Source organism: Xiphophorus hellerii, chromosome 9 (genome assembly GCF_003331165.1).
Source record: "Xiphophorus hellerii strain 12219 chromosome 9, Xiphophorus_hellerii-4.1, whole genome shotgun sequence".
NCBI classification, from domain to species: domain Eukaryota; kingdom Metazoa; phylum Chordata; class Actinopteri; order Cyprinodontiformes; family Poeciliidae; genus Xiphophorus; species Xiphophorus hellerii.
The window spans coordinates 32880510-32952598 of record NC_045680.1 but is presented as its reverse complement, the minus strand read 5'-3'; the positions used below and the strand labels follow the sequence as shown (position 1 = coordinate 32952598).

Below are 72089 nucleotides of genomic sequence, written 5' to 3'. Positions count from 1 at the left end.
AACACACTCTGGTAAGGTTCCCACAAGTACCTATTTTCACAACACTTAGTGCGATTTTCACCATTTTCACACATCCACCAACCCTGGCATATCACACATCCCCGCACTCAGGGCTACGCCCTGAGCACGGAAAACCGACTCCCAGCTCGATCCGACGCTCCTAGCGAAACTTGAAAAATCAATGGGAGTCTATGGCAGCTATAGGAAGGGGAGGGGCCAGGGCCACCAAACTCGGTGGAGACCTGGAGGGGGTCGAGACATGTATACACACCGAGTTTGGTCAGGATGGCACGTGTACTTTTTGACTTACAGAGCTTGCTCACTTTTTTTTTATATGGGTGTCAATGGCAGCTATGTCAACGGAATGAGCTACAGCCACCAAACTTACAGGGAACCTGGGTCCCCTCCATGGGTCTCTCGAGGCCAAGTATGGGCCCCATACCTCTTTTAGTTTTTGACTTATTGAGCTTGCTCATCCGACTTTTCTGGTTTTCATCCTATATCCTACCCTAACCCTACCCTAACCCTAACCCTAACCCTACCCTTACCCTAACCCTTACCCTGAGCACGGAAGACACTCCAACAACTCCAATTTTACTTCACCCAGGAACACTCTCCACGCACTCGGGACACTCCAAAACACACTCTGGTAAGGTTCCCACAAGTACCTATTTTCACAACACTTTGGGCAATTTTCAGGATTTTCACCAACACTGGCCGCACTCAGGGCTACGCCCTGAGCACGGACGAGGCACCTGCCGCACTCAGGGCTACGCCCTGAGCACGGACGAGGCACCTGCCGCACTCAGGGCTTCGCCCTGAGCACGGAAGACACTCCAACAACTCCAATTTTACTTCACCCAGGAACACTCTCCACGCACTCGGGACACTCCAAAACACACTCTGGTAAGGTTCCCACAAGTACCTATTTTCACAACACTTAGTGCGATTTTCACCATTTTCACACATCCACCAACCCTGGCATATCACACATCCCCGCACTCAGGGCTACGCCCTGAGCACGGAAAACCGACTCCCAGCTCGATCCGACGCTCCTAGCGAAACTTGAAAAATCAATGGGAGTCTATGGCAGCTATAGGAAGGGGAGGGGCCAGGGCCACCAAACTCGGTGGAGACCTGGAGGGGGTCGAGACATGTATACACACCGAGTTTGGTCAGCTTGCCGCTTATACTTTGGAAGTTATCGAGCTTGTCCGAACTCGTCCGATGAATGGGAGTCAATGGCAGCTATGTCTTAGGAAGGGGCCACAGCCACCAAACTTGCAGGGTACGTGGGTCCCCTCAGACGATCTCTCGAGGCCAAGTATGGGCCCCATACCTCAAATACTTTTTGAGTTATCGAGCTTGTCCGAACGCGTTTTCTGGTTTTCATCCTATATCCTAACCCTTACCCTAACCCTAACCCTAACCCTAACCCTAACCCTAACCCTTACCCTACCCAAGATTCTTCACTTACCCTAACCAAACACAAGATTCTTCACTTAACCTAACCTCACAGGAGTAAGAACGTCTCACAAAAACCTCTCCCAGGAACACTCTCCAGGCACTCGGGACACTCCAAAACACACTCTGGTAAGGTTCCCACAAGTACCTATTTTCACAACACTTTGGGCAATTTTCAGGATTTTCACCAACACTGGCCGCACTCAGGGCTACGCCCTGAGCACGGACGAGGCACCTGCCGCACTCAGGGCTTCGCCCTGAGCACGGAAGACACTCCAACAACTCCAATTTTACTTCACCCAGGAACACTCTCCAGGCACTCGGGACACTCCAAAACACACTCTGGTAAGGTTCCCACAAGTACCTATTTTCACAACACTTTGGGCAATTTTCAGGATTTTCACCAACACTGGCCGCACTCAGGGCTACGCCCTGAGCACGGACGAGGCACCTGCCGCACTCAGGGCTACGCCCTGAGCACGGACGAGGCACCTGCCGCACTCAGGGCTTCGCCCTGAGCACGGAAGACACTCCAACAACTCCAATTTTACTTCACCCAGGAACACTCTCCAGGCACTCGGGACACTCCAAAACACACTCTGGTAAGGTTCCCACAAGTACCTATTTTCACAACACTTAGTGCGATTTTCACCATTTTCACACATCCACCAACCCTGGCATATCACACATCCCCGCACTCAGGGCTACGCCCTGAGCACGGAAAACCGACTCCCAGCTCGATCCGACGCTCCTAGCGAAACTTGAAAAATCAATGGGAGTCTATGGCAGCTATAGGAAGGGGAGGGGCCAGGGCCACCAAACTCGGTGGAGACCTGGAGGGGGTCGAGACATGTATACACACCGAGTTTGGTCAGGATGGCACGTGTACTTTTTGACTTACAGAGCTTGCTCACTTTTTTTTTTATATGGGTGTCAATGGCAGCTATGTCAACGGAATGAGCTACAGCCACCAAACTTACAGGGAACCTGGGTCCCCTCCATGGGTCTCTCGAGGCCAAGTATGGGCCCCATACCTCTTTTAGTTTTTGACTTATTGAGCTTGCTCATCCGACTTTTCTGGTTTTCATCCTATATCCTAACCCTAACCCTAACCCTAACCCTAACCCTTACCCTTACCCTAACCCTTACCCTAACCCTTACCCTAACCCTTACCCTAACCCTTACCCTAACCCTAACCCTACGCCCTGAGCACGGACGAGGCACCTGCCGCACTCAGGGCTTCGCCCTGAGCACGGAAGACACTCCAACAACTCCAATTTTACTTCACCCAGGAACACTCTCCAGGCACTCGGGACACTCCAAAACACACTCTGGTAAGGTTCCCACAAGTACCTATTTTCACAACACTTTGGGCAATTTTCAGGATTTTCACCAACACTGGCCGCACTCAGGGCTACGCCCTGAGCACGGACGAGGCACCTGCCGCACTCAGGGCTACGCCCTGAGCACGGACGAGGCACCTGCCGCACTCAGGGCTTCGCCCTGAGCACGGAAGACACTCCAACAACTCCAATTTTACTTCACCCAGGAACACTCTCCAGGCACTCGGGACACTCCAAAACACACTCTGGTAAGGTTCCCACAAGTACCTATTTTCACAACACTTTGGGCAATTTTCAGGATTTTCACCAACACTGGCCGCACTCAGGGCTACGCCCTGAGCACGGACGAGGCACCTGCCGCACTCAGGGCTACGCCCTGAGCACGGACGAGGCACCTGCCGCACTCAGGGCTTCGCCCTGAGCACGGAAGACACTCCAACAACTCCAATTTTACTTCACCCAGGAACACTCTCCAGGCACTCGGGACACTCCAAAACACACTCTGGTAAGGTTCCCACAAGTACCTATTTTCACAACACTTAGTGCGATTTTCACCATTTTCACACATCCACCAACCCTGGCATATCACACATCCCCGCACTCAGGGCTACGCCCTGAGCACGGAAAACCGACTCCCAGCTCGATCCGACGCTCCTAGCGAAACTTGAAAAATCAATGGGAGTCTATGGCAGCTATAGGAAGGGGAGGGGCCAGGGCCACCAAACTCGGTGGAGACCTGGAGGGGGTCGAGACATGTATACACACCGAGTTTGGTCAGGATGGCACGTGTACTTTTTGACTTACAGAGCTTGCTCACTTTTTTTTTTATATGGGTGTCAATGGCAGCTATGTCAACGGAATGAGCTACAGCCACCAAACTTACAGGGAACCTGGGTCCCCTCCATGGGTCTCTCGAGGCCAAGTATGGGCCCCATACCTCTTTTAGTTTTTGACTTATTGAGCTTGCTCATCCGACTTTTCTGGTTTTCATCCTATATCCTAACCCTACCCTAACCCTTACCCTACCCTAACCCTAACCCTTACCCTAACCCTAACCCTTACCCTCCAATTTTACTACACCCAGGAACACTCTCCAGGCACTCGGGACACTCCAAAACACACTCTGGTAAGGTTCCCCAAAGTACATATTTTCACAACACTTTGTGCAATTTTCAGGATTTTCACCAACACTGGCCGCACTCAGGGCTTCGCCCTGAGCACGGACAACGCACACTGGCCGCACTCAGGGCTTCGCCCTGAGCACGGACAACGCACGGACAATGCACCCTGGCCGCACTCAGGGCTACGCCCTGAGCACGGACGAGGCACCTGCCGCACTCAGGGCTTCGCCCTGAGCACGGAAGACACTCCAACAACTCCAATTTTACTTCACCCAGGAACACTCTCCACGCACTCGGGACACTCCAAAACACACTCTGGTAAGGTTCCCACAAGTACCTATTTTCACAACACTTAGTGCGATTTTCACCATTTTCACACATCCACCAACCCTGGCATATCACACATCCCCGCACTCAGGGCTACGCCCTGAGCACGGAAAACCGACTCCCAGCTCGATCCGACGCTCCTAGCGAAACTTGAAAAATCAATGGGAGTCTATGGCAGCTATAGGAAGGGGAGGGGCCAGGGCCACCAAACTCGGTGGAGACCTGGAGGGGGTCGAGACATGTATACACACCGAGTTTGGTCAGGATGGCACGTGTACTTTTTGACTTACAGAGCTTGCTCACTTTTTTTTTTATGGGTGTCAATGGCAGCTATGTCAACGGAATGAGCTACAGCCACCAAACTTACAGGGAACCTGGGTCCCCTCCATGGGTCTCTCGAGGCCAAGTATGGGCCCCATACCTCTTTTAGTTTTTGACTTATTGAGCTTGCTCATCCGACTTTTCTGGTTTTCATCCTATATCCTACCCTAACCCTACCCTAACCCTAACCCTAACCCTACCCTTACCCTAACCCTTACCCTGAGCACGGAAGACACTCCAACAACTCCAATTTTACTTCACCCAGGAACACTCTCCACGCACTCGGGACACTCCAAAACACACTCTGGTAAGGTTCCCACAAGTACCTATTTTCACAACACTTTGGGCAATTTTCAGGATTTTCACCAACACTGGCCGCACTCAGGGCTACGCCCTGAGCACGGACGAGGCACCTGCCGCACTCAGGGCTACGCCCTGAGCACGGACGAGGCACCTGCCGCACTCAGGGCTTCGCCCTGAGCACGGAAGACACTCCAACAACTCCAATTTTACTTCACCCAGGAACACTCTCCACGCACTCGGGACACTCCAAAACACACTCTGGTAAGGTTCCCACAAGTACCTATTTTCACAACACTTAGTGCGATTTTCACCATTTTCACACATCCACCAACCCTGGCATATCACACATCCCCGCACTCAGGGCTACGCCCTGAGCACGGAAAACCGACTCCCAGCTCGATCCGACGCTCCTAGCGAAACTTGAAAAATCAATGGGAGTCTATGGCAGCTATAGGAAGGGGAGGGGCCAGGGCCACCAAACTCGGTGGAGACCTGGAGGGGGTCGAGACATGTATACACACCGAGTTTGGTCAGCTTGCCGCTTATACTTTGGAAGTTATCGAGCTTGTCCGAACTCGTCCGATGAATGGGAGTCAATGGCAGCTATGTCTTAGGAAGGGGCCACAGCCACCAAACTTGCAGGGTACGTGGGTCCCCTCAGACGATCTCTCGAGGCCAAGTATGGGCCCCATACCTCAAATACTTTTTGAGTTATCGAGCTTGTCCGAACGCGTTTTCTGGTTTTCATCCTATATCCTAACCCTAACCCTAACCCTTACCCTAACCCTTACCCTTACCCTTACCCTTACCCTAACCCTAACCCTTACCCTACCCTAACCCTACCCTACCCTACCCTTACCCTAACCCTAACCCTACCCTAACCCTAACCCTTACCCTAACCCTAACCCTAACCCTAACCCTTACCCTACCCTACCCTACCCTAACCCCCTAACCCTAACCCTAACCCTAAACCCTTACCCTACCCAAGATCTTCACTTACCCCTAACCAAACACAAGATTCTTCACTTAACCTAACCTCACAGGAGTAAGAACGTCTCACAAAAACCTCTCCAGGAACACTCTCCAGGCACTCGGGACACTCCAAAACACACTCTGGTAAGGTTCCCACAAGTACCTATTTTCACAACACTTTGGGCAATTTTCAGGATTTTCACCAACACTGGCCGCACTCAGGGCTACGCCCTGAGCACGGACGAGGCACCTGCCGCACTCAGGGCTTCGCCCTGAGCACGGAAGACACTCCAACAACTCCAATTTTACTTCACCCAGGAACACTCTCCAGGCACTCGGGACACTCCAAAACACACTCTGGTAAGGTTCCCACAAGTACCTATTTTCACAACACTTTGGGCAATTTTCAGGATTTTCACCAACACTGGCCGCACTCAGGGCTACGCCCTGAGCACGGACGAGGCACCTGCCGCACTCAGGGCTACGCCCTGAGCACGGACGAGGCACCTGCCGCACTCAGGGCTTCGCCCTGAGCACGGAAGACACTCCAACAACTCCAATTTTACTTCACCCAGGAACACTCTCCACGCACTCGGGACACTCCAAAACACACTCTGGTAAGGTTCCCACAAGTACCTATTTTCACAACACTTAGTGCGATTTTCACCATTTCACACATCCACCAACCCTGGCATATCACACATCCCCGCACTCAGGGCTACGCCCTGAGCACGGAAAACCGACTCCCAGCTCGATCCGACGCTCCTAGCGAAACTTGAAAAATCAATGGGAGTCTATGGCAGCTATAGGAAGGGGAGGGGCCAGGGCCACCAAACTCGGTGGAGACCTGGAGGGGGTCGAGACATGTATACACACCGAGTTTGGTCAGGATGGCACTTACGGCTTGGGAGCTAAATCGATGAGACGATTTTTCAAATGATGGGAGTCAATGGCAGCTATGTCAGGGAATGAGCTACAGCCACCAAACTTACAGGGTACTGGGCACCCTCCAGGGTTCTCTCGAGGCCAAGTATGGGCCCCATACCTCTTTTACTTTTTCAGCCAATACGATGAGACGACGACTTTTCTGGTTTTCATCCTATATCTAACCCTAACCCTAACCCTAACCCTAACCCTAACCCTAACCCTAACCCTAACCCTAACCCTAACCCTAACCCTTACCCCTAACCCTAACCCTAACCCTAACCCTAACCCTAACCCTAACCCCTAACCCTAACCCTAACCCTAACCCTAACCCTAACCCTAACCCTAACCCTAACCCTAACCCTTACCCTACCCAAGATTCTTCACTTACCCTAACCAAACACAAGATTCTTCACTTAACCTAACCTCACAGGAGTAAGAACGTCTCACAAAAACCTCTCCCAGGAACACTCTCCAGGCACTCGGGACACTCCAAAACACACTCTGGTAAGGTTCCCACAAGTACCTATTTTCACAACACTTTGGGCAATTTTCAGGATTTTCACCAACACTGGCCGCACTCAGGGCTACGCCCTGAGCACGGACGAGGCACCTGCCGCACTCAGGGCTTCGCCCTGAGCACGGAAGACACTCCAACAACTCCAATTTTACTTCACCCAGGAACACTCTCCAGGCACTCGGGACACTCCAAAACACACTCTGGTAAGGTTCCCACAAGTACCTATTTTCACAACACTTTGGGCAATTTTCAGGATTTTCACCAACACTGGCCGCACTCAGGGCTACGCCCTGAGCACGGACGAGGCACCTGCCGCACTCAGGGCTACGCCCTGAGCACGGACGAGGCACCTGCCGCACTCAGGGCTTCGCCCTGAGCACGGAAGACACTCCAACAACTCCAATTTTACTTCACCCAGGAACACTCTCCAGGCACTCGGGACACTCCAAAACACACTCTGGTAAGGTTCCCACAAGTACCTATTTTCACAACACTTAGTGCGATTTTCACCATTTTCACACATCCACCAACCCTGGCATATCACACATCCCCGCACTCAGGGCTACGCCCTGAGCACGGAAAACCGACTCCCAGCTCGATCCGACGCTCCTAGCGAAACTTGAAAAATCAATGGGAGTCTATGGCAGCTATAGGAAGGGGAGGGGCCAGGGCCACCAAACTCGGTGGAGACCTGGAGGGGGTCGAGACATGTATACACACCGAGTTTGGTCAGGATGGCACGTGTACTTTTTGACTTACAGAGCTTGCTCACTTTTTTTTTTATATGGGTGTCAATGGCAGCTATGTCAACGGAATGAGCTACAGCCACCAAACTTACAGGGAACCTGGGTCCCCTCCATGGGTCTCTCGAGGCCAAGTATGGGCCCCATACCTCTTTTAGTTTTTGACTTATTGAGCTTGCTCATCCGACTTTTCTGGTTTTCATCCTATATCCTAACCCTAACCCTAACCCTAACCCTAACCCTTACCCTTACCCTAACCCTTACCCTAACCCTTACCCTAACCCTTACCCTAACCCTTACCCTAACCCTAACCCTACGCCCTGAGCACGGACGAGGCACCTGCCGCACTCAGGGCTTCGCCCTGAGCACGGAAGACACTCCAACAACTCCAATTTTACTTCACCCAGGAACACTCTCCAGGCACTCGGGACACTCCAAAACACACTCTGGTAAGGTTCCCACAAGTACCTATTTTCACAACACTTTGGGCAATTTTCAGGATTTTCACCAACACTGGCCGCACTCAGGGCTACGCCCTGAGCACGGACGAGGCACCTGCCGCACTCAGGGCTACGCCCTGAGCACGGACGAGGCACCTGCCGCACTCAGGGCTTCGCCCTGAGCACGGAAGACACTCCAACAACTCCAATTTTACTTCACCCAGGAACACTCTCCAGGCACTCGGGACACTCCAAAACACACTCTGGTAAGGTTCCCACAAGTACCTATTTTCACAACACTTTGGGCAATTTTCAGGATTTTCACCAACACTGGCCGCACTCAGGGCTACGCCCTGAGCACGGACGAGGCACCTGCCGCACTCAGGGCTACGCCCTGAGCACGGACGAGGCACCTGCCGCACTCAGGGCTTCGCCCTGAGCACGGAAGACACTCCAACAACTCCAATTTTACTTCACCCAGGAACACTCTCCAGGCACTCGGGACACTCCAAAACACACTCTGGTAAGGTTCCCACAAGTACCTATTTTCACAACACTTAGTGCGATTTTCACCATTTTCACACATCCACCAACCCTGGCATATCACACATCCCCGCACTCAGGGCTACGCCCTGAGCACGGAAAACCGACTCCCAGCTCGATCCGACGCTCCTAGCGAAACTTGAAAAATCAATGGGAGTCTATGGCAGCTATAGGAAGGGGAGGGGCCAGGGCCACCAAACTCGGTGGAGACCTGGAGGGGGTCGAGACATGTATACACACCGAGTTTGGTCAGGATGGCACGTGTACTTTTTGACTTACAGAGCTTGCTCACTTTTTTTTTTATATGGGTGTCAATGGCAGCTATGTCAACGGAATGAGCTACAGCCACCAAACTTACAGGGAACCTGGGTCCCCTCCATGGGTCTCTCGAGGCCAAGTATGGGCCCCATACCTCTTTTAGTTTTTGACTTATTGAGCTTGCTCATCCGACTTTTCTGGTTTTCATCCTATATCCTAACCCTACCCTAACCCTTACCCTACCCTAACCCTAACCCTTACCCTAACCCTAACCCTTACCCTCCAATTTTACTACACCCAGGAACACTCTCCAGGCACTCGGGACACTCCAAAACACACTCTGGTAAGGTTCCCCAAAGTACATATTTTCACAACACTTTGTGCAATTTTCAGGATTTTCACCAACACTGGCCGCACTCAGGGCTTCGCCCTGAGCACGGACAACGCACACTGGCCGCACTCAGGGCTTCGCCCTGAGCACGGACAACGCACGGACAATGCACCCTGGCCGCACTCAGGGCTACGCCCTGAGCACGGACGAGGCACCTGCCGCACTCAGGGCTTCGCCCTGAGCACGGAAGACACTCCAACAACTCCAATTTTACTTCACCCAGGAACACTCTCCACGCACTCGGGACACTCCAAAACACACTCTGGTAAGGTTCCCACAAGTACCTATTTTCACAACACTTAGTGCGATTTTCACCATTTTCACACATCCACCAACCCTGGCATATCACACATCCCCGCACTCAGGGCTACGCCCTGAGCACGGAAAACCGACTCCCAGCTCGATCCGACGCTCCTAGCGAAACTTGAAAAATCAATGGGAGTCTATGGCAGCTATAGGAAGGGGAGGGGCCAGGGCCACCAAACTCGGTGGAGACCTGGAGGGGGTCGAGACATGTATACACACCGAGTTTGGTCAGGATGGCACGTGTACTTTTTGACTTACAGAGCTTGCTCACTTTTTTTTTTATATGGGTGTCAATGGCAGCTATGTCAACGGAATGAGCTACAGCCACCAAACTTACAGGGAACCTGGGTCCCCTCCATGGGTCTCTCGAGGCCAAGTATGGGCCCCATACCTCTTTTAGTTTTTGACTTATTGAGCTTGCTCATCCGACTTTTCTGGTTTTCATCCTATATCCTACCCTAACCCTACCCTAACCCTAACCCTAACCCTACCCTTACCCTAACCCTTACCCTGAGCACGGAAGACACTCCAACAACTCCAATTTTACTTCACCCAGGAACACTCTCCACGCACTCGGGACACTCCAAAACACACTCTGGTAAGGTTCCCACAAGTACCTATTTTCACAACACTTTGGGCAATTTTCAGGATTTTCACCAACACTGGCCGCACTCAGGGCTACGCCCTGAGCACGGACGAGGCACCTGCCGCACTCAGGGCTACGCCCTGAGCACGGACGAGGCACCTGCCGCACTCAGGGCTTCGCCCTGAGCACGGAAGACACTCCAACAACTCCAATTTTACTTCACCCAGGAACACTCTCCACGCACTCGGGACACTCCAAAACACACTCTGGTAAGGTTCCCACAAGTACCTATTTTCACAACACTTAGTGCGATTTTCACCATTTTCACACATCCACCAACCCTGGCATATCACACATCCCCGCACTCAGGGCTACGCCCTGAGCACGGAAAACCGACTCCCAGCTCGATCCGACGCTCCTAGCGAAACTTGAAAAATCAATGGGAGTCTATGGCAGCTATAGGAAGGGGAGGGGCCAGGGCCACCAAACTCGGTGGAGACCTGGAGGGGGTCGAGACATGTATACACACCGAGTTTGGTCAGCTTGCCGCTTATACTTTGGAAGTTATCGAGCTTGTCCGAACTCGTCCGATGAATGGGAGTCAATGGCAGCTATGTCTTAGGAAGGGGCCACAGCCACCAAACTTGCAGGGTACGTGGGTCCCCTCAGACGATCTCTCGAGGCCAAGTATGGGCCCCATACCTCAAATACTTTTTGAGTTATCGAGCTTGTCCGAACGCGTTTTCTGGTTTTCATCCTATATCCTAACCCTAACCCTAACCCTAACCCTAACCCTACCCTTACCCTACCCTTACCCTAACCCTAACCCTACCCTAACCCTAACCCTACCCTAACCCTAACCCTAACCCTAACCCTACCCTAACCCTAACCCTTACCCTAACCTAACCCTAACCCTTAACCCTAACCCTAACCCTAACCCTACCCTAACCCTAACCCTACCCTAACCCTTACCCTACCCTTACCCTAACCAAACACAAGATTCTTCACTTAACCTAACCTCACAGGAGTAAGAACGTCTCACAAAAACCTCTCCCAGGAACACTCTCCAGGCACTCGGGACACTCCAAAACACACTCTGGTAAGGTTCCCACAAGTACCTATTTTCACAACACTTTGGGCAATTTTCAGGATTTTCACCAACACTGGCCGCACTCAGGGCTACGCCCTGAGCACGGACGAGGCACCTGCCGCACTCAGGGCTTCGCCCTGAGCACGGAAGACACTCCAACAACTCCAATTTTACTTCACCCAGGAACACTCTCCAGGCACTCGGGACACTCCAAAACACACTCTGGTAAGGTTCCCACAAGTACCTATTTTCACAACACTTTGGGCAATTTTCAGGATTTTCACCAACACTGGCCGCACTCAGGGCTACGCCCTGAGCACGGACGAGGCACCTGCCGCACTCAGGGCTACGCCCTGAGCACGGACGAGGCACCTGCCGCACTCAGGGCTTCGCCCTGAGCACGGAAGACACTCCAACAACTCCAATTTTACTTCACCCAGGAACACTCTCCACGCACTCGGGACACTCCAAAACACACTCTGGTAAGGTTCCCACAAGTACCTATTTTCACAACACTTAGTGCGATTTTCACCATTTTCACACATCCACCAACCCTGGCATATCACACATCCCCGCACTCAGGGCTACGCCCTGAGCACGGAAAACCGACTCCCAGCTCGATCCGACGCTCCTAGCGAAACTTGAAAAATCAATGGGAGTCTATGGCAGCTATAGGAAGGGGAGGGGCCAGGGCCACCAAACTCGGTGGAGACCTGGAGGGGGTCGAGACATGTATACACACCGAGTTTGGTCAGGATGGCACTTACGGCTTGGGAGCTAAATACGATGAGACGATTTTTCAAATGAATGGGAGTCAATGGCAGCTATGTCAAGGGAATGAGCTACAGCCACCAAACTTACAGGGTACCTGGGCACCCTCCATGGGTCTCTCGAGGCCAAGTATGGGCCCCATACCTCTTTTACTTTTTCAGCCAAATACGATGAGACGACGACTTTTCTGGTTTTCATCCTATATCCTAACCCTAACCCTAACCCTAACCCTAACCCTAACCCTAACCCTTACCCTAACCCTAACCCTAACCCTTACCCTAACCCTAACCCTTACCCTAACCCTAACCCTAACCCTTACCCTAACCCTAACCCTAACCCTTACCCTAACCCTAACCCTAACCCTAACCCTAACCCTAACCCTTACCCTACCCAAGATTCTTCACTTACCCTAACCAAACACAAGATTCTTCACTTAACCTAACCTCACAGGAGTAAGAACGTCTCACAAAAACCTCTCCCAGGAACACTCTCCAGGCACTCGGGACACTCCAAAACACACTCTGGTAAGGTTCCCACAAGTACCTATTTTCACAACACTTTGGGCAATTTTCAGGATTTTCACCAACACTGGCCGCACTCAGGGCTACGCCCTGAGCACGGACGAGGCACCTGCCGCACTCAGGGCTTCGCCCTGAGCACGGAAGACACTCCAACAACTCCAATTTTACTTCACCCAGGAACACTCTCCAGGCACTCGGGACACTCCAAAACACACTCTGGTAAGGTTCCCACAAGTACCTATTTTCACAACACTTTGGGCAATTTTCAGGATTTTCACCAACACTGGCCGCACTCAGGGCTACGCCCTGAGCACGGACGAGGCACCTGCCGCACTCAGGGCTACGCCCTGAGCACGGACGAGGCACCTGCCGCACTCAGGGCTTCGCCCTGAGCACGGAAGACACTCCAACAACTCCAATTTTACTTCACCCAGGAACACTCTCCAGGCACTCGGGACACTCCAAAACACACTCTGGTAAGGTTCCCACAAGTACCTATTTTCACAACACTTAGTGCGATTTTCACCATTTTCACACATCCACCAACCCTGGCATATCACACATCCCCGCACTCAGGGCTACGCCCTGAGCACGGAAAACCGACTCCCAGCTCGATCCGACGCTCCTAGCGAAACTTGAAAAATCAATGGGAGTCTATGGCAGCTATAGGAAGGGGGGGGCCAGGGCCACCAAACTCGGTGGAGACCTGGAGGGGGTCGAGACATGTATACACACCGAGTTTGGTCAGGATGGCACGTGTACTTTTTGACTTACAGAGCTTGCTCACTTTTTTTTTATATGGGTGTCAATGGCAGCTATGTCAACGGAATGAGCTACAGCCACCAAACTTACAGGGAACCTGGGTCCCCTCCATGGGTCTCTCGAGGCCAAGTATGGGCCCCATACCTCTTTTAGTTTTTGACTTATTGAGCTTGCTCATCCGACTTTTCTGGTTTTCATCCTATATCCTAACCCTAACCCTAACCCTAACCCTAACCCTTACCCTTACCCTAACCCTTACCCTAACCCTTACCCTAACCCTTACCCTAACCCTTACCCTAACCCTAACCCTACGCCCTGAGCACGGACGAGGCACCTGCCGCACTCAGGGCTTCGCCCTGAGCACGGAAGACACTCCAACAACTCCAATTTTACTTCACCCAGGAACACTCTCCAGGCACTCGGGACACTCCAAAACACACTCTGGTAAGGTTCCCACAAGTACCTATTTTCACAACACTTTGGGCAATTTTCAGGATTTTCACCACACTGGCCGCACTCAGGGCTACGCCCTGAGCACGGACGAGGCACCTGCCGCACTCAGGGCTACGCCCTGAGCACGGACGAGGCACCTGCCGCACTCAGGGCTTCGCCCTGAGCACGGAAGACACTCCAACAACTCCAATTTTACTTCACCCAGGAACACTCTCCAGGCACTCGGGACACTCCAAAACACACTCTGGTAAGGTTCCCACAAGTACCTATTTTCACAACACTTTGGGCAATTTTCAGGATTTTCACCAACACTGGCCGCACTCAGGGCTACGCCCTGAGCACGGACGAGGCACCTGCCGCACTCAGGGCTACGCCCTGAGCACGGACGAGGCACCTGCCGCACTCAGGGCTTCGCCCTGAGCACGGAAGACACTCCAACAACTCCAATTTTACTTCACCCAGGAACACTCTCCAGGCACTCGGGACACTCCAAAACACACTCTGGTAAGGTTCCCACAAGTACCTATTTTCACAACACTTAGTGCGATTTTCACCATTTTCACACATCCACCAACCCTGGCATATCACACATCCCCGCACTCAGGGCTACGCCCTGAGCACGGAAAACCGACTCCCAGCTCGATCCGACGCTCCTAGCGAAACTTGAAAAATCAATGGGAGTCTATGGCAGCTATAGGAAGGGGAGGGGCCAGGGCCACCAAACTCGGTGGAGACCTGGAGGGGGTCGAGACATGTATACACACCGAGTTTGGTCAGGATGGCACGTGTACTTTTTGACTTACAGAGCTTGCTCACTTTTTTTTTTATATGGGTGTCAATGGCAGCTATGTCAACGGAATGAGCTACAGCCACCAAACTTACAGGGAACCTGGGTCCCCTCCATGGGTCTCTCGAGGCCAAGTATGGGCCCCATACCTCTTTTAGTTTTTGACTTATTGAGCTTGCTCATCCGACTTTTCTGGTTTTCATCCTATATCCTAACCCTACCCTACCCTTACCTACCCTAACCCTAACCCTTACCCTAACCCTAACCCTTACCCTCCAATTTTACTACACCCAGGAACACTCTCCAGGCACTCGGGACACTCCAAAACACACTCTGGTAAGGTTCCCCAAAGTACATATTTTCACAACACTTTGTGCAATTTTCAGGATTTTCACCAACACTGGCCGCACTCAGGGCTTCGCCCTGAGCACGGACAACGCACACTGGCCGCACTCAGGGCTTCGCCCTGAGCACGGACAACGCACGGACAATGCACCCTGGCCGCACTCAGGGCTACGCCCTGAGCACGGACGAGGCACCTGCCGCACTCAGGGCTTCGCCCTGAGCACGGAAGACACTCCAACAACTCCAATTTTACTTCACCCAGGAACACTCTCCACGCACTCGGGACACTCCAAAACACACTCTGGTAAGGTTCCCACAAGTACCTATTTTCACAACACTTAGTGCGATTTTCACCATTTTCACACATCCACCAACCCTGGCATATCACACATCCCCGCACTCAGGGCTACGCCCTGAGCACGGAAAACCGACTCCCAGCTCGATCCGACGCTCCTAGCGAAACTTGAAAAATCAATGGGAGTCTATGGCAGCTATAGGAAGGGGAGGGGCCAGGGCCACCAAACTCGGTGGAGACCTGGAGGGGGTCGAGACATGTATACACACCGAGTTTGGTCAGGATGGCACGTGTACTTTTTGACTTACAGAGCTTGCTCACTTTTTTTTTATATGGGTGTCAATGGCAGCTATGTCAACGGAATGAGCTACAGCCACCAAACTTACAGGGAACCTGGGTCCCCTCCATGGGTCTCTCGAGGCCAAGTATGGGCCCCATACCTCTTTTAGTTTTTGACTTATTGAGCTTGCTCATCCGACTTTTCTGGTTTTCATCCTATATCCTACCCTAACCCTACCCTAACCCTAACCCTAACCCTACCCTTACCCTAACCCTTACCCTGAGCACGGAAGACACTCCAACAACTCCAATTTTACTTCACCCAGGAACACTCTCCACGCACTCGGGACACTCCAAAAAACACTCTGGTAAGGTTCCCACAAGTACCTATTTTCACAACATTGGGCAATTTTCAGGATTTTCACCAACACTGGCCGCACTCAGGGCTACGCCCTGAGCACGGACGAGGCACCTGCCGCACTCAGGGCTACGCCCTGAGCACGGACGAGGCACCTGCCGCACTCAGGGCTTCGCCCTGAGCACGGAAGACACTCCAACAACTCCAATTTTACTTCACCCAGGAACACTCTCCACGCACTCGGGACACTCCAAAACACACTCTGGTAAGGTTCCCACAAGTACCTATTTTCACAACACTTAGTGCGATTTTCACCATTTTCACACATCCACCAACCCTGGCATATCACACATCCCCGCACTCAGGGCTACGCCCTGAGCACGGAAAACCGACTCCCAGCTCGATCCGACGCTCCTAGCGAAACTTGAAAAATCAATGGGAGTCTATGGCAGCTATAGGAAGGGGAGGGGCCAGGGCCACCAAACTCGGTGGAGACCTGGAGGGGGTCGAGACATGTATACACACCGAGTTTGGTCAGCTTGCCGCTTATACTTTGGAAGTTATCGAGCTTGTCCGAACTCGTCCGATGAATGGGAGTCAATGGCAGCTATGTCTTAGGAAGGGGCCACAGCCACCAAACTTGCAGGGTACGTGGGTCCCCTCAGACGATCTCTCGAGGCCAAGTATGGGCCCCATACCTCAAATACTTTTTGAGTTATCGAGCTTGTCCGAACGCGTTTTCTGGTTTTCATCCTATATCCTAACCCTAACCCTAACCCTTACCCTAACCCTTACCCTTACCCTTACCCTTACCCTAACCCTAACCCTTACCCTAACCCTACCCTACCCTACCCTTACCCTAACCCTAACCCTACCCTAACCCTAACCCTTACCCTAACCCTAACCCTAACCCTAACCCTAACCCTACCCTAACCCTAACCCCTAACCCTAACCCTAACCCTAACCCTTACCCTACCCAAGATTCTTCACTTACCCTAACCAAACACAAGATTCTTCACTTAACCTAACCTCACAGGAGTAAGAACGTCTCACAAAAACCTCTCCCAGGAACACTCTCCAGGCACTCGGGACACTCCAAAACACACTCTGGTAAGGTTCCCACAAGTACCTATTTTCACAACACTTTGGGCAATTTTCAGGATTTTCACCAACACTGGCCGCACTCAGGGCTACGCCCTGAGCACGGACGAGGCACCTGCCGCACTCAGGGCTTCGCCCTGAGCACGGAAGACACTCCAACAACTCCAATTTTACTTCACCCAGGAACACTCTCCAGGCACTCGGGACACTCCAAAACACACTCTGGTAAGGTTCCCACAAGTACCTATTTTCACAACACTTTGGGCAATTTTCAGGATTTTCACCAACACTGGCCGCACTCAGGGCTACGCCCTGAGCACGGACGAGGCACCTGCCGCACTCAGGGCTACGCCCTGAGCACGGACGAGGCACCTGCGCACTCAGGGCTACGCCCTGAGCACGGAAGACACTCCAACACAACTCCAATTTTACTTCACCCAGGAACACTCTCCACGCACTCGGGACACTCCAAAACACACTCTGGTAAGGTTCCCACAAGTACCTATTTTCACAACACTTAGTGCGATTTTCACCATTTTCACACATCCACCAACCCTGGCATATCACACATCCCCGCACTCAGGGCTACGCCCTGAGCACGGAAAACCGACTCCCAGCTCGATCCGACGCTCCTAGCGAAACTTGAAAAATCAATGGGAGTCTATGGCAGCTATAGGAAGGGGAGGGGCCAGGGCCACCAAACTCGGTGGAGACCTGGAGGGGGTCGAGACATGTATACACACCGAGTTTGGTCAGGATGGCACTTACGGCTTGGGAGCTAAATACGATGAGACGATTTTTCAAATGAATGGGAGTCAATGGCAGCTATGTCAAGGGAATGAGCTACAGCCACCAAACTTACAGGGTACCTGGGCACCCTCCATGGGTCTCTCGAGGCCAAGTATGGGCCCCATACCTCTTTTACTTTTTCAGCCAAATACGATGAGACGACGACTTTTCTGGTTTTCATCCTATATCCTAACCCTAACCCTAACCCTAACCCTAACCCTAACCCTAACCCTTACCCTAACCCTAACCCTAACCCTTACCCTAACCCTAACCCTCCCTAACCCTAACCCTAACCCTTACCCTAACCCTAACCCTAACCCTTACCCTAACCCTAACCCTAACCCTAACCCTAACCCTAACCCTTACCCTACCCAAGATTCTTCACTTACCCTAACCAAACACAAGATTCTTCACTTAACCTAACCTCACAGGAGTAAGAACGTCTCACAAAAACCTCTCCCAGGAACACTCTCCAGGCACTCGGGACACTCCAAAACACACTCTGGTAAGGTTCCCACAAGTACCTATTTTCACAACACTTTGGGCAATTTTCAGGATTTTCACCAACACTGGCCGCACTCAGGGCTACGCCCTGAGCACGGACGAGGCACCTGCCGCACTCAGGGCTTCGCCCTGAGCACGGAAGACACTCCAACAACTCCAATTTTACTTCACCCAGGAACACTCTCCAGGCACTCGGGACACTCCAAAACACACTCTGGTAAGGTTCCCACAAGTACCTATTTTCACAACACTTTGGGCAATTTTCAGGATTTTCACCAACACTGGCCGCACTCAGGGCTACGCCCTGAGCACGGACGAGGCACCTGCCGCACTCAGGGCTACGCCCTGAGCACGGACGAGGCACCTGCCGCACTCAGGGCTTCGCCCTGAGCACGGAAGACACTCCAACAACTCCAATTTTACTTCACCCAGGAACACTCTCCAGGCACTCGGGACACTCCAAAACACACTCTGGTAAGGTTCCCACAAGTACCTATTTTCACAACACTTAGTGCGATTTTCACCATTTTCACACATCCACCAACCCTGGCATATCACACATCCCCGCACTCAGGGCTACGCCCTGAGCACGGAAAACCGACTCCCAGCTCGATCCGACGCTCCTAGCGAAACTTGAAAAATCAATGGGAGTCTATGGCAGCTATAGGAAGGGGAGGGGCCAGGGCCACCAAACTCGGTGGAGACCTGGAGGGGGTCGAGACATGTATACACACCGAGTTTGGTCAGGATGGCACGTGTACTTTTTGACTTACAGAGCTTGCTCACTTTTTTTTTTATATGGGTGTCAATGGCAGCTATGTCAACGGAATGAGCTACAGCCACCAAACTTACAGGGAACCTGGGTCCCCTCCATGGGTCTCTCGAGGCCAAGTATGGGCCCCATACCTCTTTTAGTTTTTGACTTATTGAGCTTGCTCATCCGACTTTTCTGGTTTTCATCCTATATCCTAACCCTAACCCTAACCCTAACCCTAACCCTTACCCTTACCCTAACCCTTACCCTAACCCTTACCCTAACCCTTACCCTAACCCTTACCCTAACCCTAACCCTACGCCCTGAGCACGGACGAGGCACCTGCCGCACTCAGGGCTTCGCCCTGAGCACGGAAGACACTCCAACAACTCCAATTTTACTTCACCCAGGAACACTCTCCAGGCACTCGGGACACTCCAAAACACACTCTGGTAAGGTTCCCACAAGTACCTATTTTCACAACACTTTGGGCAATTTTCAGGATTTTCACCAACACTGGCCGCACTCAGGGCTACGCCCTGAGCACGGACGAGGCACCTGCCGCACTCAGGGCTACGCCCTGAGCACGGACGAGGCACCTGCCGCACTCAGGGCTTCGCCCTGAGCACGGAAGACACTCCAACAACTCCAATTTTACTTCACCCAGGAACACTCTCCAGGCACTCGGGACACTCCAAAACACACTCTGGTAAGGTTCCCACAAGTACCTATTTTCACAACACTTTGGGCAATTTTCAGGATTTTCACCAACACTGGCCGCACTCAGGGCTACGCCCTGAGCACGGACGAGGCACCTGCCGCACTCAGGGCTACGCCCTGAGCACGGACGAGGCACCTGCCGCACTCAGGGCTTCGCCCTGAGCACGGAAGACACTCCAACAACTCCAATTTTACTTCACCCAGGAACACTCTCCAGGCACTCGGGACACTCCAAAACACACTCTGGTAAGGTTCCCACAAGTACCTATTTTCACAACACTTAGTGCGATTTTCACCATTTTCACACATCCACCAACCCTGGCATATCACACATCCCCGCACTCAGGGCTACGCCCTGAGCACGGAAAACCGACTCCCAGCTCGATCCGACGCTCCTAGCGAAACTTGAAAAATCAATGGGAGTCTATGGCAGCTATAGGAAGGGGAGGGGCCAGGGCCACCAAACTCGGTGGAGACCTGGAGGGGGTCGAGACATGTATACACACCGAGTTTGGTCAGGATGGCACGTGTACTTTTTGACTTACAGAGCTTGCTCACTTTTTTTTTTATATGGGTGTCAATGGCAGCTATGTCAACGGAATGAGCTACAGCCACCAAACTTACAGGGAACCTGGGTCCCCTCCATGGGTCTCTCGAGGCCAAGTATGGGCCCCATACCTCTTTTAGTTTTTGACTTATTGAGCTTGCTCATCCGACTTTTCTGGTTTTCATCCTATATCCTAACCCTACCCTAACCCTTACCCTACCCTAACCCTAACCCTTACCCTAACCCTAACCCTTACCCTCCAATTTTACTACACCCAGGAACACTCTCCAGGCACTCGGGACACTCCAAAACACACTCTGGTAAGGTTCCCCAAAGTACATATTTTCACAACACTTTGTGCAATTTTCAGGATTTTCACCAACACTGGCCGCACTCAGGGCTTCGCCCTGAGCACGGACAACGCACACTGGCCGCACTCAGGGCTTCGCCCTGAGCACGGACAACGCACGGACAATGCACCCTGGCCGCACTCAGGGCTACGCCCTGAGCACGGACGAGGCACCTGCCGCACTCAGGGCTTCGCCCTGAGCACGGAAGACACTCCAACAACTCCAATTTTACTTCACCCAGGAACACTCTCCACGCACTCGGGACACTCCAAAACACACTCTGGTAAGGTTCCCACAAGTACCTATTTTCACAACACTTAGTGCGATTTTCACCATTTTCACACATCCACCAACCCTGGCATATCACACATCCCCGCACTCAGGGCTACGCCCTGAGCACGGAAAACCGACTCCCAGCTCGATCCGACGCTCCTAGCGAAACTTGAAAAATCAATGGGAGTCTATGGCAGCTATAGGAAGGGGAGGGGCCAGGGCCACCAAACTCGGTGGAGACCTGGAGGGGGTCGAGACATGTATACACACCGAGTTTGGTCAGGATGGCACGTGTACTTTTTGACTTACAGAGCTTGCTCACTTTTTTTTTTATATGGGTGTCAATGGCAGCTATGTCAACGGAATGAGCTACAGCCACCAAACTTACAGGGAACCTGGGTCCCCTCCATGGGTCTCTCGAGGCCAAGTATGGGCCCCATACCTCTTTTAGTTTTTGACTTATTGAGCTTGCTCATCCGACTTTTCTGGTTTTCATCCTATATCCTACCCTAACCCTACCCTAACCCTAACCCTAACCCTACCCTTACCCTAACCCTTACCCTGAGCACGGAAGACACTCCAACAACTCCAATTTTACTTCACCCAGGAACACTCTCCACGCACTCGGGACACTCCAAAACACACTCTGGTAAGGTTCCCACAAGTACCTATTTTCACAACACTTTGGGCAATTTTCAGGATTTTCACCAACACTGGCCGCACTCAGGGCTACGCCCTGAGCACGGACGAGGCACCTGCCGCACTCAGGGCTACGCCCTGAGCACGGACGAGGCACCTGCCGCACTCAGGGCTTCGCCCTGAGCACGGAAGACACTCCAACAACTCCAATTTTACTTCACCCAGGAACACTCTCCACGCACTCGGGACACTCCAAAACACACTCTGGTAAGGTTCCCACAAGTACCTATTTTCACAACACTTAGTGCGATTTTCACCATTTTCACACATCCACCAACCCTGGCATATCACACATCCCCGCACTCAGGGCTACGCCCTGAGCACGGAAAACCGACTCCCAGCTCGATCCGACGCTCCTAGCGAAACTTGAAAAATCAATGGGAGTCTATGGCAGCTATAGGAAGGGGAGGGGCCAGGGCCACCAAACTCGGTGGAGACCTGGAGGGGGTCGAGACATGTATACACACCGAGTTTGGTCAGCTTGCCGCTTATACTTTGGAAGTTATCGAGCTTGTCCGAACTCGTCCGATGAATGGGAGTCAATGGCAGCTATGTCTTAGGAAGGGGCCACAGCCACCAAACTTGCAGGGTACGTGGGTCCCCTCAGACGATCTCTCGAGGCCAAGTATGGGCCCCATACCTCAAATACTTTTTGAGTTATCGAGCTTGTCCGAACGCGTTTTCTGGTTTTCATCCTATATCCTAACCCTAACCCTAACCCTTACCCTAACCCTTACCCTTACCCTTACCCTTACCCTAACCCTAACCCTTACCCTAACCCTACCCTACCCTACCCTTACCCTAACCCTAACCCTACCCTAACCCTAACCCTTACCCTAACCCTAACCCTAACCCTAACCCTAACCTTACCCTTACCCTAACCCTAACCCTAACCCTTACCCTAACCCTTACCCTAACCCTACCCAAGATTCTTCACTTACCCTAACCAAACACAAGATTCTTCACTTAACCTAACCTCACAGGAGTAAGAACGTCTCACAAAAACCTCTCCCAGGAACACTCTCCAGGCACTCGGGACACTCCAAAACACACTCTGGTAAGGTTCCACAAGTACCTATTTTCACAACACTTTGGGCAATTTCAGGATTTTCACCAACACTGGCCGCACTCAGGGCTACGCCTGAGCACGGACGAGGCACCTGCCGCACTCAGGGCTTCGCCTGAGCACGGAGACACTCCAACAACTCCAATTTTACTTCACCCAGGAACACTCTCCAGGCACTCGGGACACTCCAAAACACACTCTGGTAAGGTTCCCACAAGTACCTATTTTCACAACACTTTGGGCAATTTTCAGGATTTTCACCAACACTGGCCGCACTCAGGGCTACGCCCTGAGCACCACGGACGACGAGCCGCACCTGCGCACTCAGGGCTACGCCCTGAGCACGGACGAGGCACCTGCCGCACTCAGGGCTTCGCCCTGAGCACGGAAGACACTCCAACAACTCCAATTTTACTTCACCCAGGAACACTCTCCACGCACTCGGGACACTCCAAAACACACTCTGGTAAGGTTCCCACAAGTACCTATTTTCACAACACTTAGTGCGATTTTCACCATTTTCACACATCCACCAACCCTGGCATATCACACATCCCCGCACTCAGGGCTACGCCCTGAGCACGGAAAACCGACTCCCAGCTCGATCCGACGCTCCTAGCGAAACTTGAAAAATCAATGGGAGTCTATGGCAGCTATAGGAAGGGGAGGGGCCAGGGCCACCAAACTCGGTGGAGACCTGGAGGGGGTCGAGACATGTATACACACCGAGTTTGGTCAGGATGGCACTTACGGCTTGGGAGCTAAATACGATGAGACGATTTTTCAAATGAATGGGAGTCAATGGCAGCTATGTCAAGGGAATGAGCTACAGCCACCAAACTTACAGGGTACCTGGGCACCCTCCATGGGTCTCTCGAGGCCAAGTATGGGCCCCATACCTCTTTTACTTTTTCAGCCAAATACGATGAGACGACGACTTTTCTGGTTTTCATCCTATATCCTAACCCTAACCCTAACCCTAACCCTAACCCTAACCCTAACCCTTACCCTAACCCTAACCCTAACCCTTACCCTAACCCTAACCCTTACCCTAACCCTAACCCTAACCCTTACCCTAACCCTAACCCTAACCCTTACCCTAACCCTAACCCTAACCCTAACCCTAACCCTAACCCTTACCCTACCCAAGATTCTTCACTTACCCTAACCAAACACAAGATTCTTCACTTAACCTAACCTCACAGGAGTAAGAACGTCTCACAAAAACCTCTCCCAGGAACACTCTCCAGGCACTCGGGACACTCCAAAACACACTCTGGTAAGGTTCCCACAAGTACCTATTTTCACAACACTTTGGGCAATTTTCAGGATTTTCACCAACACTGGCCGCACTCAGGGCTACGCCCTGAGCACGGACGAGGCACCTGCCGCACTCAGGGCTTCGCCCTGAGCACGGAAGACACTCCAACAACTCCAATTTTACTTCACCCAGGAACACTCTCCAGGCACTCGGGACACTCCAAAACACACTCTGGTAAGGTTCCCACAAGTACCTATTTTCACAACACTTTGGGCAATTTTCAGGATTTTCACCAACACTGGCCGCACTCAGGGCTACGCCCTGAGCACGGACGAGGCACCTGCCGCACTCAGGGCTACGCCCTGAGCACGGACGAGGCACCTGCCGCACTCAGGGCTTCGCCCTGAGCACGGAAGACACTCCAACAACTCCAATTTTACTTCACCCAGGAACACTCTCCAGGCACTCGGGACACTCCAAAACACACTCTGGTAAGGTTCCCACAAGTACCTATTTTCACAACACTTAGTGCGATTTTCACCATTTTCACACATCCACCAACCCTGGCATATCACACATCCCCGCACTCAGGGCTACGCCCTGAGCACGGAAAACCGACTCCCAGCTCGATCCGACGCTCCTAGCGAAACTTGAAAAATCAATGGGAGTCTATGGCAGCTATAGGAAGGGGAGGGGCCAGGGCCACCAAACTCGGTGGAGACCTGGAGGGGGTCGAGACATGTATACACACCGAGTTTGGTCAGGATGGCACGTGTACTTTTTGACTTACAGAGCTTGCTCACTTTTTTTTTTATATGGGTGTCAATGGCAGCTATGTCAACGGAATGAGCTACAGCCACCAAACTTACAGGGAACCTGGGTCCCCTCCATGGGTCTCTCGAGGCCAAGTATGGGCCCCATACCTCTTTTAGTTTTTGACTTATTGAGCTTGCTCATCCGACTTTTCTGGTTTTCATCCTATATCCTAACCCTAACCCTAACCCTAACCCTAACCCTTACCCTTACCCTAACCCTTACCCTAACCCTTACCCTAACCCTTACCCTAACCCTTACCCTAACCCTAACCCTACGCCCTGAGCACGGACGAGGCACCTGCCGCACTCAGGGCTTCGCCCTGAGCACGGAAGACACTCCAACAACTCCAATTTTACTTCACCCAGGAACACTCTCCAGGCACTCGGGACACTCCAAAACACACTCTGGTAAGGTTCCCACAAGTACCTATTTTCACAACACTTTGGGCAATTTTCAGGATTTTCACCAACACTGGCCGCACTCAGGGCTACGCCCTGAGCACGGACGAGGCACCTGCAGCACTCAGGGCTACGCCCTGAGCACGGACGAGGCACCTGCCGCACTCAGGGCTTCGCCCCTGAGCACGGAAGACACTCCAACAACTCCAATTTTACTTCACCCAGGAAACACTCTCCAGGCACTCGGGACACTCCAAAACACACTCTGGTAAGGTTCCCACAAGTACCTATTTTCACAACACTTTGGGCAATTTTCAGGATTTTCACCAACACTGGCCGCACTCAGGGCTACGCCCTGAGCACGGACGAGGCACCTGCCGCATCAGGGCTACGCCCTGAGACACGGACGAGGCACCTGCCGCACTCAGGGCTTCGCCTGAGCACGGAAGACATCCAACAACTCCAATTTTACTTCACCCAGGAACACTCTCCAGGCACTCGGGACACTCCAAAACACACTCTGGTAAGGTTCCCACAAGTACCTATTTTCACAACACTAGTGCGATTTTCACCATTTCACACATCCACCAACCCTGGCATATCACACATCCCCGCACTCAGGGCTACGCCCTGAGCAGGAAAACGACTCCCAGCTCGATCCGACGCTCCTAGCGAAACTTGAAAAATCAATGGGAGTCTATGGCAGCTATAGGAAGGGGAGGGGCCAGGGCCACCAAACTCGGTGGAGACCTGGAGGGGGTCGAGACATGTATACACACCGAGTTTGGTCAGGATGGCACGGTACTTTTGACTTACAGAGCTTGCTCACTTTTTTTTATATGGGTGTCAATGGCAGCTATGTCAACGGAATGAGCTACAGCCACCAAACTTACAGGGAACCTGGGTCCCCTCCATGGGTCTCTCGAGGCCAAGTATGGGCCCCATACCTCTTTTAGTTTTGACTTATTGAGCTTGCTCATCCGACTTTTCTGGTTTTCATCTATATCCTAACCCTCCCTAACCCTTACCCTACCCTAACCCTAACCCTTACCCTAACCCTAACCCTTACCCTCCAATTTTACTACACCCAGGAACACTCTCCAGGCACTCGGGACACTCAAACACACTCTGGTAAGGTTCCCCAAAGTACATTTTTCACAACACTTTGTGCAATTTTCAGGATTTTCACCAACACTGGCCGCACTCAGGGCTTCGCCCTGAGCACGGACAACGCACACTGGCCGCATCAGGGCTTCGCCCTGAGCACGGACAACGCACGGACAATGCACCCTGGCCGCACTCAGGGCTACGCCCTGAGCACGGACGAGGCACCTGCGCACTCAGGGCTTCCCTGAGCACGGAAGACACTCCAACAACTCCAATTTTACTTCACCCAGGAACACTCTCCACGCACTCGGGACACTCCAAAACACCACTTGGTAAGGTTCCCACAAGTACCTATTTTCACAACACTTAGTGCGATTTTTCACCATTTTCACACATCCACCAACCCTGGCATATCACACATCCCCGCACTCAGGGCTACGCCTGAGCACGGAAAACGACTCCCAGCTCGATCCGACGCTCCTAGCGAAACTTGAAAAATCAATGGGAGTCTATGGCAGCTATAGGAAGGGAGGGGCCAGGGCCACCAAACTCGGTGGAGACCTGGAGGGGTCGAGACATGTATACACACCGAGTTTGGTCAGGATGGCACGTGTACTTTTTGACTTACAGAGCTTGCTCACTTTTTTTTTATATGGGTGTCAATGGCAGCTATGTCAACGGAATGAGCTACAGCCACCAACTTACAGGGAACCTGGGTCCCCTCCATGGGTCTCTCGAGGCCAAGTATGGGCCCCATACCTCTTTTAGTTTTTGACTTATGAGCTTGCTCATCCGACTTTCTGGTTTCATCCTATCCTACCCTAACCTACCCTAACCCTAACCCTAACCCTACCCTTACCCTAACCTTACCCTGAGCACGGAAGACACTCCAACAACTCCAATTTTACTTCACCCAGGAACACTCTCCACGCACTCGGGACACTCCAAAACACACTCTGGTAAGGTTCCCACAAGTACCTATTTTCACAACACTTTGGGCAATTTTCAGGATTTTCACCAACACTGGCCGCACTCAGGGCTACGCCCTGAGCACGGACGAGGCACCTGCCGCACTCAGGCTACGCCCTGAGCACGGACGAGGCACCTGCCGCACTCAGGGCTTCGCCCTGAGCACGGAAGACACTCCACACAACTCCAATTTTACTTCACCAGGAACACTCTCCACGCACGGGACACTCCAAAACACACTCTGGTAAGGTTCCCACAAGTACCTATTTTCACAACACTTAGTGCGATTTTCACCATTTTCACACATCCACCAACCCTGCATATCACACATCCCCGCACTCAGGGCTACGCCTGAGCACGGAAAACCGACTCCCAGCTCGATCCGACGATCCTAGCGAAACTTGAAAATCAATGGAGTCTATGGCAGCTATAGGAAGGGGAGGGCCAGGGCCACCAAACTCGGTGGAGACTGGAGGGGGTCGAGACATGTTACACACCGAGTTGGTCAGCTTGCCGCTTATACTTTGGAAGTTATCGAGCTTGTCCGAACTCGTCCGATGAATGGGAGTCAATGGCAGCTATGTCTTAGGAAGGGGCCACAGCCACCAAACTTGCAGGGTACGTGGGTCCCCTCAGACGATCTCTCGAGGCCAAGTATGGGCCCCATACCTCAAATACTTTTTGAGTTATCGAGCTTGTCCGAACGCGTTTTCTGGTTTTCATCCTATATCCTTACCCTAACCCTAACCCTTACCCTTACCCTAACCCCTAACCCTAACCCTAACCCTAACCCTAACCCTACCCTAACCCTAACCCTTACCCTAACCCTAACCCTACCCTTACCCCTAACCCTACCCTAACCCTAACCCTAACCCTAACCCTAACCCTTACCCTAACCCTAACCCTACCCTGGTCTTTGACCACTTACCTAACACCTTACCCTTACCCTTACCCTCACCCAAGATTCTTCACTTACCCTAACCAAACACAAGATTCTTCACTTAACCTAACCTCACAGGAGTCAGAACGTCTCACAAAAACCTCTCCCAGGAACACTCTCCAGGCACTCGGGACACTCCAAAACACACTCTGGTAAGGTTCCCACAAGTACCTATTTTCACAACACTTTGGGCAATTTCAGGATTTTCACAACACTGGCCGCACTCAGGGCTACGCCCTGAGCACGGACGAGGCACCTGCCGCACTCAGGGCTTCGCCCTGAGCACGGAAGACACTCCAACAACTCCAATTTTACTTCACCCAGGAACACTCTCCAGGCATCGGGACACCAAAACACACTCTGGTAAGGTTCCCACAAGTACCTATTTCACAACACTTAGTGCGATTTCACCATTTTCACACATCCACCAACCCTGTCATATCACACATCCCCGCACTCAGGGCTACGCCCTGAGCACGGAAACCGACTCCCAGCTCGATCCGACGCTCCTAGCGAAAACTTGAAAAATCAATGGGAGTCTATGGCAGCTATAGGAAGGGGAGGGGCCAGGGCCACCAAACTCGGTGGAGACCTGGAGGGGGTCGAGACATGTATACACACCGAGTTTGGTAACTGTACACCTTATGGTTCGGGAGTTATAGAGAGTGTACCCTTTTTTCAAATGTATGGGAGTCAATGGCAGCTATGTCAACGGAACGAGCCACACCCACCAAACTTTAATAGAATGTGGGTCCCCCCCATGGGCCCCTCTGGGCCCAGTATGGGCCCCCTACCTCAAATACTTTTTGAGTTATTGAGAGTGTACCATCGACTTTTCTGGTTTTCATCCTATATCCTAACCCTAACCCTAACCCTAACCCTAACCCTAACCCTAACCCTACCCAACCCCTTACCCTAACCCTAACCCTTACCCTAACCCTAACCCTAACCCTAACCCTAACCCTAACCCTAACCCTAACCCTAACCCTAACCCTTACCCTAACTGAAAATCTGACTTGATTTCATTCCTAATACAAGAGCTCCATCCAGGGGATTTTGCATGAACTGCATCTGCACCGATATGGCACCAAAAGTGCCCAAATGGCCCATTCAAAGGAATACCGAGGTGACAAATAAGCTCTTGCAGCCACTTAGGCATAGTGGCAGAACACGGCGGTGTCAAAGCCTATGGGAAAATTTTGCCACTTCGGACCGTGACCCTAACCCTTACCCTAACCCTAACCCTACCCTAACCCTAACCCTAACCCTACCCTAACCCTTCACTTAACCTAACCTCACCCAAGATTCTTCACTTAACCTAACCTCACCCAAGATTCTTCACTTAACCTAACCTCACCCAAGATTCTTCACTTAACCTAACCAAACACAAGATTCTTCACTTAACCTAACCTCACAGGAGTCAGAACGTATCACAAAAACCTCTCCCAGGACCACTCTCCAAGCACTCGGGACACTCCAAAACGCACTCTGGTAAGGTTCCCACAAGTACCCCAAAATACGACACTTAGAGCAATTTTTACCCTTTTTGCAAACTCCACCAACCGTGGCAAATGACATGTCTGCGGACTCGGGGGGACCGGCTGAGCACGGAAAACCCACTCCCAGCTCGATCCGACGCTCCCAGCAAAACTTGAAAAATCAATGGGAGTCTATGGCAGCTACAACGACGGAAGGGGCCAGGGACACCAAACTTGCAGGGAAGGTGGGTGGGGGCAAGGGCTGTATACACACCGAGTTTCAGCCAGAGAACCCTTACCGTTTGGGACTTACAGAGAGTGAACCGGTTTTTTTTAATATGGGTGTCAATGGCAGCTATGTCAAGGGAAGGGGCTACGGCCACCAAACTTACAGGGTACCTGGGTAGCCTCCGTGAGTACCTCGAGGCCAACTATGGGCCCCATAAGTCTTTTACTTTTTCACTTACAGAGAGTGTACCATCGACTTTTCTGGTTTTCATCCTATATCCTATCCTATCCTATCCTATCCTATCCTATCCTATCCTATCACCTGGCATCCTCATGAGGTAATTTTACTGCCACATGTTAGTTGTAGGCTAGAAAACATTACAGGGGACAGCCAAAATGGATGATTGCAGAACCCAAAGTTCCCATGGAAGCATCTGATCCAAACTGTATTCTCGTAAAAAAAATTTAAAAAAAGTAGTGGCACAGGGTTAGCGTGCCACTACTTGCATAATTACCTAACCCTGCAAGAAGAAACCTCACAAACACGTCAAACTGAAATAAGTGACCATCTCACAACCCAGTATTGTCCATATATACAACTCCAAGATGGGTGTAATTGACCTTATGAGTTGCTACCACACAAGTGGTAAAAAATGGAAATTGAGGGTACTAATTAAGGATCTTGCTATAGCCAATAGCTGGCTGTTGTACTGCAAAGACCAATGTGTGAGACACAAAGAAGAGCATCATGCTTTTCTGCATGGAAGCTGCCAAAATGGTCTTGGTTTAGCTTGCTAACTGACTTTTCAGAGTGGGATTTGACCCAGAGATTTTACTGCAATGGAAAAATAACCCAGTAAAGGCATTGCGCCATGTCTCAGTCCATGAAAGGGCTAATAACCATATGCCAAAGGCAGCAAACTTGAAGAATGAAATGTGGTGCTGAGTAAAAGCACGTCGGAAAAAATGTGAGTGCTGTTTAATTTGGAAGGTGCTCTGCTTACAGGCAGATTGCAATTGTTACAAAGCTGTTTACACATAAGTGTAAGGATGATTCCATAAGGGGAAAAATAGTTTGAAGTAGATTAAACTAAACTAAATGTTTGAAATTAACTGTTTAGAACAGCAACAATGCAATTTACTTTGAGGGATTTTACTTTTTAGGGACATGTGTATTCCCGTACCCATTAGCAGTACATTGAATGGGCCACATGATGGAAACAGTCACAACTACTGTGTAGCATTTTGTTTTTGAACTCAGAAATAATGCTCAAGAAAGAGTTTTGGATTTCATCAATAAATTGTTCATGTTTTTACATTTAAAATGAATGTCCTCATATGTGGACATAATTTGTTTCAGCAACTAAATCATGTAAAAAGAATTTTATATTTGGGCTGATTGGGACTTAATGATTGCAAAAATCAAAGAGGATTTAATAATACATGCCATGCAAGAGCTCAGGTCTTAGGAGGTTAAAGCTGTTTAGCAGAGCTTTAACCTGAAGATTTCCTAACATTCATTCCTTTTGCAGTTAGAAGCGGTGGAGCTGTAGAATTGAAGACGGAATACCAGTTGGTGTGTATGTTGCTGTGTGTGTGAGAGGCTATTCCTCATAGAAGACTGGACTGCATTTAAGACTCCCGAGTCCTAGAGTCACCTTTCCCACGTGCTGTTCCTATAGGCGGAACCTGGGAAGGCTGATACGTACCGGGCCCCTGGTTTCAAAAACACGCTATCCGTTAACACCGCAAGGTGGAACTAGCATGCCCAGGAAGCAGAAGAGTTCTCCGTTGATTCTCTGGTCTGCGTCGAATGCTTGCAGTCTGCAAATAAACTGACTCACCTTAGCTATCCTGTGCAGAGTGAATTGCACACCAGTAGATCTCGACCAGGCCAGACCAGGTTGTTGCAGGCCCCCATGCTCTAGTGTACCCAGAAGGAAAAGCAAAATCAGCAATCCTCCCAAAAGGAGAACCTGGACCAGCCACAGCAAGCTGCTGCCTTTCAGGTCTCCAGAAACTTGTCGAAATTGAAACCATCATCCCTGAAATGAGAGCAAAGAGCGATTCTAGTGCCATCATACACCGCAAGACCTCTAGAAAGCTCAGTTTTAAGTGGGTTCATGACCACACTAATAAAGTGAGAAGACTTACCCAAAGCAGCCAGCAGGGGGTCTTCTGTGATGGAGCTTGAAGCAGGCAGCAGTTCAACAATGCACAACCCATTCTGACTCATGGTGCTAATTGTCTACATGTTTCCAAGCTCATTCTAAGCCATCTAGTTTGACAGAGGAGCTCATTCTGATGACAACTGTATAGAGTTTGTTAGGGGTTTCAGCAAAAACAGCTGCACTATAAGCTAAAATATGAAGCCCCACCATGTAATGCATTCTGGGTAATGCTGAAGGACATTTTAAAGTCTATTTCAGATGTTGAAAATGTTGTAATACAAATTTCTGGCTCCTAGAAGATGTTCAGTGATGAAATTAGAAGTTGAGCTATGATTTATGTCTTAAAAACAGAGTTCAAAGAAAAAATTAAATGAAGTAAAACATGGCTAAAATATCAGAGATTCAAAACCAAATTACAGCCTTGAGAGCAGCACTAACATAAAATTCCTTCATCCAACAGAGGCTCAGAGATGAGATTTTAAAGCTGAGCTGAGTTCATTCCAAAAAACTGAGTTTGAAAAGTAAAAGGAGAGAAAATCAGTTTAAAAACGGACTTTTAAAGCCAATTCCTAGTGAGCAGAGCAGCATCAAGGCAAACTCCTTCATCGAAAGAGGCTCAGAAACAAGATTTTAAAGCTGAGCTGTGATTTATTCACAAAAACGGAGCTAAAAAATAATTAAAAATTAAATAAAATCTGGTTAAGTTGAGGTAAGAGGGCACTGATGTTAGGTTTAAGTCCCAGCTTGATAGCAAGCTCCTAGCCAGACTTAGACTAGGCTGAAAAATGAATGTATGTCTATGGCAGCTCTATGAAGGGAGTGGGCTAGGAACATGGTGGGGAACCCGACCGACCTAACCCGGACCCGGACCCGACCCGGGACCCGACCCGAACCCCCGGACCCGAACCCGAACCCGACCCGAACCCGGACCCGAACCCGGACCCGAACCCGGACCCGGACCCGAACCGGACGAACCCGAACCACCTCGGACCCGAACCCGAACCCGAACCCGGACCCGAACCGGACCCGGACCCGACCCGGACCCGAACCCGAACCTAACCCTAACCCTAACCCTAACCCTACCCTAAACCCTACCCTAACCCTAACCCCTAACCCTACCCTACCCGAACCTAACCCTAACCCTTACCCTACCCTAACCCTAACCCTAACCCAACCCTAACCCTAACCCTACCCAATTTTACTACACCCAGGAAACACTCTCCAGGCACTCGGGACACTCCAAAACACACTCTGGTAAGGTTCCCCAAAGTACATATTTCACAACACTTTGTGCAATTTTCAGGATTTTCACCAACACTGGCCGCACTCAGGGCTTCGCCTCAACCACACTGGCCGCCTCAGGTCTACGCCTGAGCACTGACGAGGCCCTGCGCACTCAGGCTATACCTGAGCACGGGACGATTCACCTGCCGCACACATCCCCCAACCCCCCCCCCCTCAGGGCTTGCCCTGAGCCACGGAAGACACTCCACAACTCCAATTTACTTCACCCAAGGAACACTCGCCAGGCACTCGGGACACTCCAAACAAAACACACTCTGTAAGGTTCCCACAAGTACCTATTTTAACAACACTTTGGGGCAATTTTCATGATTTTTCATTTCACAACACTGGCCGCCTCAGGCTACGCCCTGAGCACGGACGAGGTCACCTGCCGCACTCAGGGCTACGCCTGAGCACGGAACGAGGCACCTGCGCGCACTCAGGGCTGCGCCCTGAGCGCACGGAAGACATCTCCAACAACCTCCAATGTTACCTTCACCCAGGAACACTCTCCAGGCAACTCGGGACACTCCAAAACACAACTTCTGGTGAAGGTTCCCACAAGTACCTTATTTTCACAAACACTTAGTGCGATTTTCACCATTTTCACACATCACCAACCCTGGCATATCACACATCCCCGCACTCAGGGCTACGCCCTGAGCACGGAAAAACCGACTCCCAGCTCGATCCGACGCTCCTAGCGAAACTTGAAAAATCATGGGAGTCTATGGCAGCTATAGGAAGGGGAGGGGCCAGGGCCACCAAACTCGGTGGAGACCTGGAGGGGGTCGAGACATGTATACACACCGAGTTTGGTGACATGTCATCCTACGGTTCGGAAGTTATGGAGCTTGATCACTTTTTTTTTTGTATGGGTGTCTATGGCAGCTATGTCAACGGAAGGAGCCACAACCACCAAACTTACAGAGTACGTGGACATGTTCCCAAGGACTCTCGAGGCCAAGTATGGGCCCCCTACCTCAAATACTTTTTGACTTATTGAGCTTGATCACACTCATTTTCTGGTTTTCATCCTATATCCTAACCCTAACCCTACACTCTCCAGGCACTCGGGACACTCCAAAACACACTCTGGTAAGGTTCCCACAAGTACCTATTTTCACAACACTTTGGGCAATTTTCAGGGATTTTCACCAACACTGGCCGCACTCAGGGCTACGCCCTAAGCACGGACGAGGCAAACCTGCCGCACTCAGGGCTTCGCCCTGAGCACGGACAACGCACACTGGCCGCACTCAGGGGCTTCGCCCCTGAGCAGCGGACAACGCACGGAACATGCACCCTGGCCGCACTCAGGGCTACGCCCTGAGCACGGACGAGGCACACTCCGCACTCAGGGCTTCGCCCTGAGCACGGAAGACACTACTCCAACAACTCCAATTTTACTTTCACCCAGGAACACTCTCCACGCACTCGGGACACTCCAAACACACTCTGGTAAGGTTCCCACAAGTACCTATTTTCACAACACTTAGTAGTGGTCGATTTCACCATTTTCACACATCCACCAACCCTGGCATATCACACATCCCCGCACTCAGGGCTACGCCCCTGAGCACGGAAAACCGACTCCCAGCTCGATCCGACGCTCCTAGCGAAACTTGAAAAATCAATGGGAGTCTATGGCAGCTATAGGAAGGGGAGGGGCCAGGGCCACCAAACTCGGTGGAGACCTGGAGGGGGTCGAGACATGTATACACACCGAGTTTGGTAACTGTACACCTATGGTTCGGGAGTTATAGAGAGTGTACCCTTTTCAAATGTATGGGAGTCAATGGCAGCTATGTCAACGGAACGAGCCACACCACCAAAACTTAATAGAATGTGGGCCCCCCATGGGCCCTCTGGGCCCAGTATGGGCCCCTACTCAAATACTTTGAGAGAGAGGGGACCATCGACGCAGCCTAAGCCGAAACCTAACCCGAACCCGAACCCGAACCGGACCCGACCCTAACCCTAACCCTAACCCCTTACCCTAACCCTAACCCTAACCCTAACCCTTACCCTAACCCCTCTAACCCTAACCCTAACCCTAACCCCTTACCCTACCCTACCCTAACCCTACCCGTGGACCTCTGACCTTTGACCCTGAACCCAAACCCCAACCCCTAACCCTACCCCAACCCTAACCAAACACAAGATTCTTCACTTAACCTAACCTCACAGGAGTAAGAACGTCTCACAAAAACCTCTCCCAGGAACACTCTCCAGGCACTCGGGACACTCCAAAACACACTCTGGTAAGGTTCCCACAAGTACCTATTTTCACAACACTTTGGGCAATTTTCAGGATTTTCACCAACACTGGCCGCACTCAGGGCTACGCCCTGAGCACGGACGAGGCACCTGCCGCACTCAGGGCTACGCCCTGAGCACGGACGAGGCACCTGCCGCACTCAGGGCTTCGCCCTGAGCACGGAAAGACACTCCAACAACTCCAATTTTACTTCACCCAGGAACACTCTCCAGGCACTCGGGACACTCCAAAACACACTCTGGTTAAGGTTCCCACAAGTACCTATTTTCACAACACTTTGGGCAATTTTCAGGATTTTTCACCAACACTGGCCGCACTCAGGGCTACGCCCTGAGCACGGACGAGGCACCTGCCGCACTCAGGGCTACGCCCTGAGCACGGACGATGGCACCTGCCGCACTCAGGGCTTCGCCCTGAGCACGGAAGACACTCCAACAACTCCAATTTTACTTCACCCAGGAACACTCTCCAGGCACTCGGGACACTCCAAAACACACTCTGGTAAGGTTCCCCAAAGTACATATTTTCACAACACTTTGTGCAATTTTCAGGATTTTCACCAACACTGGCCGCACTCAGGGCTTCGCCCTGAGCACGGACAACGCACACTGGCCGCACTCAGGGCTTCGCCCTGAGCACGGACAACGCACGGACAATGCACCCTGGCCGCACTCAGGGCTACGCCCTGAGCACGGACGAGGCACCTGCCGCACTCAGGGCTTCGCCCTGAGCACGGAAGACACTCCAACAACTCCAATTTTACTTCACCCAGGACACTCTCCACGCACTCGGGACACTCCAAAACACACTCTGGTAAGGTTCCCACAAGTACCTATTTTCACAACACTTAGTGCGATTTTCACCATTTTCACACATCCACCAACCCTGGCATATCACACATCCCCGCACTCAGGGCTACGCCCTGAGCACGGAAAACCGACTCCCAGCTCGATCCGACGCTCCTAGCGAAACTTGAAAAATCAATGGGAGTCTATGGCAGCTATAGGAAGGGGAGGGGCTAGGCCCACCAAACTTCAGGGAAGGGTGGGTGGGGTCGAGACATGTATACACACCGAGTTTGGGGAGGATGGCACTTACGGCTTGGGAGCTAAATACGATGAGACGATTTTTCAAATGAATGGGAGTCAATGGCAGCTATGTCAAGGGAATGAGCTACAGCCACCAAACTTACAGGGTACCTGGGCACCCTCCATGGGTCTCTCGAGGCCAAGTATGGGCCCCATACCTCTTTTACTTTTTCAGCCAAATACGATGAGACGACGACTTTTTCTGGTTTTCATCCTATATCCCTAACCAAACACAAGATTCTTCACTTACCCTAAACCAAACACAAGATTCTTCACTTACCCTAACCAAACACAAGATTCTTCACTTACCCTAACCAAACACAAGATTCTTCACTTACCCTAACCAAACACAAGATTCTTCACTTACCCTAACCAAACACAAGATTCTTCACTTACCCTAACCAAACACAAGATTCTTCACTTACCCTAACCAAACACAAGATTCTTCACTTAACCTAACCAAACACCACTTACAAAGTCTCCCAAAAAAACTCTCCGAGGAACACTCTCCAGGCACTCGGGACACTCCAAAACACACTCTGGTAAGGTTCCCACAAGTACCTATTTTCACAACACTTTGGGCAATTTTCAGGATTTTCACCAACACTGGCCGCACTCAGGGCTACGCCCTGAGCACGGACGAGGCACCTGCCGCACTCAGGGCTACGCCCTGAGCACGGACGAGGCACCTGCCGCACTCAGGGCTTCGCCCTGAGCACGGAAGACACTCCAACAACTCCAATTTTACTTCACCCAGGAAACACTCTCCAGGCACTCGGGACACTCCAAAACACACTCTGGTAAGGTTCCCACAAGTACCTATTTTCACAACACTTAGTGCGATTTCACCATTTTCACACATCCACCAACCCTGGCATATCACACATCCCCGCACTCAGGGCTACGCCCTGAGCACGGAAAACCGACTCCCAGCTCGATCCGACGCTCCTAGCGAAACTTGAAAAATCAATGGGAGTCTATGGCAGCTATAGGAAGGGGAGGGGCCAGGGCCACCAAACTCGGTGGAGACCTGGAGGGGGTCGAGACATGTATACACACCGAGTTTGGTGACATGTCATCCTACGGTTCGGAAGTTATGGAGCTTGATCACTTTTTTTTTTGTATGGGTGTCTATGGCAGCTATGTCAACGGAAGGAGCCACAACCACCAAACTTACAGAGTACGTGGACATGTTCCCAAGGACTCTCGAGGCCAAGTATGGGCCCCCTACCTCAAATACTTTTTGACTTATTGAGCTTGATCACACTCATTTTCTGGTTTTCATCCTATATCCTAACCCTAACCCTACACTCTCCAGGCACTCGGGACACTCCAAAACACACTCTGGTAAGGTTCCCACAAGTACCTATTTTCACAACACTTTGGGCAATTTTCAGGATTTTCACCAACACTGGCCGCACTCAGGGCTACGCCCTAAGCACGGACGAGGCACCTGCCGCACTCAGGGCTTCGCCCTGAGCACGGACAACGCACACTGGCCGCACTCAGGGCTTCGCCCTGAGCACGGACAACGCACGGACAATGCACCCTGGCCGCACTCAGGGCTACGCCCTGAGCACGGACGAGGCACCTGCCGCACTCAGGGCTTCGCCCTGAGCACGGAAGACACTCCAACAACTCCAATTTTACTTCACCCAGGAACACTCTCCACGCACTCGGGACACTCCAAAACACACTCTGGTAAGGTTCCCACAAGTACCTATTTTCACAACACTTAGTGCGATTTTCACCATTTTCACACATCCACCAACCCTGGCATATCACACATCCCCGCACTCAGGGCTACGCCCTGAGCACGGAAAACCGACTCCCAGCTCGATCCGACGCTCCTAGCGAAACTTGAAAAATCAATGGGAGTCTATGGCAGCTATAGGAAGGGGAGGGGCCAGGGCCACCAAACTCGGTGGAGACCTGGAGGGGGTCGAGACATGTATACACACCGAGTTTGGTAACTGTACACCTTATGGTTCGGGAGTTATAGAGAGTGTACCCTTTTTTCAAATGTATGGGAGTCAATGGCAGCTATGTCAACGGAACGAGCCACACCCACCAAACTTTAATAGAATGTGGGTCCCCCCCATGGGCCCCTCTGGGCCCAGTATGGGCCCCCTACCTCAAATACTTTTGAGTTATTGAGAGTGTACCATCGACTTTTCTGGTTTTCATCCTATATCCTACCCTAACCCTTACCCTTACCCTAACCCTAACCCTAACCCTAACCCTAACCCTTACCCCTACCCTACCCTAACCCCTTACCCTTACCCTAACCCTAACCCTTGGACCTCTGACCTTTGACCCTGAACCCAAACCCCAACCCCTAACCCTACCCCAACCCTAACCAAACACAAGATTCTTCACTTAACCTAACCTCACAGGAGTAAGAACGTCTCACAAAAACCTCTCCCAGGAACACTCTCCAGGCACTCGGGACACTCCAAAACACACTCTGGTAAGGTTCCCACAAGTACCTATTTTCACAACACTTTGGGCAATTTTCAGGATTTTCACCAACACTGGCCGCACTCAGGGCTACGCCCTGAGCACGGACGAGGCACCTGCCGCACTCAGGGCTACGCCCTGAGCACGGACGAGGCACCTGCCGCACTCAGGGCTTCGCCCTGAGCACGGAAGACACTCCAACAACTCCAATTTTACTTCACCCAGGAACACTCTCCAGCACTCGGGACACTCCAAAACACACTCTGGTAAGGTTCCCACAAGTACCTATTTTCACAACACTTTGGGCAATTTTCAGGATTTTCACCAACACTGGCCGCACTCAGGGCTACGCCCTGAGCACGGACGAGGCACCTGCCGCACTCAGGGCTACGCCCTGAGCACGGACGAGGCACCTGCCGCACTCAGGGCTTCGCCCTGAGCACGGAAGACACTCCAACAACTCCAATTTTACTTCACCCAGGAACACTCTCCAGGCACTCGGGACACTCCAAAACACACTCTGGTAAGGTTCCCACAAGTACCTATTTTCACAACACTTTGGGCAATTTTCAGGATTTTCACCAACACTGGCCGCACTCAGGGCTACGCCCTGAGCACGGACGAGGCACCTGCCGCACTCAGGGCTACGCCCTGAGCACGGACGAGGCACCTGCCGCACTCAGGGCTTCGCCCTGAGCACGGAAGACACTCCAACAACTCCAATTTTACTTCACCCAGGAACACTCTCCAGGCACTCGGGACACTCCAAAACACACTCTGGTAAGGTTCCCACAAGTACCCCAAAATACGACACTTAGAGCAATTTTTACCCTTTTTGCAAACTCCACCAACCGTGGCAAATGACATGTCTGCGGACTCGGGGGGGACCGGCTGAGCACGGAAAACCCACTCCCAGCTCGATCCGACGCTCCCAGCAAAACTTGAAAAATCAATGGGAGTCTATGGCAGCTACAACGACGGAAGGGGCCAGGGCCACCAAACTCGGTGGAGACCTGGAGGGGGTCGAGACATGTATACACACCGAGTTTGGGGAGGATGGCACTTACGGCTTGGGAGCTAAATACGATGAGACGATTTTTCAAATGAATGGGAGTCAATGGCAGCTATGTCAAGGGAATGAGCTACAGCCACCAAACTTACAGGGTACCTGGGCACCCTCCATGGGTCTCTCGAGGCCAAGTATGGGCCCCATACCTCTTTTACTTTTTCAGCCAAATACGATGAGACGACGACTTTTCTGGTTTTCATCCTATATCCTAACCCTTACCCTAACCCTAACCCTAACCCCCCTAACCCTAACCCTAACCCTAACCCTAACCCTAACCCTAACCCTAACCCTTACCCTTACCCTACCCTAACCCTAACCCTAACCCTAACCCTTACCCTTACCCTAACCCTTACCCTAACCCTTACCCTAACCCTAACCCTAACCCTTACCCTAACCCTAACCCTAACCCTAACCCTAACCCTAACCCTAACCCTACTCGGGACACTCCAAAACACACTCTGGTAAGGTTCCCACAAGTACCTATTTTCACAACACTTTGGGCAATTTTCAGGATTTTCACCAACACTGGCCGCACTCAGGGCTACGCCCTGAGCACGGACGAGGCACCTGCCGCACTCAGGGCTACGCCCTGAGCACGGACGAGGCACCTGCCGCACTCAGGGCTTCGCCCTGAGCACGGAAGACACTCCAACAACTCCAATTTTACTTCACCCAGGAACACTCTCCACGCACTCGGGACACTCCAAAACACACTCTGGTAAGGTTCCCACAAGTACCTATTTTCACAACACTTAGTGCGATTTTCACCATTTTCACACATCCACCAACCCTGGCATATCACACATCCCCGCACTCAGGGCTACGCCCTGAGCACGGAAAACCGACTCCCAGCTCGATCCGACGCTCCTATCGAAACTTGAAAAATCAATGGGAGTCTATGGCAGCTATAGGAAGGGGAGGGGCCAGGGCCACCAAACTCGGTGGAGACCTGGAGGGGGTCGAGACATGTATACACACCGAGTTTGGTGACATGTCATCCTACGGTTCGGAAGTTATGGAGCTTGATCACTTTTTTTTTGTATGGGTGTCTATGGCAGCTATGTCAACGGAAGGAGCCACAACCACCAAACTTACAGGGTACGTGGACATGTTCCCAAGGACTCTCGAGGCCAAGTATGGGCCCCCTACCTCAAATACTTTTTGACTTATTGAGCTTGATCACACTCATTTTCTGGTTTTCATCCTATATCCCTAACCAAACACCACTTACAAAGTCTCCCAAAAACTCTCCGAGGAACACTCTCCAGGCACTCGGGACACTCCAAAACACACTCTGGTAAGGTTCCCACAAGTACCCCAAACTACAACACTTAGAGCAATTTTTACTGTTTTCGGCAACTCAAACAAACCAGGTCAAATGACATGTCTGCGGACTCGGGGGGACGTGCTGAGCACGGAGAACCGACTCCCAGATCGATCCGACGCTCCTAGCGAAACTTCAAAAATGAATGGGTGTCTATGGCAGCTATAGGAAGGGGAGGGGCCAGGACCCCCAAACCTGGTGGGTACCTCGGGGGGGCGGGGGGGTGAATACACACCAGGTTTGGTAAGCTTGGGACTTACACTTTGGAAGTTACGGAGCTCGGGTCGTTTTTTTTTTGAATGGGTGTCAATGGCAGCTATGTGAAGGGGAGGGGCCACACCCACCAAACTTTAATAGAATGTGGGTCCCCCCCATGGGTCCCTCTGGGCCCAGTATGGTCCCCCTCGCTCTTATACTTTTTGACTTACCGAGCTCGGGTCGTCGACTTTTATGGTTTTCATCCTATATCCTTACCCTAACCCTTACCCTAACCCTAACCCAACCCTAACCCTAACCCTAACCCCTAACCCTAACCCTAACCCTTACCCTTACCTAACCCTAACCCTAACCCTAACCCTAACCCTAACCCTAACCCTACCCTAACCCTTACCCTTACCCTAACCCTAACCCCCTCTAACCCTAACCTAACCCTAAACCCTAAGTTTAAACCCTAAGTTTAAACCCTAAAGTTAAACCCTAAGTTAAACCCTAAGTTAAACCCTAAGTTAAACCCTAAGTTAAACCCTAAGTTAAACCCTAAGTTAAACCCTAAGTTAAACCCTAAGTTAAACCCTAAGTTAAACCCTAAGTTAAACCCTAAGTTAAACCCTAAGTTAAACCCTAAGTTAAACCCTAAGTTAGGTTTTGCACAGCAGTACTATTCCTTAAAAAATAGTAAAATACATTTATTTTTTCTGCATTGAAGGGTTTAAATGTGCAAACATGATAAAACTACAAGATATTAACTTTAACAAAAGTTGTATGAACCTATACTCCAATTGTCTTACAACTATGAGCTCACATTTTAGAACTGTAATGTATGGGGCAATGTACAAATATATCTGGCAACATAACCTATCACCTGGCATCCACATGAGGTAATTTTACTGCCACATGTTAGTTGTAGGCTAGAAAACATTACAGGGGACAGCCAAAATGGATGATTGCAGAACCCAAAGTTTCCCATGGAAGCATCTGATCCAAAACTGTATTCTCGTAAAAAAATTTTTAAAAAGTAGTGGCACAGGGGTTAGCGTGCCACTACTTGCAATAATTACCTAACCCTGCAAGAAGAAACCTCACAAACACGTCAAACTGAAATAAGTGACCATCTCACAACCCAGTATTGTCCATATATACAACTCCAAGATGGGTGTAATTGACCTTATGAGTTGCTACCACACAAGTGGTAAAAAATGGAAATTGAGGGTACTAATTAAGGATCTTGCTATAGCCAATAGCTGGCTGTTGTACTGCAAAGACCAATGTGTGAGACACAAAGAAGAGCATCATGCTTTTCTGCATGGAAGCTGCCAAAATGGTCTTGGTTTAGCTTGCTAACTGACTTTTCAGAGTGGGATTTGACCCAGAGATTTTACTGCAATGGAAAAATAACCCAGTAAAGGCATTGCGCCATGTCTCAGTCCATGAAAGGGCTAATAACCATATGCCAAAGGCAGCAAACTTGAAGAATGAAATGTGGTGCTGAGTAAAAGCACGTCGGAAAAAATGTGAGTGCTGTTTAATTTGGAAGGTGCTCTGCTTACAGGCAGATTGCAATTGTTACAAAGCTGTTTACACATAAGTGTAAGGATGATTCCATAAGGGGAAAAATAGTTTGAAGTAGATTAAACTAAACTAAATGTTTGAAATTAACTGTTTAGAACAGCAACAATGCAATTTACTTTGAGGGATTTTACTTTTTAGGGACATGTGTATTCCCGTACCCATTAGCAGTACATTGAATGGGCCACATGATGGAAACAGTCACAACTACTGTGTAGCATTTTGTTTTTGAACTCAGAAATAATGCTCAAGAAAGAGTTTTGGATTTCATCAATAAATTGTTCATGTTTTTACATTTAAAATGAATGTCCTCATATGTGGACATAATTTGTTTCAGCAACTAAATCATGTAAAAAGAATTTTATATTTGGGCTGATTGGGACTTAATGATTGCAAAAATCAAAGAGGATTTAATAATACATGCCATGCAAGAGCTCAGGTCTTAGGAGGTTAAAGCTGTTTAGCAGAGCTTTAACCTGAAGATTTCCTAACATTCATTCCTTTTGCAGTTAGAAGCGGTGGAGCTGTAGAATTGAAGACGGAATACCAGTTGGTGTGTATGTTGCTGTGTGTGTGAGAGGCTATTCCTCATAGAAGACTGGACTGCATTTAAGACTCCCGAGTCCTAGAGTCACCTTTCCCACGTGCTGTTCCTATAGGCGGAACCTGGGAAGGCTGATACGTACCGGGCCCCTGGTTTCAAAAACACGCTATCCGTTAACACCGCAAGGTGGAACTAGCATGCCCAGGAAGCAGAAGAGTTCTCCGTTGATTCTCTGGTCTGCGTCGAATGCTTGCAGTCTGCAAATAAACTGACTCACCTTAGCTATCCTGTGCAGAGTGAATTGCACACCAGTAGATCTCGACCAGGCCAGACCAGGTTGTTGCAGGCCCCCATGCTCTAGTGTACCCCAGAAGGAAAAGCAAAATCAGTAATCCTCCCAACAAAGGAGAACCTGGACCAGCCACAGCAAGCTGCTGCCTTTCAGGTCTCCAGAAACTTGTCGAAATTGAAACCATCATCCCTGAAATGAGAGCAAAGAGCGATTCTAGTGCCATCATACACCGCAAGACCTCTAGAAAGCTCAGTTTTAAGTGGGTTCATGACCACACTAATAAAGTGAGAAGACTTACCCAAAGCAGCCAGCAGGGGGTCTTCTGTGATGGAGCTTGAAGCAGGCAGCAGTTCAACAATGCACAACCCATTCTGACTCATGGTGCTAATTGTCTACATGTTTCCAAGCTCATTCTAAGCCATCTAGTTTGACAGAGGAGCTCATTCTGATGACAACTGTATAGAGTTTGTTAGGGGTTTCAGCAAAAACAGCTGCACTATAAGCTAAAATATGAAGCCCCACCATGTAATGCATTCTGGGTAATGCTGAAGGACATTTTAAAGTCTATTTCAGATGTTGAAAATGTTGTAATACAAATTTCTGGCTCCTAGAAGATGCGCAGTGATGAAATTAGAAGTTGAGCTATGATTTATGTCTTAAAAACAGAGTTCAAAGAAAAAATTAAATGAAGTAAAACATGGCTAAAATATCAGAGATTCAAAACCAAATTACAGCCTTGAGAGCAGCACTAACATAAAATTCCTTCATCCAACAGAGGCTCAGAGATGAGATTTTAAAGCTGAGCTGAGTTCATTCCAAAAAACTGAGTTTGAAAAGTAAAAGGAGAGAAAATCAGTTTAAAAACGGACTTTTAAAGCCAATTCCTAGTGAGCAGAGCAGCATCAAGGCAAACTCCTTCATCGAAAGAGGCTCAGAAACAAGATTTTAAAGCTGAGCTGTGATTTATTCACAAAAACGGAGCTAAAAAATAATTAAAAATTAAATAAAATCTGGTTAAGTTGAGGTAAGAGGGCACTGATGTTAGGTTTAAGTCCCAGCTTGATAGCAAGCTCCTAGCCAGACTTAGACTAGGCTGAAAAATGAATGTATGTCTATGGCAGCTCTATGAAGGGAGTGGGCTAGGAACATGGTGGGCACCTGCAGAGGATTGGAGGGAGTATACACTGTAAGTTTGATCAAATGAGCACTTTTACTTTTTGAGTTATTTTGAGTGAGAAATTTTTCAAATGGGGGTCAATGGCAGCTATGTGAAGGGAATAAGCCACACCCACCAAACTTGGAGGGTATGTGGGTACCCTCCCACATACCCTCTGCCAAGTTTAGGCTCCATACCACTTTTAGTTTTTGAACTATTTTGTTTGTTCAAATGTCTGAGTCAATACACAAACATGCAAGTGCCCTAAAAAAATAAATAATAATGAAAAAATTGGCATTAAGCTATTACACCCATTTTTTACACATTTATTTTACATGTTCTACAAATTTTACCTTTGAGTCTCCTGAATGTGTTCTGTATGTGGTTCTTCTCAATGTCTGACATTATCTAGCAAAATGTTTCTCTATCAGGCTAACCCTAACACCAAGAGCAATTTATTTCTTAAATTTTCTTTTTGCCCATATAAGAAATACTTCTACATGCATTATCAAATATATATTATTGTAAAACAAATAACTTTATAATGAATTTGTGTGTTTTTGTTCATATAAAAGTCCTAGAAATCACTAATAAATTATTATTTTTTAAAATCAGTTCTACTTAGGGGTCCCATAGCACCCCGGGGCACTAAGTGGCAACTTAGTTTGGTTATGCCATGGGCCAGCCCTGGACACAAGTACACTTTGTACAAGGGAACAAACACCCTAAGGAGGCTCCCAGCATAACCCGTTGGCTTGGACTGTTGCCAGGACAACAGTACTGTAACAGTGTGCAGTTATTGATAATGAAAGTTTAATAAAAATGATGAACACAGGGTAGGGTTAGGGTTATAGGGTGGTTAGGGCTGCATCAAGGTGAGCCACTATCCTGAGGAGCTTTGGCTCTGATGGAGAACATGGAGCATTGATCAGAGATCAGATTGATCTGCTGGTTTATGGGCATTTAGATTCATCCAGACTGATCATCCTGGAGCTCTGAGCAGAACTTAAAGCAGGAGCCGAGCGGTACCGGTACTGGTGCAACCGCTTTGTGAATGTGCCTTTATGGACAGAAAGATGCATGAGTTGTAAATGTACAATTTATGCACATGATTCCTCTATTGACAATAAATATCCATGTTCCCACTCAAAGGACTCTGTCTGTCTTTAAATCCTGTGACGTGCGGTGAGGTTCATAGATGGTGAGGTGAGGTTCATAGCTGGTGAGGGTATGAACCAGCTACCTCATAATCATAATCATTATGATTATGATTATAATCATAATTATGATTGTGATTAATCATAATCATATTTATAAATATAGACTCCCTGCATGTTATTGTTTACATAAGGAAATTTCGCTCATGCGGAAAAAGCTGGAGGGCAAAACACTACGTCATGCATAAAATCTGCCGCCGTAGAATAACTCCGTTAACTCAATGAAACTTGGAGATGTAGATATTATTAATTTTGTGCTCCATAGCAGAGAAAAACCGTTAAAGTAAAACTCAAAACCAAGTATTTCTCGCTCTCTGTATCAGCGTAGCGCAGACTCGTTGGCATAGCAGCTGACAACAATGACACAAAAAAAACAACAACACTGAAATATTTCACAAAGAGCAGAACATTCAATCTGTTGCAGTAGTATGGTTAGGCTTAATGTTTATTTTGTGATTATTAATAAGTGATTGCTGTGGTATCGCTGCACTTTACTGTATGGCTAGCTCCATGGCTAGCTCGCTGTTTCTGTCTCTTACTCTGCAGTTGTAGAGTCACAATGTCTGGGATCATGAGCGCCCCCTGCCATGAGGCCAGAGAACTGCCTGCCTCACCTCAAATTTGTTCCCTGCCGTTTCTGATCGCGGCTCAGTACAGGAAACACATTACACACACCCATCACAAGACATGAAATATATTTTAGCAAGAATTTCACCTGTATTTCCTATATGCCAGATTAGAAGCCTCTCTTCTGGAGTAAACATTTCACTGGCAGGGCAAAATTATTCTTAAGATAGTTTATAGTTTATATACTGTAGTTTTTAATAGTTGATGCATTGAACACACCAATCAGACTGCCGGTGCCTCTGCATGTTGGACGCTTCGCGCGTTGTTGTGGCCTGATCTCTGAAGTTTTACCTAAGCACTAATCGCTCATATAGGCTCACCTATATGAACCCCTTTTATCAAGGTAGGAGTCAAGTTTAAATCCACTGCGTTTGTTCTGCTCGCGCAGCTCAATCTGAACTGCAAATGTTCTCATTGAGCTGCACTGCGTGTTCACAGGAACACATTTAGACATGAGAGTGTGCGGTGAGAATATTTCTTTGTGAACAAAGCATTATGTGCAGCGTGTGTGTTTACGTCTCAACATGCTGACTGTCTGCGTTATTAAAGTCTGAGTTCCTGGTTAGCCGGTGTGCTTCAGCCTATGGAGGAGCTCTTGCGCTTGCCTTATTTTTATTTTATTTTAATTTTTTGCGGCGACACAAATGCTTTGTCTACAGTCAAGTACAGTTGCTGCGAGGCCGCACGGAGATCAGAACAACTCCTCCCATGACGTTCGGGCAACCAAAACAGTTTCTGTGGCGATTATTAAAAACTCAATAGACACGAAATGGAAGAGCTACTAATGTGGCATAAATTAAATCTCCCAGTTTGCCTCTCTGCATCCAGCAGAGATGCGCAGTGCAGCAGGTCTAGCTCATCATGCAGGGCCGGTCCAAGGTTGAACGAGGCCTTGAGCAGAATTTGAGTTAGGGGCCCCATCAGCACCACTAACAGCATTTCAACATAGATTCGGTGAAATCTGGGAGAGGGGTCCTAGTTTAATTGACCAGTGTAATTATATGTAATTATAGTTTACTAAAATGCATTAATGCAACTAAAACTCAAAGATTAAACTGAGAGAATCAGATTGTTGCTATGGTAACAAATCAATCTAACTATGAAGATTGTTCTTTGGACTTTTACCAAGTAAACTTTCCAGCTTTGCAATTAAATGTTAAATAATTTAATTGATCTTTGCTGAAACCATTAAATCAAATTTAACAGCTTTGATATTCTCTTAGTTCATTTATACCTTGGGCCGGCTCTAAATGTGATCAGCATTACATCATGTTTTAAGATCCACTAACTGATGATTTAATAGAAGTGCAAATAAATGATATTTATCTTAATTGTATTCTTTTCATTTATTTTTAAGATTCTATAGTTGTGGGTTTACAAAACGCTGAGAAAGTTTTCTGCTGTTTAAACACTCATTTGCACTTGAATCTCTCTATTTTCTTTTTTTGATTTATCTTTTTTCCTGTAAAATTAATTATTTTTATGGAGGTGACCTTATGTGCCCTGAAAGCACCTTTTAAATAAAATATATAATTATTATAAATACTCAAAACTGCTACAAACAAGGACGTTGCCATGGTTACGGCTTCACGTGGAAGCAGACTTCCAGGTATTTGTACTAATTTATGTTAATATGTATTTATGGAGGCAACAGGCGAACCAGCAGCTGCTGTTTCCCGCAAATTAGGGTTTATAAAGGAAAGGTGGGCAGCCATGTGCGCACGGCTTTATGCATCCGGATTTTTTTGTGCACGGCACTTTTATAAATTTGTCTGTACGCCAAGTTTTAGTGTGAAAATTGTGCGGTGTTTTAATCATGAGGCCCCAGGTTTCGGTTTCTGACGAAGAAAGACTGACTGAAGAGAAAGAAACCGTCAGACCCTGCAGCCGAGGAAGGCAGGATCTGAAACTCCAGAAGTCTAGTTTAAAATCTAGTAAGAGAAGAGAAACCTCATCTGTGTCATTAGTTTAAAACTTATTTGTTTTTCCAAGCATCCACAAAGTTTTCCTATCTAGAAGGATCCGACGCCAAAGCCAGGAATCTGGTTAAGTTGTTTTTATCATTGTGCAGAAATCAGTTTTCACTTTGACATTAAAAGTCTTTTTGGTATGTTTTGTGAAAAATGCCAAATATTGATTATGATTCATTTATAAAAGCAATAAGATGCTAAAACATCAACGGGGTGAACCCTTTTTCATAACTCTGAAGCTCGATGCGTCCACAAACTCCACAACATCCTGGAACTACATAGCTTCTGGAAAAACATGTATGCAAGCAAGAGCTCCCCCTAGAGGAGGAAAGCAGCACCTTCGTGAACCTCCAACAGACCTCCATGTTGCTTCCTACTATTGTTTCTCTGCTTAATGCCCACGCTGCCCCCTAGAGGCTAGCAGAGCACAAACACAGCTGGGGCAACCAGACCACTTCCTTACATAATGGTTATGTTACCATGGTAACTGATGCCAGATGCCCAACCAGTCTCCATCACCATCATCACTGACCTGGGTCTGTGGTTTCTAAAGCGTGGCCCAGCTGGTACATATGGGTCCCTCTGATTTCACTCAATAAAGTCACTTTATTTACGTTGCTCATGTTTTCATCAACAGATTTATTATTGAAGAGTCAACATCACACTGAGGCTCAAACAGCTTCCACCGGTTCTGCTCGTTTCAAAGTCCAACATGAAGTCAGAACTTCCTCGGATTATTAAACCGACCAGAACCGAACAACATTTAATGATTCATTCAACAACTGCAGAGTGGACATTTTTCACCTAAAACAGATCGACACTTTCTAAAAAAAAACAAAAACTAACAGAACCAAGACGGGAACTCCAACCATCCCTGGGGGAAACTACAGTCCGGTCCGGCAGGAGACGGACCAATCAGGCGTCAGAGTCCAGAGAATCGTTTCAGAACGAGTTTCAGCTCAAAAATAAAAAGCTGTGCATGCTAATAAAAAAAACAAAAAAAAACAGAAACTACATCATGTGACCTTTAGCCCCGCCCACCCGCTTCCGCTGCCGTCTACTTGTGTCCCTTGTTGGTCTTGAAAGACACCTGCAGGACTTTGTCCCCCAGCTGGTAGCCGTTCAGGCTGTGGATGGCCATGGCGGCTTCCTCATAGTTCGCCATGGTAACGAACCCGAAGCCTTTGCACTTGTTGGTGTTGAAGTCTCGGATGACCTTGACGTTGACGACGGCGCCGAACGGCCCAAACATCTGCCACAGCATGCCCTCGTCGGCGTCCTGGCTCAGGTTGTAAATGAACAGACACCAGCCAGAGGAGGGGCTTCCCGAGGCTCCGCCCCCCGCGCCCATGTGGTCGGCCGACATCGGAGAAAACCTGGAGGCAAACAGGAAGTGGAGGAAATTTAAAACCCGACAGCCAATCAGAACACTGTGTCACAGTTACTGTAATCTGATTACTCACCTGAACCTCTGCGCCTGGTGATGGACAGGGCCTCCGAAGCGTCGTGATTGGCCGTGGTAGGTCTGTGACATCACCATGGGGTTCCGGCCTTGGTTGGGGTTGGCGGCAAACTTGACTGTGATTGGCTCAGAGCCGCCGGGCGGGACGTGTCCGTTCAGGTGCTTCACCGCGTCCTCGGCCTCGCTGCGCTTATCGTAGCGGATGAAGGCCACGCCCCGAGACAGACCTGGCAGCCAATCAGAGGACAGAGACTGTTTAGCGAAGCGGTAAGGAGGTTCAACGACTCTGCAGTTGACACAAAGCAAGGCATTATGGGTGTTGGAGTGAAATGAAAGCACATATAAAAGAGAGTGGATGAAAATACGATAAAAATGAGGTAAAATAGAGAAAGTTTTCAGGTTAAGGTCCAATGGAGACGATCGGTCCAACACGCCTGGCTCAGCTTAGCGCCACCTGGTGTGAAACTTCAGAACTACACAACAGTTTGCCCTGACGTGCTTGTTTTGTTTTTCTTTTAAATGAAGTTTAAGGGCGATATTGTGACACAAACCGACTTATTCACTGGAGAAACAAAAACTGATAACAGAAGTTTTCTAAGAAGTTCTTTTTGAGCCCAGGTGAACTGTTGTTCAGGGTCACCAGAGATGGGAAAAGACTATCTTCTTTGCTATAAGGTGATGTGGTGGATATTAAAAAGCTAGGTATCTATTTGTTACTTTATTCTTGGATTTGCCGAGAATATGGTGAGTCTTTTCTTTGATCCTTGAATAATATTATGACAGAATGCATTCTGTTTCTTGATTCGTTTTTGATTGGAACAGTGTCTCATATCAAAATAAGATTAATTAATAGATCTCCTTATCAGTGGATATTGATCTACATCTTCTGATGACTTAAATCCAGAAGCCTTTTCATATTAATCTAGGTTAATATGAAATAATAACCAGCTAATCTGAACCGTTTCCATGACATTAACACATTTCAACAAGACAAAATGAAACATTTGGATTTAGTTGAGTGCATCAGAACTTCCCGGTTCTGCTGAGCGTTGCTCTGGGCCCGTATTTCCTCGATGGAGAGACGCTCCCATCAGGGCTAGAACCGGACCGAAGCCGGACCTTAACTGGCCTGAGTGAGTCTAGACCAGGGCTGCTCAAGTCCCGTCCTCCACAGCTGCCATCCTGCAACTTTCAGATGCATCCCTGCTCCAACACACCTCAAATGAACGGCTTGTTAGCAGGTCTGCTCAGAGCTGATCCTGGTCTGTTGGAGCAGGGATGCATCTAAAAGTAGCTCTGGAGGACAGGACTTGAGCAGCCTGGTGTAGATGGAGCAGCAGCTGACAGGGTTGGTTTCTTTGTGAAAATGTTGGGCCTGAATTTGAAGCCATTGGCTCTGTTTCTCTCTAGCACCGATGGAAACGGTGGGTCACATGAGCTCACCTGACGCCTGGTCCACCAGGACCCTGGAGTTGATGATGCGTCCGAAGGAGGAGAACATGTCTTCCAGGTCCTGCTGGCTCAGCGTTCTGGGCAGACCGCTGATGTACAGGTTGGCATCTTTGATGGTGTCCGAACTCGGGCGAGCAAACGACACCTGCAGGAAGGAGAGAGGAAGACGTCAGCTCCTCTTCCTCACAGGACAGAAATATTCAAATAAAATTACAGAAAACTTTCAAAGTAAGAGTTACATTCAGTGTCCAAATAAAAAACAGGGTATCTTAAATTTAAAACAGTAAAATAAAGTTTACATTTAACCATAATAGTTTAAAAAATAAAATAAAAGACATTAAATCATGTTGAGTTTTTCAAAATAAAAGCATCCGTTTTTAAAGTTAAGTCTTGGCACATCATCTCACTGAACTGAAGGAAGCGACAGATTCAGTGCTGACGTGTGTCAGAACAAAATACCTTCAATCTTCAGACGCTGCAGCTGAGAGCGCCCCCTACTGTCCAGAAAACATAACACATCTATCAGTGGAAAGAGGAAAATCAAAGAGCACCTGTGGCGCGTTACCTTGATAGTTTTAGACTGTAGCCTCAGGCCATTGAGGGTACTGATAGCCCTCTCTGCATCACTATGGTTAACAAAGTTAACAAAGCCGTAACCTAAACTGTGGCCTAGAGAAACACAAAGGAAAACAACAAAATAACAGCAAAACTCTCGGTTACAGCATCACATTGAGAAAGAAACACAGAGTTCAAAACGCAGCACAGAGTCTGATCAGATCCACAAAACAAACCCAAACGGTTCTGAACAAACTGAGGAAAACGGGCTTCACAACAACAACAAGATGGCGGTTCAATAGGGAAGGTCCGAACGGCTCAGTAAGGTCAACTGGACCCAGTTAGCTCCTGGTTAACTCATTTAGCATCTGGCTAGCTGCTAGCTAGCTACTGGTTAGCTGCTGGCTAGTTCATTATTAGGTCCTTGCTAGCTCATGGTTAGCTTCTGGCTAGCTAGTGGTTAGCTCCTGCTAACTCACATCTAGCTTGTAGTTAACTATTGGCTAGCTACTTGTTAGCTGCTTGTTAGCTAATGGTTATCAGCTTTAACTAGCATTGGTTCTGACCCAGTAGGAGGGTTCTGATTGGATGCTTCTGTCTGAGCAGGTCAGGTTCTGACAGCTGATTGGTCGGAAGGAGCTGCTTAGAACCTTTTTTATCTGATCTGAAAGTCCTCGGATCAGGAGGGTCTCAGTTACTATGCCAAAGGGAGAACCCATGGTAGCTATGGTTACGGGGACAGGCAAGCCTGTGGTTTCCATGGTGACAGAAGGGGAACCATATTCTGTATTCAAAAATCAAATAAAAACAAGAACTCTGGCTGCGTTCACACTGCAGCCTGAAGTGACCCAATGCCGGGGCCGTTCACACTTCCAAAGAAATGTGACCTGTATGCATTCCAGTGTGAACAGGCCAACAACCTGAAAGTGTTGTTAGAGGGCGCAATAACATCAGCATTCTCAGTGTTCTGCCAACCGCCATGAAAAGAAGTCTTCAGTGTTTGCTGAAGTAAACAAGGATGCTAACGGTGGAGCGTAGCTCACACACTTGAAGTTGTTGTCTGACCAAAGCAGAAAATTAACAACTTAATCCTCATTACAGTCAGTTATAGTTGTTGTTTTTATTCCTGCTTGTATGTATTAGGACGCAGAATAGGGACATTTGTTGAATATCAGTGACGTTCAGGTGGAATTAATGCGACCTGGACGTTAGGTTGCATTTGAATCGGATACGTATCAGATATGGGTCGCATTCGAAAATAATCTGACCTGTGTTGTTCAGACTGTCATAAAAAGATCAATACAGGTCTCATTACGTCAAAAAAAATCAGAATTGGGTCACTTCAGGCTGCAGTGTGAAAGCAGCCTAAGAAAATATCTCATACTAAATCACAATAAACAGATTTTAACCTGAGGGGGGCGGCAGCAGTGCCTGGCAGGTAGACGGAGACTAATCAGCTGCAGGGCTGATCAGGACTGAGGTCAACCGACCCAATTGGGTAACTGGTTCCACAGAAACATTTCTCCATTGGTGGGCAGCTGTAAGGACTTTTGGCGTTTTTGCTTTGGCTATAACCGTGGCAACAAGGGTTTATTTTAAACTGGAAACACTGAACAAAGTCTGAAACCAGAGACAATGTCTGAACGACAGAAGAAACCGGTCCCGGTCCCCAGACTCTTGAGGTGTGCTCGCCTCATGGAGGAGAAGCAGCGCCACCGACCCATCAGAACCCTGATGTGTGAATACTTTTTCCTGTGCCAACCAGAACCAGAGTCGGGTTCAGCCATCAGAGCTTTGACCCGGTGACTATAGAAGCATCCGATCAGGTGAAGAACTTCCTGCTGGAGTTTGGACCTGAGCTGGGCTGGATTCTGACAGAACCTTTACTGCTCCGGTTTCTCAACTTGTTCAGAACAAAAACATTTTTTAAACATTTTTCTGAAAATTTTACAACTCCTGAAAAAAAATAAGACATCAAAACATTTTTACAAATATATATATATATATAATAAATAAAAAAAACAAAGTTCTGAATGTAAACAGAACTGGTTCCGCCCGATAGACTCCAGCAGAACCAGAAAACCGATAACCTGCCAGCGCCGCAGCAAAAACAACAAACATTACAAATTCAACAGCAAAAAAATCATCCAGGCAAAAAAAAAATCCACAAAATTGTTTAGAAAAAAAAGAAAAAAGAAACAATCACAAAGTCAATTAAAAAAAAAAAACAGCTGAGAAAAATAACCAGAGACACAGAACCACTGGTTCTACTGATCAAACTGGGTCAGAAGCAGAGCAGGATTAGCGCTTCCTATGGAGAGGCTGATGGGTCCCAGTACTGGTCCACATACTGGGAGAACTGCTGGAGCAGAACATTTAACAAATCATCTGTTTTTTTCTGAGATACTAATTATGTTATTTAGGGTTCGATCTTTACATTTCTAAGCTAATTTTGACATTTTTGTGTAAATTTGTTTAGTTCTGCAATATTTTGACTAAAACCGTCTCAGTGCTGCCCCCTTCAGGTGAACCCCCCCCCCCCCCCCCATGTGCCCACAGCCAGCCCCCACGCCCCCCCCTCCGGCCTCCACTTCTCCTCCCCCATCCTGCAGCAGCCCGCCTCCTACTTCTCCCACCCGGCCATCCGCTACCACCCACAGGAGACGCTCAAGGAGTTCGTCCAGCTGGTGTGTCCTGACTCCGCCCAGCAGGCCGGACAGGTGGGCCTCCTCAATGTAAGCACACACACATGCACCCCCACGCCCACGCCCACTCACACACACACACACTTATGTGCAGGCGAGTCAGTGTGTGTTGGCAGAAAATGATACAGTGTGTGGTTTCAGGTTGATAGCTGATATATCTGCGTCTAGACATCCAATCGATACACACACACATCCCCACACACTCACACACACACACGCCTCTGCTCACTCGACCTCGGGACAGTCCTGTAGTAAACAAGCAGAGCTGAAGTCAGACTGGACCGAGTCTGGACCAGAACCTCCTGTTCCCAGAGTTCCCAGTTTTCTGGACGGCCCGTTAGGGAACCGGACTGGCGCCGGCGCCGATGTTTGTTCAGCTGGATCCGGTCAGGTTCTGCAAATATTCAATAGAAATGTGAAAATAAATCAAATCCAAGAATGTAAATCATCAGTGATGCTGAAACTGTCACCGCTCTCTGGGTTCCTGCTGCATGGTTCTGGTTCTGGTTCTGGATCCAGCCTGTTCTCTGACTCCTGTCCCTCCTCTTCCTCAGCCCAGCAGCAGCTCCCAGACGAAGGTCCACAACCCGTTCCTGCCGACGCCCATGCTGCCCCCCCCGCCGCCCCCTCCGATGGCCCGGCCCGTCCCGCTGCCCGTCGACACCAAGCCCCCCCCCACCTCGTCCACAGAGGGGGGTGGCAACTCCCCTTCCTCCCCCAGTGAGTAACACGAGCCCATCGGACCAGAACCAGAACACCGGTCCGACCATAAAGATCCTGGTTCTGATTTGTCAGCTGGTTCTGGTTCTGATCCATTAGCTGATAGTCCTGAGACGTTGCTGATGGTGTCTTTAATATTACCTCTTACTTGAGGTGAAGGGGAACATCTAGTTCTAGATGCCATTAAGTTTTATTACTCTGTCAAAAGCTTTAATAAACATTTTAATATTTCCTCTCACCTCAGGTAAATTGCAACAAGTAGCACCAGTTCTAAAAATGTCATAAAGGGTTATTACCGTATCAACTCTGTAATAACAGAGCCATTAATTATGGGTTTCAGACACGTGACCCAGATGATGCGCGATACTCAGATGGAGGTCCGGAAGTGGATTTCTCCGGCTCAAATCAGAGCAAAATGGACCACAGTGAGCAGCTAACGCCCCTAAATAGGCTGAATGAAACAGACGAGGCATCTAAAAAAACACGTGTATATTTAGTTTATGATCCGTATTCTCTCTGCAAAAAAGACTTCTCTTATAATCTTGAGGATTTACAGCATCGAGGCGATCCACATAACTAACTATCTGGAGCCGCAGACCTCAGATTATAGTTGTACATGAGCCAGGAGACAGTTTTTCAAAAGCCTGGAGAATAAATCATTTTAAAATCATTAAAATCAGGTTGGGTCAAATTTAGGATCAAAAGAAGCATTAAATGGCTGTGGACTTGTTTCTGCCGGTGAGTAGGTGAGTTGTGATATTTTAAGTAATTAGTCTATGATAACGATGCTATCGCTAACAACAAGCTAACCCATGCTATTTCTACGGAGCTTGGATCTCCTGGTAAATAATTTATTTAGCTTCTGTAAACCAAATTCATGCAGAAGTTGTAGGTGTAATGTTGAGTGGTGTAGGATTCAGGTCCAATGTAGGTCAACAATTCGTGTTGTGGACACCAACCATGTGGGGGAACAGTCCCAGCTCACTGTGGCTGTACGGCTGGGGAGGTTACATTTCATTTATGTAGCTATTTTTTTTTATTTAGCATGAAAGTCCCATTGAATAAACATATTTTCTGTCCGGGACTCGGCACTGAGCTAGCTGCTAACAACATTAGCATTCTGAGGACAACAAAGCTAAGGCATAGAAATAATATATCTTACCTTACATATGAATGCTTGTCTTTCTTAGTAACTGTCCAGTAAAATATCTGAAAATACAATTTAAACGATGCGATCCTTGTCTGTTAGAAACTCGGCGCTGCAAGCTGGCATTGTTAGTTTCTGCACCTCCTGTTTTTAACTGTAGATCGTTGATCCACTCTCCTCCTCTTTTTTCGGTAAGTTCTTTAAAATTAACTCCTTGTGACCACTACATTCGAAACACGAAAATAACGTTTATCTTTCTCTCTATCAGAACGGTTGGAACAACCGTACAGGACTCAGACTTTAGACATTTTGATGCTGGATCAACAGAAATAAATGGGCTGCATTTACTTCCGGCCCTCCATCTGCATTGGGTGACGTCGGTGCTACGTCATCTGAAACCCAGAAATATTGTTCTCTTTACCTCAAGTAAAGTGAAACTCATCAGACTAGTTAAAATACCAGCATAGTTTTAGAATAAATACATAAAGAACAAGTAATTTTTTGCTTTATTCCACAGAGTTTAACTTCTGGGTTAGCGTTTTATACTTCTGAAATATTGATTAAAAAACTAAAACAGAATTACTTATTCTTTAACTTGGAACAAATATTGTTTCAGGAGTCCTAACTCTAAGCGTATTTGTACTTTATTGGAGAGAGTTTTTTCCTTCTCAGCCTTCCTGTAGCGCTCTTCTAACTGGGAGATTTTCTCATCTTTGTTTCCTGGAAGCAGTGACTGGTCCCCATTAGGACCTCCCCATTAGCATCCTCCACACCCTTAGCAAGTCTTCATTAGCGTTCTTTGTCCCCCACCATGTGTCGTTAGGCTAAATCGAGTCGTCATATGGCTAAAGTTAGCAAAGAACCATGTCACATCAGCCAAGTTTCTCAATAAAACACACAAGGGGTACAATGACTAATATAGAAGCTTAGAATTGCTAGATTGGAGGGGAAAACTCTATCTGCCCTTAAAATATGTTTAAGATAAGGGCTAACCTTCCAGTGAGCGGTTGACACATTTAACTAACATTAAGTTACAGCAAGCTAGCATTAACTTAGATTGCTGAAAGCTAATTTTTCCTAGAAATAGAAATATAGTCAGTGTTTTATTCTCAAAGAAAATCTAAAATTATAAGAAGCATGCCTAATTTATCTATTAGGTGACTTACTTCTGCTTCCTGTTACTCAGGAGTTCTGGCTGTTGTAACTTGGGGCAAGATGAGACTTCTTCTTATCTTCAGCAGACTGCATTCAATTGGTGCACTGCTGCCTCTCACTGGTCGAGAGGCGCATTGCACTACATAGCATAACGTCATGTTTGAAATGTAAAGTTCATTATTGCTCTGTTGACATCTTGCTTGTAATACTGCAGGATCTATTAGATGAAGAAAGTTTAGACTAACAACAAATGATAGAGTAATTTGGTGTTAACACATAAAGCTACATCAACGTTTTAAAGTTTGATAATTCATACCTATTAATAACATATTCATGTCTTACTCACCTGTGTGTATGTGTGTGTGTGTTTTCTGTGCAGCGTACTCCACCCCACCACATCTCCATCCCAGCGGTTCGTCAGCGTCGGCCCTCGAGACCCCCGGCTTCAATATCCCTCAGCAGCCACAGGTAAGGCCCCGACCCCCGGCCGGTTCTGGGACACCTGTCAGGTCCCAGACGGGTCCAAGCAGGTCTGAGCGGGATTGCAGAACTACTTCCTGTGGAAGTGCAGCAGGTCTGGAACATCTGGATGTCCAGCTATGGCTAGCTCAGGAAGCCTAACGCTCTGGTTAGCTTCCTGGCTCTGCTGCCGGTTCCTGCTGCGGGCCCTGAGCGTCTCGGGTTTTTCTGTTTGGATTTCAGAACCACATTTTAAATTTAAGCAAGCAAAATTTCAGCAGTAAAAACACAAGCAAATCTTTGTAGAAGTTTCCCTTTGTGATGTCATCAGGAACCAAAGAGTTCAGTAGATGTTTGTGGAACTTTAATCCATTCATGGAATATGGAGACCGAAGCTTCAAACTCCTGAAAACTGGAAATGAGTCAAGAATCAATTCAAAAGCCTCTGAACTGGAAACCTACCGACATCAGAACCTTCCAGACCCGGTGCAGGTTCTGGAGCTATCAGCAGAGGGTCTGCAGGCGGACAGATGTTGGGTTCTGTCTCTACATCTGGATGTGACCCTGCTGAGGGGCGTGGCTAACTGAGCGTGGCTTGGTGATTGGCCAGCTGATCAGTCATGTGACACTTTTATCTCTCTGGTATTTTAATCACAGAATCCAAATACACACAGAACAATATTCATCTGCTATTTCTTGCAGAACAGTTGGTCACTGAACGCAGCATCCACTTCTCATGCTGTCTGAGTGTGTGTGGGTGTGTGTGTGCTGTAGGGAGCGGTCCAGGTCAGGGTGTGTTTGTCAGCTGATTTATGAAGAGTGTAACGATTGGCCTGGTCATGCTTTAACTCATCTTTCTCTCTCGCTCACACACACACACACACGCACACCCACACACACACACACACACACACACAGAAAGCAATAAGCTGGGAGTCCTCTGTTGGCATTTCAGACATGCTCCATCGCTCTGCTGTGTGTGTGTGGGTGACCTGCAGTGAACGAGTCTGTCGATTTATTGATTCTGTCTCACACCCACACACACACACACCACACACACACACACAACACACACACACCCCTCTGAGAGGCCAACGTGGTCCAGGTGTTTGTCACTGAAACAGTTGGTTATTTATTTGTTCCTCCTCTGCCTCCAAGGAGGCGCTGCTGAGGCTGAAGCTGCATGCAGTCTTCTTCCCTCTTCCTCTCTGGGACTTGCGAGGAATTTCTTAAATCTAAAATCTGCAGAGAAGGAAAACTTTCTGTTTATGTCCCAAGATGAAATTTGGGATGGGCAAAACCTTTTACCAAGATTCGTTTTGTAGAGTCATTATTCTAACACAGGACCTATATATTATCAGATATGATCAGATATTATTAGATATTATGTAATATTGTTGGATATGATCAGATATTTAAATGCTATCTGATATGATCAGTTATTAAATATGATCGATTTTGGATATTATTAGATATTATCCAATATTATCTGATATTATTAGATAATATCCAATATGATCAGTTATTGTGAAATATTATAACATTTTATCAGTTATTAAATATTATTAGATATTATATGATATTATCAGATATGATAAGTTATTATTAGATATTATGTGATATTAGATCCTAAGCAATATTATGAGACATTATTAGATATTATCTGATATTATTAGATAATACCAGATATTAAAAGATATTGTTTGATATTATCTGATATTGGATATTATTAGATATTATCTAATATTATCAGTTATTATTAGATAATATCAGATGCTATCTGATATTATCAGATATTATCAATCCATGGGCTGCACAGTGGCGCAGTTGGTAGCACTGTTGCCTTGCAGCAAGAAGGTCCTGGGTTCGATTCCCGGCCGGGGTCTTTCTGCATGGAGTTTGCATGTTCTCCCTGTGCATGCGTGGGTTCTCTCCGGGTACTCCGGCTTCCTCCCACAGTCCAAAAACATGACTGTCAGGTTAATTGGTCTCTTTCTCTAAATTCTCCCTAGGTGTGAGTGTGTGTGTGTGCATGGTTGTTTGTCCTGTATGTCTCTGTGTTGCCCTGCGACAGACTGGTGACCTGTCCAGGGTGTACCCCGCCTCTCGCCCGGAACGTAGCTGGAGAGGCACCAGCAACCCTCCCGACCCCATTAGGGACAAAAGGTGAACAGAAAATGGATGGATGGATTATCAATCCAATGATTTCAGACAAAAGGCTGAATTCTTTTCTAATGTAAAAATACTTTGAAGTTTATTAAATCTGTCTGCTAACTGTGGCTCAGTGTGGGCGATCGACAGTCTCTGGAGAGAGAGAACCACTGGAGGGGGGTAGAGGGGTCGCAGTTCAATGGCCCCGCCCCCTCCATCTCCAAGGCAACCATCATGACAGTCTGTGTGCTTGGAGGCCGGCGGTTGGGCACTGAGCTGGTTACCCGTGGGAAACCAGTGTCCAGAGAAAACGAACCATCAGAACCAGAACCATAAGTAGTTGTTCTGGTTCTGGTTCTGGATCATCTCTGCTTATTGGGCTGGTTCTGTGACCATTCCATCTGAGTTCCTGAACTGGACCAGAACCGACCCAGGAGAAGATTATCGTAACCTGAGAAGAAACGGACCGATCCGGGTCCAAACTGGGTAGGGTCCGGTCTCTGTTTCAGGCTCTGTCTGACCCCATCCAGGTGTTTCCCTCCTCACTTCCAGTCCAAACTGGGTCTGTATTCAAACCCTACTCCAGCCCAGTTTCAGATCAGGAGCAGAGAGAGTTCTGGACCGGTTCTGTTTCCAGAAGTTGGACCTGCAGACGGTCTGAGCAACTCGGTGCCGGGGGGCAGCGGACCTCCAGGAAAAGGCTCCATGTCCCCCAGCGCCTGCAGTCTGAGTTACCGCTGTCTGGTCCGCTCCGGTCGGTCCGGTTGGTCCGGTGGGAGTTTCATCTTCAGAGTCTTCTCAGGAGAGGGGGGGCTACTGCAGCGGGGGGCGAGAGACATCGACACACAGCGGGAGAGAGAGAGCGGGCCAGAAAAGTCCCAGCGTCAGCAAGTTGTATTGATTAAAAAACTAACCTTCCAGTCTTCTCCTCTATCACTGCGCGCACAGCAGAATTACAACGAGCAGGAGAGAGGGCCGCGTGGCAACACACAAGAGCTAACGGAGAGAGAACGGAGAGAAAACAGAGAGAGAACGGAGAGAAAACGGAGAGAGAACGGAGAGAAAACGGAGCGAGAACCAAGAGAAAACGGAGAGAGAAGCAGAAACACTGGAGTGATCCGGCTCCGTTTTAATAAACTTCCTGTTCTTCTCAACACGCTTCCTAAACTCTGCTTCTGTCTCCAGATGTGTGTGTGCTCACTTTAAATCAGTGCTGTGGTGTGTTGTGGTGTGTGTGTGTGTGTGTGTGTGTGTGTGTGTGTGTGTGTGTGTGTGTGTGTGAAGTACATGCCAGGATGAAGAGGAGAAAGTGATCCAGAGAGGAATGCTGAGAAAGAGGAGTGAGGATGGACGGGTAGTAAAGTGAGGGAGTGTTTAAAGGTGGGGGGGTTCCTTGGCGATGGCAGTCACGTCCCAGGCCGTCTGGTCGTCCCTAGCAACCAGACATGATGTAAGATGAGGATGAACTTGAACTTGGCCAGGCAGTGAGGATGATGAGGGGGAGATTGGTGAAACATGAACGTTTGGCAATCGATGCCGGCCGATCAGAGACAACACACACACACACACCCACAGAGGAATGGGTCTGGTGGTCTGAACCCTTCCATGGTCCACCCAGGGTTTGGCGCCCCCTACAGGCAATGGGCGGTTTTATATTGGATCAGAAGTTCTTCAGATATTTTTCTTTATTTTAGCTGCTTGTCCAAGGTCTGCTCAGATGCTAACAATAAGGCCTTAAAATGTCTTAAATTAATTTTTAAAATATAAGTTGGCCTTAAAAAACGTTAATCATTGGTCTTAAACTATGTCATGGCAGGACTTTTAAATCTCATATATTCTGTGTAGTTTTATTTTTTCTCAGGGGACTTTTCAATTTGAGCCATCTACAGACATCTTCATTACATTCTTGAGGCAGTTGTGGATACCGCTAACTAGCTGCTAACATACCCTTGCTAGCTAGTGTCTCTTGCTATCAAGGGTAACTAGAGACAAGGTAGCTAAATTTGATGCAGATTTATTGCTATTTGCCTGTACGACATAAGATGCTAGGTGCATTTTGTGCAAAAGTCTCGTCTTTACAGGGCTTAAGATTGGTAGAGCCACAGACGCTCAAAGCTGCTGTCAGAGCTGCGAACAGACCTGAGAGAGGTCACAGTTTGGCTCCCCTGTGACGCTGACGGCTCCCAGGGTAACAGTTGCTGCTTCTACTGCCACTGGTCTTTTGGTGTGACACAAAACTCTGAAGGCAGTGGTTTCAGTGGATTTTAATGGTGGTCCAGTTATCCATCCATCCATCACCTTCCTCCCAGCTTACCCTGGTCTTCCTCTGGACCTCCTCCCGCTGGATCACCTCACCATGTGTTTCCATCATTTGTGAAAAAGATTCTGATGTCTTGAGCTCCTCAACTGCCCTGACCCAGAGAAGGCACTCTACCCTTTTCTGGACCTTCAGATTTGGAGGCGCTGATCCTCATGTTGGCGGAGAACCGATTCAGTGGTAGCTGCAGATCACTGCCTGATGAAGCCAATCAGACTACATTATCTGACCCAAGACACCCAAAAGGGATCAACGCCTTGGCCAGAAACAGTCCATAAAGGGCAGAATCAGTAACACAAGGTGACCTTGGTAGAGTCCAGCTTTCAACAGAAACAAGTCCAACCAAAGTTGTTCCTGTTATTAGGCCTGTAGCGAAAAACAATAAATCAATTAATCGCACGATAAATTAAAACTATCAACCTCATTTCTTGACCAAGATGGCGGCGCGTGAACAACGCGAGGCTCAGCATCTCTCCAGAATCTGCTCTTTAGTGGTTTTTTATCTATTCATGACTGGACTTTTTTTTTCGGAATTGCACAGCGTTGCTGCACTACAGCAGACACGAACTTCTGGACCTTTGGAGCTACAATTTTGACTCTATGATCGCCGATCTCTGACTCATCCCAGAGATCTCCAGAACACCGGAGGCTGCTCACTTCTCCCGGCCGGGTGGAAGGGTACGCAGGCCACGACGAGAACGTAAACAAAGGTGGGGTAAGCGTGGAGGGGTGCGAGCTAGGCTAAAGCTAACACCATATCGGCTCCCTTTACCCAGCATTTTCCTCGCCAATGTCCGTTCTCTGGCTAATAAAATGGACGAGTTACGACTATCCATCACGAGTGACAGACGGATTATGGACTCAAATGTCATGTTTTTCACCGAAACATGGCTAAACAACAGCTGCCCGGACAATGCTATCCAGCTAAGTGGACGCCACACACACTGAGCCGACAGGACAGCAGATGACTCCGGCAAGACCAGAGGCGGAGGTTTGTGCATTTATATTAACAAAGCTTGGTGCACAGGACTCTGCTACTACCGAGAGTCACTGCCACAGAATGTGGAGTTTTTAATGGTCAAATGCAGACCTTATTACCTCCCAAGGGAATTCACCTCGATCATCCTCACTGCCGTGTACACCTAGCCATGAAAGAACTCTATGCGGCTATTAGCAAACACCAAACCAAATACCCCGAGGCTGCTTTTATTGTTGCAGGTGATTTCAATCACTTCAACTTGAAGACAGTTCTTCCTAGATTCCACCAACATGTCTCCTGCCACACCAGAGGAGACAAGACCCTGGACCATGTCTACTCCAATCTGGCTGGAGCCTACAATGTGACAACCCCCTCCCCAACATCGGACAATCAGACCATCTCTCCCTGTTCCTCACACCTCGGTACTTACCACTCATCCAACGTGTGAAACCTACCGTGAGGACAGTAAAGGTGTGGCCAGAGGGCTCAGACGCTGTGCTCCAGGACCGGTTCAGGAATACAGATTGGACTATTTTCCACCATACAGACGTGGATCAGTACGCCTCATCTGTACTGAACCATATTTCCACCACCATAGAACGTGTCACCACCTGCAAACGCATTACCATGTACCCCAACCAGAAACCCTGGATGAACGGAGACGTTCGTCTCCTGCTGAAGGCCCGCAACATCGCCTTCAGGTCAGGGGATGCACAGACTTACAGTGCAGCCAGGGCTGAGCTGAAGAAGGGAATCAAGAAGGCCAAACACCACTACAAAAGGAAGGTGGAGGATCATTTTTCTAACGCCAACCCCCGACGTATGTGGCAAGGCCTTCAGATTCTCACAGATTACAAGAACCCCAATACCACCCCGCTTCTACTGATGTCTCCTTCCTCAACGAACTTAACAACTTCTATTCTCGTTTTGAGAGAGGGAATACCACAACTGCAACCAAAGCAGCTACCACCCCAGGCCAACAGCCACTGACTTTCCTCCCCACTGACGTAGGAGCGGCCTCTGAGCAGATTAAATCCCACAAGGCTGCGGGGTCCTGATGGCATACCTGGACGTGTCCTCAGAACGTGCTCTGGGGAGCTGGCAGGAGTGCTGACGGACATCTTCAACCTGTCCCTGGCCCGCGCTGTGGTACCGACCATGCTTCAAGTCTACCTCCATCGTCCCAATCCCCAAGAATCCCAACCCAACCAGACTCAATGACTACCGCCCGGTAGCCCTTACCCCATCATTACCAAGTGCTTGGAGCGGCTGGTCCTAGCACACCTCAGGTCCTGTCTCCCCCCCACACTAAACCCCCACCAATTTGCATACAGGCAGAACAGGAGCACAGAGGATGCAGTCTCTATAGCGCTGCACTCTGTCCTTTCTCACCTGGACAGTAAGAACACTTACGCCAGACTGCTGTTCTTAGATTTTAGTTCAGCATTCAACACTGTCATCCATCACAACTCATTACCAAACTCACAGACCTCGGCATCAGTTCACTCATGTGTAACTGGTTGCTCGACTTCCTGACCAGTCGACCTCAACATGTCCGGCTGGACAACCACTTCTCATCCACCATCATCATAAAACACCGGAGTGCCACAAGGCTGTGTGATGAGTCCCTTCCTCTACTCCCTCTTCACCTACGACTGCAGACCTGTCCATGGCTCTAACGCCATCATCAAGTTCGCAGACGACACCACGGTGATCGGCCTCATCAGAGATAATGACGAGGCCGCTTACAGGGAGGAGGCAGACCGTCTGGCTGAGTGGTGCGACAAAACAACCTGCAGCTGAACACCGAGAAGACCAAGGAGCTTATCGTGGACTTCAGGAGGAACGCTGACCCACATCCACCCATCCACATTAAGGGGACAGTGGTTGGAGCGTGTGGACACCTTTAAGTTCCTGGGAGTCCACATCTCCGAGGACCTGACTTGGACGACCAGCTGCTCCAAACTCATTAAGAAGGCGCATCAGCGCCTCTTCTTCATGAGGACCCTGAGGAAGAACCACCTGTCCTCAGAGATCCTCACGAACTTCTACCGCTGCACCATTGAGAGCATCCTCACCAACTGTATTACAGCTTGGTACGGGAACTGCTCTGTCTCCGACCGGCAGGCGCTGCAGAGGGTGATGAAAACTGCCCAGTATATCGCCGGGGCACCGCTCCCTGCCATCAAGGACATCTACAGGAAGCAGTGTTTGAAAAGGCCGGGAAAATCACAAAGGACTCCACTCACCCAGCACACACACTCTTTTCCCTCCTGCCCTCTGGGAGGCGTTACAGAAGCCTACGGACCAGAACCACCAGGCACCGGAACAGCTTCTTTCCCACAGCTGTCACGCTTTTGAACGCCTCCTGACATAAAACATAAACTATAAGGACTGTACTCCCCTATCCTCTCATACAACAATAACACATGGACTATCCTCACACACACACACATCACGGACTGTTTTCTTCACACACACATACAACCTGTAAATTTTATTTGCCATTATTTATCTATAATCCATTCCCTAACATTCTTGTATATTCTGTATAATCTGTGCATATAGCTCCCATATTTATATTTATACACAATATCTATATCTCTTGCTATAACCCCTTATAGTCCATACATACATAGTCTTGTACATCTGTAAATAAATATTTATATCTCGTAGAGCACTTCTGGATAGATGCAAACTACATCTCGTTGCTTGTACTTGTGACAGTGCAATGACAATAAAGTTGAATTCTATTCTATTCTATTCTATTTTAATTATCGGCTTTATCGTCTCTTCCGACCTTTTTCTCTTTCTGTTAATGACACTGAATGAAAAAAGGCTCAACTCCGGTGCTCTCCACTGACCTCTGACCTCATTTCCTTAGTGTAAAGCTCGGCGCAGACGACACGATCTTAGAGTTGGCGGCCGATTGTCGGCCCATTTTCAAAACCTGACAGACCACACATTAGCCGACAGAAATCCTAGGTATAACGGTTCGATCGGGTTCGTTCCTGCCGTGTGGTGTCCAACAATGGGCACAAAATAATGGCTACAAGTTCAGTGAACTAATTTTAAAACTGGGCATTAATCAATGCTTTACTACAATCTACCTGCAATGCATGTGGCTAATGTCAGTTCTGACTGAGTGAAAATCATTAGAACCTATTTACGTCACGTTAACGAGGAACAGCTGAAAAGTAGCAATTTTGCTCCAACTCCTCCCCTTGTCATTTCTATATTATTTGCACAAAATGTTGAATAAACATTAATGTTGTTTCCACATATCATCTCCAATGTCTGCTGGACTTCGGGTTGCGCCGTGTCAGCTGTTTGGGATTCCCCTCCGGAATCTCCCCTCAGAAAGCGCGGAGGGGAATCCGCACTTTCTGATTGGTTACCTGTCACATTCAACAGGCTGCGTTAAGCTCCCAGTCGGGAAAACCCCTGATTTGGATCGGAACGGCAACAACGATCTACCATAACACACCACACACTACAGGATGATCGGTTATGAAATCGCAAGCGACGATCTTAGAGAACGGCCAACTTTCTAAGATTGTCGCAAGGGGAAAAATAGGAGCAAAACATCATGTAGTGTGAACTATTGCATCAGGTAGTCGATGTGCCCATTTTCTCTATTTAAAAAGAATCCATTTTATTTTTGTTTTTGGTTGTTTTATTTATTTTGTTCATCAGTTCCAGTGTTAAATGTTCTTTTGAAAATAAAGTGTATCTATCTTTGGCAGGAAATCACCTGCATTATTACGTCATTTCCATTAAATCAGTGTAAAAAGGTCTTCAGACAATATTCTTGTTTATCGCAATAATTTTTGAGACAATTAATCGCTCAGCAAAATTTGTTATCGTGACAGGCCTACCTGTGGAGGGAAATACAGCCGAGGAAAAGGAGTAGAGCCTCATGAGAACGGAGAGCCAGCAATGTTGACAAATAGGCAAAGAGATTAAAAGAAACAATAATTAATGTCTTCAACTAAAGTAAGAATGTGACTAGATCTATAGTTGATTTCACAAGTAATGAAATGTCTTCATATATGTGTGTGATTTTCTTTTGTAGATTTTCTGTTGTGATACAGGCCTTAAATTTATTGATAATAGTCTTAGGAAGTCTGAAATGTGAGATGGTGAGGCCTGGAAGAACCCTGATGTTGACCCCTGTGTCTGTCTCCACAGTGGTACCTGGGATAAGGACTCCGGAGGCGCAGACGCCCTCTACGGCCAGCCGCTGCAGCCTGTCCTCCAACACCAGCTGTCCCTGGTCAACCCCGTCACTGGTCCTGCAGATCCCGGCTCCACCGTCAATGACTCAGCATCGGCATGGCTAAAGCAGATTAAGCGCTCCCATGCTGCGAATCGTTCGTCCCAGAATTCCTTGCAGACTCTTGGATCGTATATCTGTAGTGCTGGATCTGAGTCCTGAACCTTTTTCCCTGAATCCCTGACCTATGGGGCAATGGGGAAGCGACCTGTTCTGGGAACGTCATCAGACTGAGTCCCAGATATTCCTCTGTGGAGGACCTACCTATCCATCACTTTGTGCCGCGTGAACTTGCAGTGGTTTGAAGCCCTCTAGGCTGCCACCACCCCTTCCTCCTTAGTGGATCCCTGCAGCCGGGGGCAGGCAGGGGGCCGCCTGGCTCAGAGACACCAGCTGAAACAAACCTGGGACAGACCCTGCCTCCTTCCCTAGATCTCTTCAGGACTTGGACGGTAGCATGAAGGGAAGAGCTGAGCCGGGGGCAGAGCAGCATGAACTAACCGTGGGGGCTCTGGGTGGGGTGTCCTGAAGGTGGTCTGGATTCGCTGCTATGCTTCACCAGGCGCTTGTTTCTCTGGAGGCTTCATGGCTCATCGGTTTCTCTCTTTTAGCCTCCATTCTCTCCTTCCATCCATCCACCTGTCCAGGTGAAGAGGCAGCGTACGCAGGGCGGACCGAACCCCCGGGGGTCCGGAGCCACTCTGCCAGTCAGGGGAGAGCCCCGCCTCTCAAATTTAACAGTGAAATCATGAGGAAAAGTGCAATTTTGTTGATTAGTTGTTGGATTATTAAATATATCTAAATGTATATTTTTCTTGTAGTCCGCTCAGACCAGGGACTCTAAAACACTGGGCGACAAACCGACACGCAGCCTTGGGGAACACCAACCCAGTGAGAAACTACCAAACCGCGTCGTTCTTTGATAATCTGGTAGTTTGATATGAGAACGTCTGAATCAGAGATCAGTTTCTGAGCAAAGGACTGATGTTCATTCAGCTCAAATAGAAACGAATAACGATTCCTTTATTTAAAATTTATTCTACGTCAGGGAAACGAAATGTCTCCTGAGGCCAAATCACAACAATTTAAGCTTGAAACGAATCAGTTTGGCAAGATAATCTGCCTGGCAACGGGCTGCCATTTGATTGTCTGGGTCTTCCAGAGGCTCCATCCAATCACGAGCACTTCTTCCTCCAGCTGGCCAATAGGCTGTGAGTGTGTCATCAGGGGGCATGGTTTATTTATGAGGACTTTAACTCTTCTTCAGTTTGGTTTTTCTTCCTTATTCTATAAATATCTATAGACACACACAGACACACCCAACGTTAACATGAGTTTAAGTGAAAAAGTCATAAAAAAAGAAGTAAAAAAATCTGCATGTGTTCGTGTTTGTGGCCGTTTTCTCCATAGATGACGTAGTTAGTGATAAATGGACGATATCCTGTAAAACATGAGGCACTTGCTGTGGGTTCTTCACTCCCTACAGCTCTCGGTTCTTTTCCTCTCGTTTCCTGGCAGCAACAGCACCGGTCCGCTCTTCAAATCCGAAACGTTCCTTTGTCTGTTCTGTATCTAAATTAGCCGATCCTGGTCTGCGCCACAAACACTAGCAGGATGTCCAACCTGTGGTCAAACCAGCATCAAGATGGCCTGCAGGTGGCGCAGTAGGCTGATTAATTTCGGTTTTATTAGGAGGAAGTTGTGAAGAACTTGGTTTGGAGGCGGTTAGGGGAAAGTTCAGAAGGTCTATACCATGTTTGAGACTGGATCTCCTGATGGCTGAGATGGAAACGTTTGCTGGACGTTTTCCACCAAAGCAGCTCCAGGTCCGAACCACAAGCTGCTCTACAGCCCATAATTATTCATACCCCTGGCAGGCTTGCCTCTAATTTGTTTCTGATAGGAAACAAAGCTCTTTCTATATAACAACATATCTCTATTATAAGAGACATAAAAATCAGCTTTATTTATATTAGAATAACAATCTGCATCAATTATCAAATTAAACATTTTTACCCCCTGATGATGAGTGAAGCTTTCCAGCTTCATGCCTGTCTTGTTGTATATATAGCCAAACGTCGTTTGATACTTATTCCTCTCATATTAAGCTTGATTTTAGACGTGCTCTGATACCACCCAGTGGTCGGAGTGTGAACCACATGTGGTTCATGGAAGCGAAATGTGCAAAAGGCCGGTAAACTGTTAATAATCTGAATCCTCAGCTAGGTTGTGCAATAAAAATATATTCTTTGACTAACTAATGTTTTGTATACATGATATATTAAAAACAGACCACATTAAAATTCTAAAATTTATTTCTAATTTGTGTTTGAAGTTTTTTAGTGACACTTGGCAACTAATGAATGAAAATTAACCAATATATAACATTTAGATATATTTGTGAAAAAAAGTAAATAGTATTTTTATTATATATAATCTTAATTAATAAATAATTATTTTCACAAGTAAATACCCTATATAATATCTGTTTTATCTGGATTTAGGGAACAAAAACTTCTAGGACATTACAGTAAAAACATTTTTCAGTAGTTAGCTCTATTTGAAACGCTGCAGGATGAAAACAAATGGTTGTTCAAAATATCTGCTGAAAAATCAGTTTGTAAAACTGATTTCATGGGACTGATGTGAAGGAATTTTACAGTATTTAAAACACTATGATGATGAAAAACCAGTGGTTCAAAAAGAAAAATTTGACTCAATTTCAATCTTTTTGAGCAAAAACATTCTCTATGAAATTATTACTGTAGTAAGACTGAACAATCTGTTTCATTCCTTAACTGCCTGGTGTTGCTAGTTAGCATCACAGCTAAATTTACACTAATGGTGACTGAAATATTCAAATTTATAATGTCTAAGTTTTGTGCACTCAGGCATTCAGGCATTAAGGGGTTGTTAGCTTGTGGGCGGAGCAGCTTGTTGGTCCTCCACTGTTCAGATGAGAATAAATGGAGTTATAAAGCGCATTGTGATTGGTCGCTGGGTGTTCTGGTTCTGGAGCAGAGACAGAACCAGCTTAGTGGAGCCCAGACATCCAACTCCAACCTGCAGGTCAGCTTTAGAACTCCCGAGTCTCCCTGTTGTTACCACAGGGCTCCAGTAGGGGGCAGAGCAGCAGAAACAGCTTCCGGCGCTGCTGTTTGCTGCTCGTTTGACTGAATCCGGACCTTCTGGTCGACCGCTTCGTGATCTCTCCGTCTTT

At 48.5% G+C, this 72089-nt stretch overlaps 2 protein-coding genes and 1 long non-coding RNA gene across 3 annotated transcripts; 2 read left to right on the top strand and 1 right to left on the bottom strand.

Annotated features, from left to right (window-relative positions):
* Nucleotides 1-50110: 50110 nt before the first annotated feature.
* Nucleotides 50111-53129, bottom strand: LOC116725927 (ELAV-like protein 1; the record flags this gene model as incomplete). Its single annotated transcript, XM_032572342.1, has 4 exons — nt 50111-50867; nt 50955-51180; nt 52397-52550; nt 52971-53129. Coding segments are annotated over 4 exons (858 nt in total), but the record flags the coding sequence as incomplete, so codon positions are not given.
* A 1466-nt stretch (nt 53130-54595) lies between these two features.
* LOC116725926 (nuclear factor 1 A-type-like) lies at nt 54596-56408 on the top strand. The gene is made up of 4 exons (XM_032572341.1): nt 54596-54642; nt 54726-54786; nt 55486-55695; nt 56220-56408. The coding sequence occupies exons 1-4, from the start codon at nt 54596-54598 to the stop codon at nt 56391-56393; spliced, it is 492 nt and encodes a 163-aa protein (XP_032428232.1). The 3' UTR covers nt 56394-56408.
* Nucleotides 56409-59083: 2675 nt separating this feature from the next.
* Nucleotides 59084-70221, top strand: LOC116725202 (uncharacterized). The gene is made up of 2 exons (XR_004340347.1): nt 59084-59155; nt 68785-70221. It is a non-coding gene; the product is annotated as an uncharacterized LOC116725202 (long non-coding RNA).
* The last annotated feature ends 1868 nt before the right edge of the window (nt 70222-72089 follow it).

Coding starts and splice junctions, on each gene's coding strand:
- LOC116725926 (XM_032572341.1), top strand. CDS start 54,596: ATGTCTGAACGACAGAAGAAACCGGTCCCGGTCCCCAGACTCTTGAG. Junction 54,787..55,485: donor CTATAGAAGCATCCGATCAG/GTGAAGAACTTC, acceptor TGCCCCCTTCAG/GTGAACCCCCCCCCCCCCCC. Junction 55,696..56,219: donor GACAGGTGGGCCTCCTCAAT/GTAAGCACACAC, acceptor CCTCTTCCTCAG/CCCAGCAGCAGCTCCCAGAC.